This window comes from Triticum urartu, chromosome 3 (genome assembly GCF_003073215.2).
Source record: "Triticum urartu cultivar G1812 chromosome 3, Tu2.1, whole genome shotgun sequence".
In the NCBI taxonomy this organism is placed as follows: domain Eukaryota; kingdom Viridiplantae; phylum Streptophyta; class Magnoliopsida; order Poales; family Poaceae; genus Triticum; species Triticum urartu.
The window spans coordinates 642,840,946-642,913,034 of record NC_053024.1 but is presented as its reverse complement, the minus strand read 5'-3'; the positions used below and the strand labels follow the sequence as shown (position 1 = coordinate 642,913,034).

The following is a 72,089-nucleotide window of genomic DNA, read 5'->3' as shown; positions in this document are numbered from 1 at the left end:
ATTCTCTAGCGCCTCCTTGGGCCCTCTCCTTGTCGCGTCGCTCGTATTCAGCCTTTTGCTGCTGGGCAAGCTGCTCGACCTTCTTGCAGCTCTGGAGGTCATGGCCCTTGGTGCAGTGGATCTTGCAGTACTGCTTGTCGGTGCCGTCCTGCTTGTCGGCGACCGCCACAGTCTGGCAGTTGGTGCATGCGGCAATCTCCTTGCCGGAGCTACCAGCTTTGGCTTTCTTGGCGCCACCTTCGTTGCCGGACTGCTCAATGACTAGCACATCTTTGCCTTTCTTCTTCCTGTTGTTCCGCCGCCGGTTTTTCTTTGCCGGGGCAGCATCCTCGCTGTCAGATCCTCCTGCTCCTGTATTCTCTCCGGGGAGTTTCCTCCCTTCCTCGGCACGTGCACACTTGTCGGCCAGGGCATACAGCTCACTGACGTCTCTGATCTTGCACATCGCCATCTCCTCCCGCATCCTGCGGTTACGCACGTTCTGATGGAACGTGCTGATGACCGCGGCAGGGTGGACATCTGGGATGTTGTGCTGTACACGGCTGAATCTCTGAATGTACTTGCACAGGGGCTCTCCTTCCTTCTGGGCGAGCAGATGGAGGTCACTCTCTTGGCCATGAGGTTTGTGGCCGCCTGTAAAGGCGCCGACAAACTGATGGCATAGGTCTGCCCAGGAGGATATGGAGTCGTCTGGCAAGTGCATGAGCCAGGATCTGACGTTGGGCTTGAGCACCAGTGGGAAGTAGTTGGCAAGGATCTTGTCGTCCCGCCCCCCGGCAGCCTGCACCGTGATGGTGTAGATGCTGAGGAACTCCGACGGATGCGACTTGCCGTCGTACTTCTCTGGTACGTCTGGCTTGAAATTCTTCGTGCTGGGCCACTGGACTTGCCGCAGCTCACGAGTAAACACAGGGCAACCTACCGCGTACGGCAAGTCACCTGGTTCCCCTGGCGCATGCATGTCGACAGAGGGCTCAGCGCGCTGGTCCGATTGACGTCGCGCTTCTCTTCGGCGCTCGATGCGAGTACGAGCGTCTTCTTGCTGTCGTTCATGAAGAACTTGGCGCTGATCGCGACGAGCTCGTGGATCTGATGACGCGGTGGAGTCGCTGTCGAGGTGGATCCGACGAGTCGCCGATTTTGGCCTTCGGGGCGGAGAGTGCACAGTGGTTGCACCCCCACCGGTCTTGTCGCCACCGGCTCGTGCCTGGCTGACTTGCCGCGGCTGCGACGTGCTCGGCTGCCGTTGAGTGTCGCCGTTGGCGAAGCCGATGAGACTCTGAATGGTGGCCCTCCAGTCGTCGGTCTTGTCTGCCGTTGGAGGGTAGTCCAGGAGCAGTTGAGCTCGCGCCAAAGCTTCTACTGTAGTGGCGGGTGGCGGTGGCGAACGGTGCGAGGAGCGGGATAGGCTCGGACTTCTAACTATGTTAGAAGGAGCAGTATCCCGTCCAGGCGACCGTGCCTCGCTCGTGCCAGCATGTTGGCGTGCATGCTGGTCTTGAGCACTCCGAGATCCACCAGCTCGATCTTGGTCCAGCAAACGCATGGTACCGTGAGTACCATGACGCTGCCGGTCCCACGCCTCCTGAGATGGGCGCAGTGCATGTACGGACGCCGAGGTCTTGGAGTGCGCCCGGTCATTGTGGGAGCCGGCTACGCCGCCGATGGGCAGCGCAGCCTTGTCCTTGGACCTGGCAGCACCGTGAGCTCCCTCGTCGACGCCCGTTCTTCCGCCGGCGTCTGCCCCATCAGCCGTTTGCTCCGGCGGTGGTGGGTTCGGCGCGCATGGAGCAGCCGCCTCCGAAGCCTTCTTCTTCGGCGGCATGTCGATGAAGATGATGAAGATCTAGTTCGTGTGAACGCCGGATCTGGTTCACACAACCTCGACGCCCCCTACCTGGCGCGCCAAAGATGCTAGGGGACTAATCCACGAGCACCTATGGGACCGGCGGACTGAGTCCCTTTCGGTTCGGCGGGGGCGAGGGTGGCGCGAAGAGCGGATCGAGGCGAAGCACACGAGCGGTTTACCCAGGTTCGGGCCGCACGGATGCGTAAAACCCTACTCCTCCTTTATGGTTTGTATTGAGTTCTTGCTCGGGAGCGCGGAGTGCTACAGTACACCCCGGCAGCTAACGAGACCGAGCGTGAGTGTTCTCCTCCTCCCCTTTCTACGTTGCGCATGGGCCTCCTTTTATATGCTCAAGGGGTCACCGACAGGTGGCAACGTAGACAAGGGTAAAAATGGAAAGGTGTTGCGGCTGGTACAACTACCTGCTACAGTGTATCATACCTAACCCTGACGGCAGGGGACAAGGGCATTAAATGCCCGTCTGCGTCGCCTAAATAGTGCAAAAGGGACCGTCAGGGACGCCACCGCTCGCCACGATGGCAATCTTGTCAGTGCCGCTTGCCACCGCGCACCGCTGGCTGCACAGCCTCCCGCCACGTACGCCTGGAAGGGTCCCAGAGCGACACGTTGGTGGATGTGCTGGAGCGCGGGCACGGAGTGGTGGCTTGCCGCGGCAAGAGCCTTGCCGCGGTCGTTGTCTTGTCGCGTCCGGGAGCTTGTCGCTCACCGGGCCTTGCCGGGATGCGTGGCGTGTCGTGGCAAGTTCCTTGAGATGCCTTGTTTGGCCTTCCTGGCAAGCTCCTCTTGCCGGGGTCTTGTCTCCTTAAGCGCCTTGCCTTGGTTGGCCTTCCCGGCAAGCTCCTCTTGCCGGGGTCTTGTCTCCTTGGCTTGGATACTTTGTTCTTGAATGGCTCCAAAGGAACCACGGAGGACCTTGGCGGTCACCCGGCAAGCCTTGCCGCGGCATGCTGCGACTGCCCGTGCACAAGTTCGGGATACTAGGGTACCCCTACTCTAGTACACCGACACGTACCTTGTTGATTTATTTCTCTACCTAAATTCTAAGTGGCTTCTCAATTTATGGATATGTGACCATTTCAAGTGGAATGCATTCGTTCTTATGTTCGGATGTGAAGACTATATGTTGCAATTTCAACCCATTTGATTCAGCTTCATTTTATCTGTCAATGTGCTAACGGTTGTCACCCTCTTCAGGATGGCTCCCGCTAAGAGCACCAATCAGAATCAGAATCAATGATCCGCCACCACCTCCACCTCCTCCGGAGGCATGGCAAGCCGTGATGGCCGCAACCAATGCAAACACGCAGTTGATCATGCAAATTCTTCAAGAGTGCAATCAAGCGAACCAAGGCAACCAAGGCAACAATCAGAATCACTTTGCTACACTCAACCAGTTCCTTGCTAACGGGCCAAAGACTTTCAGCAATTGTGCTGAGGCAACTGATGCTGACGATTGACTCGTGGATCTGTGCAAGCATTTCGAGTGCAGTAACGTCAGGCCTGAGGACTTTGTCAAGTTCGCTTCCTTCCAACTCAAAGACCAAGCTGCAGAATGGTTCCAGCAGTACAAGGATTCCAGAGGAGGCCGTGTGATTACCTGGGATGAATTCCGTCAAGACTTCAAAGCTCATCATATTCCTCAGAGCGTGGTTGAAAGCAAGCGTGAGGAATTCCGCAACCTGAAGCAAGGCTCTTTGTCTGTCTATGACTACAACAAGTTGTTTCAGAAGCTCGCCCGCTTTGCTAAGCAGGACGTCCCTGACGAGAAGAGCATGATATATCAGTTCAGGGGTGGTCTCAGAGAAGAAATTCAGCTAGCTCTTGTTCTCTTTGAGCCTTTGAGATATGATGAGTTCTACAACATGGCATTGAAGCAAGAGGCTGCTCAACTGAGGTGTGATGCTTCCAAGAAGCGAGTCAGAGATGCTACTCCTTCTTCCTCTACTCAAGTCGCCAAGCAGTAGAAGTATTGGCTTCCTCCTCCTCCGTTCCGTCAGCCGTATCAGAAGAGCAAAGGTGGCAGTGGATCTTCCCACCCCAACCCTGGCTTTCAGAACAAGACTTCGTCTCAAGCTCCAAGATCGAGTGCTCCGTATCACTGTCCGCTTTCAGAGGTCACGTGCAACAAGTGCCAACAGAAGGGTCACTATGCCAACAAATGCTTCAATCAGAGGCGTCTTCCTCCTCCTCCTCCTGTGAGATCGGCAAGTACAGTTGTGGTCAAGCATAACCCCAAGCACGCCAAGGTCAACATGATGAATGCAGCTCAGGCGGAGGACTCGTCAGATGTCATCATGGGTAACCTTCCTGTTAATGATATTCCCGCAAAAGTACTTTTTGACTCTGGTGCATCGCATTCCTTCATGTCATTCCCATTTGCATCAGAGAACAATTTTAGTACTAAGGCATTACCTAGAGCTATGCAAGTCGTCTCTTCGGCTAAGCGTCTGAGTTCTAGTATGATGGTTCCGGATATTTCTATCATGATGGGTGATTTCAAGTTTCTGGCTTCTCCAATGGTTCTTGGTAACTCGGATATTGATCTTATTCTCGGGATGGATTGGCTTTCTAAGCACAAGGCTCATCTTGATTGTGCAGCCAGGCAGATTCAATTGACTCATTCGTTTGAGGATGTAATTGTCTTTGCCGCTCAGGATAATACAATCCATCTGTTTTCTCTCAATGAGAAGGGTGAACTGGATGCCATCTCGCAAATTCCAGTCATTTGCGAATATCAAGATGTCTTTCCAGAAGAGCTTCCAGGAATGCCTCCGCACCGGCCAGTTGAATTCGTCATCGATCTTGAGCCTGGCACGGAACCAGTGTGCAAGCGTCCTTACAAGCTCGGACCTGAAGAGTTGAAGGAGCTGAAGAAACAACTCGATGTTCAAGAGAGAATGGGCCTCATCCGACCTAGTTCTTCTTCACGGGGTTGTGGTGTTCTTTTTGTGAAGAAGAAGGATGGAACGGACCGACTTTGTGTTGACTACCGTCCATTGAACAAGAAGACCATCAAGAACAAATACCCACTTCCCAACATCAATGAGCTGTTCGAACAACTCAAAGGTGCCCAAGTATTCTCCAAGCTTGATCTCTGTATGGGTTATCATCAGATCCGAATCCGTGAGCAAGATATTCCCAAGACGGCTTTCAGGACAAGCTTTGGTTCATATGAATACACTGTCATGTCTTTTGGCCTCGTCAACGCTCCTCCGACGTTCTCTCGCGTGATGAACTTCATCTTCAACGCCTACACCAATGACTTCGTTTTGGTCTATCTCGACGACATTCTGGTCTTTTTGAAGAACAAGGAAGATCATGCCAAGCACTTGCGTTTGGTACTCGATAAGCTCACGGAACACAAGTTCTACGCCAAGTTCTCCAAGTGCGAATTTTGGCTCGATGAGGTTCTTTATCTTGGTAATATCATCTCTGCCAAGGGCATTGCGGTGAATCCTGAGAAGGTGTCTGCAATTGTGAATTGGGAACCACCTCAGAACGTGAAGCAACTCCGTAGCTTCCTCGGTCTCGCAAGCTACTCGCGAAGATTCGTTGAAAACTTTTCTAAGATCGCGAAGCCTCTCTCAAATCTTCTCCAGAAGCACGTCAAGTACGTTTGGTCTCCGGAATGTGACATCGCTTTCAACACTTTGAAAGAGAAATTGGTCACTGCTCCAATTCTAACTCCTCCTGATGAATCCAAACCGTACAAGGTCTTTTGCGATGCCTCTCTCCAAGGTCTTGGCGCAGTGTTGATGCAAGAGAAGAAAGTTGTGGCTTATACCTCTCGCCAGTTGAAGCCCAACGAGAAGAACTACCCCACTCATGACCTTGAGTTGGCGGCAGTTGTGCATGCTCTTTTGACTTGGAGACATCTCTTATTGGGAAGAAAAGTGGACATCTTCACTGACCACAAGAGTCTCAAGTACATCTTCACTCAGCCTAATCTCAACCTCAGGCAGACTCGATGGGTCGAAATGCTTCAAGAGTATAATCCAAGTATCGAGTATACTCCAGGAAAGGCCAATGTGATTGCTGACGCTTTGAGCAGAAAGGCTTATTGCAACAGTCTGATTCTCAAGCCTTATCAACCCGAGCTTTGTGAAGCTTTCCGCAAACTTAATCTGCAAGTTGTTCCTCAAGGTTTCCTTGCCAACCTTCAAGTCTCTCCTACCTTGGAAGACCAGATTCGCCAAGCTCAACTTCTGGATGCTATGGTGAAAAAGGTGAAGATTGGGATTGCCAAGAGTCAACCCAAGTACAAGTGCTACCGCCTTGATGACAAGGATACTCTCTTCTTCGAGGATCGTATTGTTGTGCCCAAAGGTGACCTTCGTAAAGTGATCATGAACAAGGCTCACAATTCTCTCCTCTCCATCCACCCTGGGAACACGAAGATGTATCAGGACCTCAAGCAGGCTTATTGGTGGACTCGAATGAAGCGCGAGATTGCTCAGTTCGTGAATGAATGTGATGTCTGCAGAAGAGTGAAGGCAGAACACCAAAGGCCAGCTGGTCTCCTCCAACCTCTTGCCATTCCAGAATGGAAGTTTGACCACATTGAGATGGACTTCGTGACTGGGTTTCCAAAGTCCAAACGTGGCAATGATGCTATATTCGTTGTCATCGACAAACTCACTAAAGTGGCTCACTTTCTGCCTATCAAAGAGTCAATCACTACAGCTCAATTGGCGGAGCTGTATACCTCTCAGATTGTCTCTCTACACGGTATTCCACAAGTGATCTCTTCAGACCGTGGCAGCATCTTTACCTCCAAGTTTTGGGATTCTTTTCAGAAGGCCATGGGCACCAACATCTGCTTCAGTACAACTTTCCATCCTCAAACTAGCGGTCAAGTCGAGCGTGTCAATCAGATTCTTGAAGATATGCTCAGGGCTTGTGTGATCTCCTTTGGCATGAAGTGGGAGGATTGTCTTCCTTATGTTGAATTCTCCTACAACAACAGTTTTCAAGCAAGTTCGGGCAAGGCCCCATTCGAAATTCTGTATGGCAGGAAGTGTTGTACCCCTCTTAACTGGTCTAAACCGGTGAACGTCATCTTTTGGGTAATGACTTAATCACAGAGGTAGAGGAAATGTGCAAAGTCATTCGAGATAACCTCAAAGCAGCCCAATCCCGCCAGAAGAGCTACTATGATAGTAAGCACCGTGATTTGGCTTTCGAGATCGGAGATCATGTTTACCTCCACGTCTCTCCAATGAAAGGTACTCGTCGCTTCGGTATCAAAGGGAAGCTTGCCCCTAGATATGTGGGACCTTTCAAGATCGTCAGCAAGAGAGGCGATCTCGCCTATCAACTCAAGCTTCCTTCAAACTTTGCAAATGTGCATGACGTGTTCCATGTCTCTCAGCTTCGAAAGTGCTTCAAGACTCCTGACCACACCATCAACTTCGAGGACATTGAGCTCCAAGAAGATCTCTCTTATCATGAGCACCCCGTTGCTATTCTTGAAGACACTGAACGCAAGACTCGCAACAAGTCAATCAAATTCCTCAAAGTCAAGTGGTCACACCATTCCGACCGTGAAGCTACCTGGGAACACGAGGATCACCTCTGTTCTGAATGCCCGGCGTTCTTTCAGTCCTAGATCTCGGGACGAGATCCTTTCGTAGTGGTGGAGTGTTGTAACACCCCAGATATGATTTTCCCAATATGTACTCCAACTCTTGCCGTTTCCGGCCTTAAGTTATTTTATTTTCTCGGGTTCGGGTTTTTGTCTCCGTGTGTTGTTATCATTGTCATGCATCTCATATCATGTCATCATGTGCATTGCATTTGCATTCGTGTTCGTCTCATGCATTCGAGCATTTTCCCCGTTGTCCGTTTTGCATTCCGGCGCTTCGTTCTCCTCCGGTGGTCATTTCTACCTTTCTTTCGAGTGTGGGGATTAAACACTTCTGGATTGGACCGAGACTTGCCAAGCGGCCTTGGTTTACTACCGGTAGACCACCTGTCAAGTTTCGTACCATTTGGACTTCGTTTGATACTCCAACGGTTAACCGAGGGACCGAAAAGGCCTCGTGTGTGTTGCAGCCCAACACCCCTCCATTTTGGCCCAAAACCCACCAAAACCCTCTCCATCATCTAGAGCGTTCGATCACGATCGCGTGGCCGAAAACCGCACCTCATTTGGACACTCCTAGCTCCCTCTACCTCTATATATAGACCCCCTCCTCCAAATTCCGGATCCCCTTCGTCCAAACCCTAAAAACCGGCTCCCCTCGCCGCCGGACGTGTCCGAATCGGGCCGGACACATCCGCCCGCCACCGCCGACCAGCCAGCCACCGCCACGTGGCCGGGCGAGCCCCACATCGCCGCCGCCGCCCGAGGCCCCCCAGGCCCGCTCGGGGCCCCCGAGGCCCACGTCGCCCCGCCGCCTCCATCCCGCGTCGCCCCGCCTCTCCCTCGCACCCGGCCGCTGGCGCCGCCATGCGCCATTTCCGGCAGCTCTCCGCCCTTTGCCGGAGCACCGCGACGCCGCCTCCTCGCCGGCTAGCGCGCCCCCGCCGACGCCCTCACCGCCGCCTCGCCCTAGCGCCGCCCCGGCCCGGATCCGGCGAGGTCCGGCCGGCCCCCGCTTCCCCGACGAACTCCGGCGCCGGCCTCCCCGTCGAACCTCGTAGAACGCGCCGCCGCTACAGTACCCCTCCAGATCCAGATCGGGATCGGGTTGACTTTTTGCCCAAAACCCTAATTTCTTTGCTATGTTCATCGCATCGTAACTCCGCATCCGTAGCTCCATTTTGGGCACATAGCATATCAAAATGTTCGTCTCAGAGAGTACATCATTTCATCTCATTGCATCATTTTCATTTCAGTTCATCTTGATGCTCGAAATGCTGTTGGAAGAATGCTATTTGGGATAATTGTCAGATCTGCTGCTCCAATTAGACATTTGTCATTTTTGCCATGATTAATGTGTGCATGATATGCCCCTGAGCTCTACATGTGTTTTGTTATATGTTTTGCCATCTTTCCAGAGGTGCAACCCATGTATTTTTGTGATGTGTGTGGTGACTAGCACAAGCTTGCAAAGTCGTGCATTCGTTAATGTTGATTTCAGGGACTTGGCATTTCCACTAAGTCCTTGATCTATTTATCTCAATATGCCATATGTTCATGTTGTTTCCTAGTGATCCGTGCCTCTTTTGAGGATGATCAGTAAGGATGTTTTGTTAATCTTGTAGTGCTCTATCCATCCATGTCTTTGTTTGCAATTATGGAGCACCCTATCCTGAGTCAATCGAGCTCTACTTTTGCCATTTCGTGAATCTGGGCAGATTGTCTACTTGTTAGCGATTTTGCCGAGGATGTTGTGGTTGATCCGTGCATGCTATGCTATTGTTCTGGTCATTTCTAGCTTGTATAATGTGTATTCTTGATGGTTGCATGCTTAGATTGTCATGACTTGCTCTGTAGTGAGTGCATCGAGCTCGTAAACATGCCTACTTGATATCTGATTTGCATGCTCCAGTTTTTTCACCAAGTCTGTGATCTGATTATGTTTTTGCCATGTTCACATGCTTGCAAATGTATTTTCTGATCCCTTTTGGCTCAAGGTCACTAAGGGACTTTTGTTTAGCTCTTTGAGTAGCTCCATGCCATGCTTTACTTTGCCATGTTCAGGTCCTGTAGCATATAGTTTTCATGCTCCAAAGTGTGCTACCTGATCTGAAATTCCAGACAAGTGTTAATTTCACTAAGTCTGAAATCTGTTTACCAAATGCATTTTTGCCATGCTTGTTTGAACCTGTTAATGGATGAATTGGCCGTAGCTCAGTGTTCATCTTTTGTTAAGCATCATGAATGGATCCCTTCCATGTATTTTTTTTCCATGTTTTGGTGCTGTAGCATGTTCATCTTGTTGCATTTAGATGGCTACTTGCTGTAAATCGCAGACCGGTGCCATATTTGAATTGCTTGCCATTTCCAAACCGTAACTCCGATTCCGGTGATCTTTATATCGTTTTCAATCGATTTAATCTCACCTTTCCAGTGGCACACTTGGATTTCCAAGTTGAGGCCAGGTTCATGCATTCCTTGTCAAATCTTGCATATGCATCGCATATCGCATCCCGCATAGCATACCATGTTTGCATCATATTGTTTGAGCTTTGCACGTGGTTGATTGTGTCCTTGTTGCTTGTTTGTCTTGTTTGGGTAGAGCCGGGAGATGAGTTCGCTAACAAGGAGCCCGTTGAGTTTGCTTTCGAGGATCCAGTCAACTCTGACAACTTTGCAGGCAAGATGATCATACCCTCGAAATCACTACCATCTTTGCTTTGCTAGATGCTCGCTCTTTTGCTATGCCTATGCTACGATGCCTACCACTTGTTTATCATTCCTCCCAAATTGCCATGTCAAACCTCTAACCCACCATGTCCTAGCAAACCGTTGATTGGCTATGTTACCGCTTTGCTCGGCCCCTCTTATAGCGTTGCTAGTTGCAGGTGAAGATTGGAGACCGTTCCTTGTTGGAACATTATTTACTTGTTGGGATATCATTATATTGCCTTGTTATCTTAATGCATCTATATACTTGGTAAAGGGTGGAAGGCTCGTCCTCTCGCCTAGTGTTTTGTTCCACTCTTGCCGCCCTAGTTTCCGTCATATCGGTGTTATGTTCCCGGATTTTGCGTTCCTTACGCGGTTGGGTGATAATGGGAACCCCTTGATAGTTCGCCTTGATTAAAGCTTTTCCAGCAATGCCCAACCTTGGTTTTACCATTTGCCACCTAGCCCCTTTTCCCTTGGGTTTCCGGAGCCCGAGGGTCATCTTATTTAACCCCCCCTGGGCTAGTGCTCCTCTGAGTGTTGGTCCGACTGAGCTGCCTGCGGGGCCACCTCGGGGCAACTTGAGGGTTGGTTTTACTCGTAGCTAGTCTCATCTGAGTGTGCCCTGAGAACGAGATATGTGCAGCTCCTATCGGGATTTGTCGGCACATTCGGGCGGTGTTGCTGGATTTGTTTTAACTTGTCGAAGTGTCTTGTAGAACCAGGATACCGAGTCTGATCGGAATGTCTCGGGAGAAGGTCTATTCCTTCGTTGACCATGAGAGCTTGTCATGGGGTAAGTTGGGACTCCCCTGCAGGGATTTGAACTTTCGAAAGCCGTGCCCACGGTTATGGGCAGATGGGAAATTGTTAATGTCCGGTTGTAGATAACTTGAACCTTAACTTAATTAAAATGAATCAACTGTGTGAGTTACCGTGATGGTCTCTTCTCGGCGGAGTCCGGGAGGTGAACACGGTGTTGGAGTAATGCTTGCCGCAGGTTGTTCTCTAGTTATTCGTTCTCGCCTTGCCTTCTCTTCTCGCTCTCTTTTGCGAACAGGTTAGCCACCATATATGCTAGTCGCTCACTGTAGCTCCACATATTTACCTTGCCTTACCTATAAGCTTAAATAGTCTTGATCGCGAGGGTGCGAGATTGCTGAGTCCCTGTGGCTCACAGATTACTTCCAAACCAGATGCAGGACCCGATGACTCCGTTCCAGATGACGCGCTTGAGCTCAAGTGGGAGTTCGACGAGGACTCACGCCGTTACTATGTGTCTTTCCCTGATGATCAGTAGTGGTGCCCAGTTGGGACGATCGGGACTGTGTCGCATGTTGGGTTATCTTTATTTTGGCGTCGTAGTCGGGCCATGAGTGTTTGAATGTTGTAATGCTATTTATGTACTTTGATTGACGTGGCGAGTGTAAGCCAACTATGTATCTCCCTTTTATTATCTATATTACATGGGATGTTGTGAATATTGCCTAACTTGCGACATTGCTTTCAATGCGGTTATGCCTCTAAGTCGTGCCTCGACACGTAGGAGATATAGCCGCATCAAGGGCGTTACACAAATGATGTTAGAGGTGTTGGAAAGCATGCTTCTATGGTTCAAACCCAGTTAGAACAAGTTGCCAAATCTCAAAGAGAATTGCTTGATGAAATGAATAATAATATGCATGACTTTGTTGTTAGAGTTGCAACCAGAGGAGGTAAAATGACTCGGGAACCACTTTATCCTGAGGGACACCCAAAAAGAATTGAACAAGATTCACAAAGAGCTAACACTAGTGCACCTAGTTCTTCTAAAAAGAAAAAGAAATGGAAGAATGATAGGACTTCACATGCTCCTAGTGAACCTGAAATAGAGAAACCTCCTGACATAGATAATGAAGTTTCTATCTCTGATGCTGAAACTCAGTCTGGTAATGAACACTCACCTAGTGATAATTAAAAAGATAATGTTGATGTTCATGAAGACTCTCAACCAAATAATAAAGAACCAAATAATTATGTTGAAATAGAACCACCTGTTGATCTTGATAACCCACAATCTAAGAATAAAACGTATGATAAAAGGGACTTTGTGGCTAGAAAACATGGTAAAGAAAGAGAACCGTGGGTTCAAAAACCTATGCCTTTTCCACCCAAGTCAACTAAAAAGAATGATGATGAAGAATTTGAACGCTTTGCTAAAATGCTGAGGCCAGTCTTTTCGCGTGCTCGCTTGACTGATATCCTTAAAATGCCTCTTTATGCAAAGTATATGAAAGACATCATCTCCAATAAGAGAAAAATACCGGAAGCTGAAATCTCCACCATGCTTGCTAATTATACTTTTAAAGATGGAGTACCTAAAAAACTTGGAGATCTGGGAATACCAACTATACCTTGCTCTATCAAAAAGAATTATGTGAAAACTGCTTTGTGTGATTTAGGAGCAGGAGTTAGTGTTATGCCTTTCTCTTTATATAAAAGACTTGATTTGAATAAACTCACACCTACTAAAATATTGCAAATGGCTGATAAATCATCTGCCATGTCTATAGGTATCTGTGAGGATGTGCCCATTGTTGTTGCTAATGTTACCATTTTGACTGGCTTTGTTATACTTGAGATGTCCGAGGACGACAACATGTCGATTATCCTTGGTAGACCCTTCTTGGATACTGCAGGGGTTGTTATTGATTGAAATAAAAGCAACGTCACTTTTCATATCAATGGTAATGAGCATACGGTGCACTTTCCGAAGAAACAATTCCAAGTGAATGGTATTAATGTTATTGGAAAAATCTCCAACAATCACTATTGGAAGTTTTCAAATACCTCTACCTACTGTCAAAAAGAAACATGAAATGCTTATTGTTGGGGAAATGCATATCCCCATTGAGGTAACTTAGTAATTTACAAAAGTTCTTCGGTTTCATGCTAATCGAAAGTGGATGTTAATAAGACTTGATCAACCTTATTAATGGATCATTTTTGTAACAATATGAAGTTGATGAATTTAGTAAGCACTACTTTCTGTCCCCACTTTTTGTTCTCTGTTTTTATTAGTTAAATAAAATAAAATGTCATGTTTTGTCTGTTTTCTGAATTTCCCGTGCAATAAAAAATGACCCAAAAATAAAAGTTCACATAATGCCCTGAAAATTTAATATGATTTTTTTCTAAATATTTAAGAATTTTTGGTGCAATAAACATAAGAGGGAGGTGCACCAGGTGGGCACAACCCACCTGGGCACGCCAGCACCCCCAGGCGCGCCCTGGTGGGTTGTGGTCCCCACGTGGGCCCTCTCACTTATCTCTTTACACCACACCTACCTCCAGAAAAAAAACTCCATTGCTCTCTCTCTCTCCCGTGTTCTTGCCCTTAAGCCCACGGATTTCGATCTCTTTGCTCAAAGCTCCATTTCTGAAGCTGTTTCGGGGGATTGTTGCTTGGTATGTGACTCCACCGTTGGTCCAATTAGTTTTTGTCTTAGTGGTTTATATTTTGAATAATTAGCTACTCTTGGTGCTGTTGTAGATGTGCTTCAATGTTGAATTCTTAATGTTCTAAGCAGTTTGAATGCTTGCTATGCCCTCTAAGTATCCCTATGAGTAGTTGATATCAATCTTATAAAGTTTTGTTGACAAATTTTTGTCACCCAAAAATTTTCAGAATATTGTACGCGGACATGATGAACTTGTTTGGAAGGAGTTCCTCGAGGAGGCGATTCTCGGGGGCATCCTCTAGTGACAGCTCCGCTCGCCGGTCATATGTTGAACCAAGTGAAAGTTCCACTCGAGATGCCGCCACCAAAACATGCTTATGGCCTTGCGATGAGTATATGATAAGTGTGGGTAATAAAGAAGAATTTGAGCAATATGTTCAGAATGTTGGTCTCGGTCCCTACCTTTCAGATAAGTGTGAACAACGCCACCTTCTCACTGAATCATTTGTCAAAGGATTTAAATTCTTTCCCCATGAGTCTAGGGTGTCATTTAAGCTTTATGATAACCCATTTGCCATATCACTAGAGAATTTTTCTTACCACTGCAAACTCCCATATTGGGGCTCGCTTGATGAACCATCAAAAGCTACCAAACATTCTTGACTAGTCTTTGTTATGGTGAGAACATAGGAGTGACACAAGGTAGAATAAAGAGCATTCATTTTCCTGCAATTCAGTACTTTGCATTATTTAACGGGAAATGTATAGTAGGCAAGCAAGACTATAGTACACTCTATGCTCCAGACTTGAGCCTCATCCACACCGCTCTCACCTGTGAAAGGAATTATAACGTTGGAGCGATTGTTGCACGCAGACTTCAGCACAACGCTAACAGTGGATATTTCTATGGTGGATGGTACGCGTTTAGCACGAGGGCTGGGTGTTGCACCCTTGCCCTTTGATCCTATCTTACCCACGCAGTATTTAGATTTTGCCACCCTAAAGGAACATAAGATTCTCAAGGGAAAGGTTGACAACTTCACTTATAATCTGTTGTGCACACATATTTGCCTGTGCCCGCTCTTTTTGATTATCACGGCAAAGGAAGATATTTTTTTTCTTGAGAGCAAGGCCCGAGCTCACAACGCAGTAGTGGAGGCAGCACGGCAGGCCAAGGCATCCGCACCGAGAGCCTCCATGAGCTAACACGCCAACTACTATCCAGATTTCTGATCGACTACCAAGTTAGGCCAAAAGCCTAAGCTTGGGGGAGTACGTGTTTCTCACCGACATTACATTCATGTTCACTTATTTATCTTGTCGGTGTTCACACTTTTTCATTGTATCATCCATGTTTAAATTTTATTTTTCTTGCTTTCTTCTTGTGTGTTTGAAAAACTTTAGAAAACCAAAAAATTAGTTGTAGCTAGTTTACTTTCCATGCATGCTTAGTTGTAGTATTAAAAGAAAACCCAAAAAGATTTCCTTGTTCTTCTTCTCCTTGTTGGGAGCTTTCCCATGTAAATAGTTTTTCTCATTTTTGCTTTTCCCTTTCTATTCGCTTGTTCCAGAAAACCAAAGACTCCAAAAATATTTCAGTGTGTTTCTCTGAATTTCTTTTCTTTTATTCGAGTTGTACCAAGGAGAAGACCACGATGAAAATGTCGAGTGCCTCTCATATGAATAATTGTTGAACTAATAAAGAGCCTGTTTTACCTTGCCTTCTCCTATGGAATAAAATGTTTTGCAGATTCCAGCTTAGTCCATGGCACTCTTGCACTATTATTATTTCCACATCATTCGGTCGTGCAAGTGAAAGGCAATAATGACGATATTCGATGGACTGGTCGTGGCAGAGAGAAACTGGTATGAACTCAACTTGTTCTGTTTGTGTAAATATGTTTAACCTAGTATCCATGATTCAGCCCATTATGATTAAACATGTTTGCAACGACAATTAGAGATTATAGTTTCTCATGCCATGCATAAGTAGTTGGGAGTGAATAATGATTTATCTTGGATATCAACATTGCGTTAAAATGCTTGTGATGTAGTATGATGGTATGGTATCCTCCTCTGAATGTTCAAGTGGCTTGACTTGGCACATGTTCATGCATGTAGTTGAATCAAAACCAACATAGCCTCTATGATATTTATGTTCATGGTGTTCATATCCTACTCATGCTAATGTCCAATGTTACTTACGCATAATGCATGATCATGATCATTGTTGCTCTCTAGTTGGCCGCTTCTCAATCTAATTGCTAGCCTTCGCCTGTACTAAGTGGGGATTCTGCTTGTACATCAAAAACCTTGAGCCCAAAGTTATTCCAGATGAGTCCACCATATCTGCCTACATGCGGTGTTACCCTGCCGTCCTAAGTAAATTTGCATGTGCCACCTCTAGAAACTTCTAAAAACTTATCTGTTTTGTGTTCCTGGATCATTCATGGAACGACAGGAGGTGGTCGGTATCGTCCATGCTAAGTGGGTTATTCTCAGGTCGAGTGTTTATCCACTCGCCATCGCACGAGAAAAGGGCGGTAATAGGGATGCCCAGTCCCAAACAGCAAAATACAAAAAGAGTAATCGCTCGAATAATCAAACAAAAACTCCCAATGGAGTCAAAACCTTTACTTTTATCACTTGGGAACCGCCACTAGCCTATTTAGCATGGGAGATATTGATAATAATAGTCGTGAAGTGAAAGAGAAGGGTGTATGTCTCAAAATATCATTTATCTCTATTTTAAAACTTGAGCTCTGACACCTCTGCAAATCACTACTTCCCTCTGTGAAGGGACTATCTATTTACATTTATGTTGTGTCGTCACCTTCTAAAACAAGCGCTAGAAACTGAGAGAACATAACTGTCATGACTTATGTATTGTGTGTAGCTAATGTTGGGTGCATCATAACTGGATCTTTTCTACCATGAATTACAATCTTTAGTCGCTGCTTGGACTTTGGAGGTGCTCTGCATTTATGTTTTGCGGTCCTAGAAAGGGCTAGCGAGATACCACTATTGTCATATTATATCATGGTTGTTTTGACAACATGTTGCCGTTCGAGATGTCTTATTATTGCTCGCTAGCTGATTACGTCATTGATACGAGTTAATATAATCTTTAAGAGTTATTGTCGGCATGGTTAGTTATAATGTTGGCTAAAAACCTGGGTGTTGTTTAAGCTTATTTATGCAAACAAGAGCAAAAGAGTTCATAAGTTTTTCTTTTTCACTTTCAGTTTATCAACTGAATTGCTTGAGGACAAGCAAAGGTTTAAGCTTGGGGGAGTTGATACGTCTCCAACGTATCTACTTTTCCTAACGCTTTTCCTCTTGTTTTGGACTCTAATTTGCATGATTTGAATGAAACTAACCCCGGACTGAGGCTGTTTTCAGCAAAACTACCATGGTGTTGTTTTTGTGCAGAAATAAAATTTCTCAGAATGGAATGAAACTTTGCGAGGAATTTTTATATAATATATAAGAATTTTTGGAGCCAAGACCTACCGGAGAGGGGCCTCTGGGTGGGCACAACCCACCAGGGCGCGCCCCCTCTCCTGGCGCGCCCAGGTGGGTTATCCCCACCTGGTGGCCCCGCAGACCCTGAACCCAACGCGATAAAATCCTATTTCTGGAGAAAAAACAAGGAGAAAGAATTATCGCGATCCACGAGATGGAGCCGCCGCCAAGCCCTGTTCTTCCTCGGGAGGGCAGATCTGGAGTCCGTTTGGGCTCCGGAAAGGGGGGTCTTCGTTCTTCGTCATCACCAACCCTTCTCCATCGCCAATTCCATGATGCTCCCCACCGGGAGTGAGTAATTCCTTCGTAGACTCGCTGGTCGGTGAGGAGTTGGATGAGATTCATCATGTAATTGAGTTAGTTTTGTTAGGGCTTGATCTGTAGTATCCACTATGTTCTTAGATTGATGTTGCTATGACTTTGCCATGCTTAATGCTTGTCACTCTGGGCCCGGGTGCCATGATTTCATATCTGAACCATTTATGTTACCACCATTATATCCATGTTCTAGATCCGATCTTGCAAGTTATAGTCACCTACTACGTGTTATGATCCAGTAACCCCGGAGTGACAATAATCGGGATTTCTTCCGGTGATTACCGTAGTTTGAGGAGTTCATGTATTCACCGTGTGTTAATGCTTTGTTCCGGTTCTCTATTAAAAGGAGGCCTTAACATCCCTTAGTTTCCAATATGGACCCCCCTGCCACAGGAGGGTAGGACAAAAGATGTCATGCAAGTTCTTTTAATAAAGGATGCATGACTATTTACGGAATACATGCCTACATTATGTAGATGAACTGGAGCTAGTACCGTATCGCCCTAGGTTGTAACTGTCTCATGATGAATATCATCCGACAAGTCACTGATCCAATGCCTACGAATTTATCTTATATTGTACTTGCTAAGTTACTATCACTGTTACACTTGCTACAAAACTATTGCTATCACTGTTACCGTTATCATTGCTACTGCTACTATTATCAAAACTATCAAACTACTTTGCTACTGATCACGCTACAGATAATTAATCTCTAGGTGTGGTTGAATTGACAACTCAGCTACTAATACCTTCAAATATTCTTTGGCTCCCCTTGTGTCGAATCTATAAATTTGGGTTGAATACTCTACCCTCGAAAACTGTTACGATCCCCTATACTTGTGGGTTATCACTAAGTCAGCTAAAAAGAAAGATGGTGAAGAATTTGAACGCTTTGCTGAAATGCTAAGGCCAGTCTTTTTGCGTGCTCGCTTGACTGATATCCTTAAAATGCCTCTTTATGCAAAGTATATGAAAGACATCATCTCCAATAAGAGAAAAATACCGGAAGCTGAAATCTCCACCATGCTTGCTAATTATACTTTTAAATATGGAGTACCTAAAAAACTTGGAGATCCGGGAATACCAACTATACCTTGCTCAATCAAAAAGAATTATGTGAAAACTGCTTTATGTGATTTAGGAGCTGGTGTTAGTGTTGTGCCTTTCTCTTTATATAAAAGACTTGATTTGAATAAACTCACACCTACTGAAATATCTTTGCAAATGGCTGACAAATCTACTGCCATGCATATCGGTATTTGTGAGGATGTGCCCATTGTTGTTGCTAATGTTACTATTTTGACTGACTTTGTTATACTTGAGATGCCCAAGGACGACAACATGTCGATTATCCTTGGTAGACCCTTCTTGAATACTGCAGGGGCCGTTATTGATTGCAATAAAAGCAAGATCACTTTTCATATCAATGGTAATGAGCATACGGTGCACTTTCTGGAGAAACAATTCCAAGTGAATGGTATTAATGTTATTGAAAAATCTCCGACAATCACTATTGGAAGTTTTCAACTACCTCTACCTACTGCCAAAAAGAAATATGAAATTCTTATTGTTGGGAACATTCATATCCCCATTGAGGTAACTTAGTGATTTACGAAAGTTCTTTGGTTTCATGCTAATCGAAAGTGGTTATTAATAAGACCTAATCAACCTTATTAATGCATCATTTTTGAGAGGTATGAAGTTGATGAATTTAGTAAGCATTACCTTCTATCCCTACCTTTTGTTTTCTGTTTTTATTAGTTAAATAAAATAAAATGCCATGTCTTGCCTGTTTTCTGAATTTTCCGTGCAATAAAAAAATGATCCAAAAATAAAAGTTCTCAGAATGCCCTGAAAATTTAATACGATTTTTTTCTCAATATTTAAGAATTTCTGGTGCAAATAATATCAGAAGGAGGTGCACCAGGTGGGCACGACCCACCTGGGCGTGCCAGGACCCCCAAGCGCGCCCTGGTGGGTTGTGGTCCCCACGTGGGCCCCCTCACTTATCTCTTCACACCACACCATCACCTACCCCCAGAAAAAAATTCTCCATAGCTCTCTCTCCCGTCTTCTTGCTCTCAAACCCGCGGATTTTGATCTCTTTGCTCGAAGCTCTGTTTCCGAAACTGTTTCGGGGGATTGTTGCTTGGTATGTGACTCCTTCGTTTGTCCAATTAGTTTTTTTAGTTGTTTATATTTTGAATAATTAGCTACTCTTGGTGCTGCTATAGATGAGCTTGCATGTTGAATTCTTAGATTTCTAATTAGTTGGAATACTTGCTATGGCCTCTATGTATCCCTATGAGTAGTTGCTATCAATGTTATAAAGTTTTGTTGATAAATTTTTGTCACCCAAAATTTTTGAGAAAATTGTACGCGAACATGATGAACCTATTTGGAAGGAGTTCTTCGGGGAGGAGATCCTCGGGGGCATCTTCTTGTGATAGCTCCGCTCGTCGGTCTTATGTTGAACCAAGTGAAAGTTCCATTTGAGATGCCGCCACCAAAACATGTCTATGGTCATGCGATGATTATATGGTGTGTGTGGGCATTAAGGAGGAATCTGAGAAATATGTTCACAATGCCGGTCTCGGTCCCTACATTTTAGATAAGTGCGATCAAGACCACACTCTCATCGAATCATTTGTCAAAGGATTTAAATTTCATCCACGTGAGTCTATTGAGTCATTTAAACTATATGAAAATCCATTCACCATATCACTAGAGAGATTTGCTCATCATTGCAAACTCCCATTCTGGGGTTCGCTTGACGAACCGCCGAGGGCTGAGTACCAATCATTCTTGACTAGTCTTTGCTATGGTGAGACAAGGGGGCTGGCACAAGGTAGAATAAAGAGCATTCATTTTCCCACAATTCAATACTTTGCTTCATTCAATGGGAAGTGTATTGTAGGCAAACAACATTGTAGTACACTTTGTGCTCTAGACTTGAGCCTCATACGCGCTGCTCTCACTGGTGATAGAAGTTATAATCTTGGGGCGATTGTTGCACGCAGGCTACAACACAACGCTAATAGTGGCTATTTCTATGGAGGAATTTATGCCACATGTTTAGCAAGAGAGCTAGGTGTTTCACCTTTGCCCTTTAACCCTATCCTACCCACGCAGTATTTAGACTTTGATGCTATGAAAAATCATAAGATCATTAAAGGAAATATTCATAATTTCACCTATAACTTGTTGTTTAACCAAGCGTCTCTTGTGCACACATATTTGCATGTGCCTGCTCTTTTTGATTATCATAACAAGGGAAGATATTTCATCCTTGAGAGCGAGGCCCGAGCCCACAACACTGCAGTCGAGGCGGCACGGCAGGCAGAGGCATCTGCACCGAGAGCCTCAGTCAGCTACCACTCCGACTACTATCCAGGCTACTGATTGATTACCAAGTTAGGCCAAAAGCCTAAGATTGGGGGTGTACGTGTTTCCACCGACTTTATATTCATGTACACATTTCATTCCAATTTTCGGTGTCCACACTTTTTCATTGTATCATCCATGTTAGATTTATTTTCTCGCTTCTTCTTGTGTGTTTGAAAAACTTTAGAAAAACCAAAAAAATAGTTGTAGTTAGTTTACTTGCTATGCATGCTTAGTTGTAGTACTAAAAAGAAAACCCAAAAAGATTTCCTTGTTCTTCTTTTGCTTGTTGGAAGCTTTTTCGTGTACTTCTCGTTTTTGCTTTTCCCTTTTATTGTGTTTCAAGAAAATCGAAAACTCCAAAAATTATTTCATTGTGTTTCTCTAAGTTTCTTTTCATTTTATTCGAGTTGTACCGAGGAGAAGACCGCGATGAAAATGATTGAGTGGCTCTCATATGCATAACTGTTGATCTAACAAAGAGTCCATTTTACCTTGCCTTCTCCTCTTGAATAAAATGTTTGTAGATTCTAGCTTAGTCCATGGCACTCTTGCACTATTATTATTTTCACATCATTCGGTCGTGCAAGTGACAGGCAATAATGACAATATTCGATGAACTGGCAGTGGTAGAGATAAACGTGTATGAACTCGACTTGTTCTATTTTTGTAAATATGTTTAACCTAGTATCCATGATTCAGCCCATTATGATTAAACATGTTTGCAATGACAATTAGAGATTATAGTTTCGCATGCCATGCATAAGTAGATGGGAGTAGATAATGATGTATCTTGGATATCAATATTGCGTTAAAATGATTGTGATGTAGTATGATGATATGGTATCCTCCTCTGAATGTTCGAGTGGCTTGACTTGGCACATGTTCATGCATGTAGTTGAATCAAAACCAACATAGCCTCTATGATATTTATGTTCATGGTGTTCATATCCTACTCATGCTAGTGTACAATGTTACTTATGCATGATGCATGTTCATGACTGTTGTTGCCTCTAGATTGCCGCTTCTCAATCTAATTGCTAGCCTTCGCCCGTACTAAGTGGGAATTCTGCTTGTACATCAAAAAACTTGAACCCAAGTTATTCTAGATGAGTCCACCATACCTACCTATATGTGGTATTACCGTGCCGTCCTAAGTAAACTTGCATGTGACACCTCTAAAACTTCTAATAAATATCCCTTTTGTATGCCTGGATCATTCATACAACAACAAGAGATGGTCGGTATCTTCCATGCTAAGCGGGTTATTCTCAGGTCGAGTGTTTATTCACTCGCCATCGCACGAGAAAAGGGCGGCAATAGGGATGCCAGTCTCAAACTGCAAACAGAAAAAGCTTACAAATAATCAAACAAAAACTCCCCATGGAGTCAAAACCTGAGCTCTGGCACCTCTGCAAATCACTGCTTCCCTCTGCGAAGGGACTATCTATTTACTTTTATGGTGTGTCATCACCTTCTAAAATAAGCGCCAGAACCTGAGAGCACTACTGTCATGCTTATGCATTGTGTGTAGCTAATGTTGGGTGCATCATTATTGGATCTTTTCTACCATGAATTACAATGTTTAGTCGTTGCTTGAACTTTGGAGGTGCTCTGCATTTATGTTTTGCGGTCTCAGAAAGGGCTAGCGAGATACCACTATTGTCATATTATATCATGGTTGTTTTGACAACGTGTTGCCGTTTGAGATATCTTATTATTGCTCGTTGGCTGATTATGTTATTGATATGAGTTAATATAATCTTGAAGAGTCATTGTCAGCATGGTTAGTTATAATGTTGGCTAAAAACCTGGGTGCTGTTTAAGCTTATTTATGCAAACAAGAGCAAAAGAGTATGTAAAAGCTTTTCTTTTTCACTTTCAGTTTATCAACTGGATTGCTTCGGGACAGGCAAAGGTTTAAGCTTGGGGGAGTTGATACGTCTCCAACATATCTGTTGGAAATATGCCCTAGAGGCAATAATAAAATGGTTATTATTATATTTCTTTGTTCATGATAATTGCCTATTGTTCATGCTATAATTGTGTTATCCGGAAATCGTAATACATGTGTGAATACATAGACCACAACATGTCCCTAGTGACCCTCTAGTTGACTAGCTCGTTGATCAAAAGATAGTCATGGTTTCCTGACTATGGACATTGGATGTCATTGATAACGGGATCACATCATTAGGAGAATGATGTGATGGACAAGACCCAATCCTAAGCATAGCTCAAAGATCGTGTAGTTCGTTTGCTGTAGCTTTTCCGAATGTCAAGTATCATTTCCTTAGACCATGAGATTGTGCAACTCCCAGATACCGTAGGAGTACTTTGGGTGTGCCAAACGTCACAACGTAATTGGGTGACTATAAAGGTACACTACAGGTATCTCCGAAAGTGTCTGTTGGGTTGGCACGAATCGAGACTGGGATTTGTCACTCCGTATGACGGAGAGGTATCTCTGGGCCCACTCGGTAATGCATTACGGCACGAGTAAAGTGACTTGCCGGTAACGAGATTGAACAAGGTATTGGGATACCGACGATCGAGTCTCGGGCAAGTAACGTACCGATTGACAAAGGGAATTGTATACGGATTGATTGAATCCTCGACATCGTGGTTCATCCGATGAGATCATCGTGGAGCATGTGGGAGCCAACATGGGTATCCAGATCCCGCTATTGGTTATTGACCGGAGAGGCGTCTCGGTCATGTCTACATGTCTCCCGAACCCGTAGGGTCTACACACTTAAAGTTCGGTGATGCTAGGGTTGTAGAGATATTAGTATGCAGTAATCCGAAAGTTGTTCGGAGTCTCGGATGAGATCCCGGGCGTCACGAGGAGTTCCGGAATGGTCCGGAGGTAAAGATTTATATATGGGAAGTCCAGTTTCGGCCATCAGGAAAGTTTCGGGGGTCGCCGGTATTGTACTGGGACCACCGGAAGGGTCCCGGGGGTCCACCGGGTGGGGCCACATATCCCGGAGGGCCCCATGGGCTGAAGTGGGAGGGGAACCAGCCCCTAGTGGGATGGTGCGCCCCCCCCTTGGGCCTCCCCTGCGCCTAGGGTTGGGAAACCCTAGGGGTGGGGGCGCCCCCCACTTGGCTTGGGGGGGAAGCCACCCCTTGGCCGCCGCCCCCTTGGAGATTGCATCTCCTAGGGCCGGCGCCCCCCCCAAGGCCCCTATATAAAGAGGGGGGAGGGAGGGCAGCCGCACCCTTGCTCTAGGTGCCTCCCTCTCCCTCCGTAACACCTCTCCTTCCCACTTGCGCTTGGCGAAGCCCTGCCGGGATCCTGCTGCATCCACCACCACGCCGTCATGCTGCTGGATCTTCATCAACCTCTCCTTCCTCCTTGCTAGATCAAGAAGGAGGAGATGTCTTCCCAACTGTACGTGTGTTGAACGCGGAGGTGCTGTTCGTTCGGTACTTGGTCATCGGTGATTTGGATCACGACGAGTATGACTCCATCAACCCCGTTCTCTTGAACGCTTTCGCACGCGATCTACAAGGGTATGTAGATGCACTCCTCTCTCCCTCGTTGCTAGATGACTCCATAGATTGATCTTGGTGATGCATAGAAAATTTTAAAATTCTGCTACGTTCCCCAACAGTGGCATCATGAGCTAGGTCTATGCGTAGTTTCTATGCACGAGTAGAACACAAAGCAGTTGTGGGCGTGGATATTGTCAATTTGCTTGCCGTTACTAGTCTTATCTTGATTCGGCAGCATCATGGGATGAAGAGGCCTGGACCGACTTTACACGTATGCTTACGTGAGACTGGTTCCACCGATTGACATGCACTAGTTGCATAAGGTGGCTGGCGGGTGTCTGTCTCTCCCACTTTAGTCGGATCAGATTCGATGAAAAGGGTCCTTATGAAGGGTAAATATAAATTTGCATATCATGTTGTGGTTTTGGCGTAGGTAAGAAACGTTCTTGCTAGAAACCTATAGCAGCCACGTAAAAAACTTGCAACAACAATTAGAGGACGTCTAACTTGTTTTTGCAGCATGTGTCGTGTGATGTGATATGGCCAAAAGGATGTGATGAATGATATATGTGATGTATGAGATTGATCATGTTCTTGTAATAGGAATCACGACTTGCATGTCGATGAGTATGACAACCGGTAGGAGCCATAGGAGTTGTCTTTATTTATTTATGACCTGTGTGTCAACATAAACGTCATGTAATTACTTTACTTTATTGCTAAAGCGTTAGCCATAGTAGTAGAAGTAATAGATGACGAGACAACTTCAAAAAGACACAATGATGGAGATCATGATGATGGAGATCATGGTGTCATGCCGGTGACAAAGATGATCATGGAGCCCCGAAGATGGAGATCAAAAGGAGCAAATGATATTGGCCATATCATGTCACAATTTGATTGCATGTGATGTTTATCATGTTTTACATCTTATTTGCTTAGAACGACGGTAGCTTAAATAAGATGTTCCCTCGTAATAATTTCAAGAAAGTGTTCCCCCTAACTTTGCACCGTTGCGAAGGTTCGTTGTTTCGAAGCACCACGTGATGATCGGGTGTGATAGATTCTAATGTTCGAATACAACGGGTGTAAGCCAGATTTACACACGCAATACGCTTAGGTTGACTTGACGAGCCTAGCATGTACAGACATGGCCTTGGAACATAGAAGACCGAAAGGTCGAGCATGAGTCGTATAGAAGATACGATCAACATGAAGATGTTCACCGATGTTGACTATGTTGGGGAACGTAGTAATTTCAAAAAACTTCCTATGCACACGCAAGATCATGGTGATGCATAGCAACGAGAGGGGAGAGTGTGATCTACGTACCCTTGTAGACCGACAGTGGAAGCGTTAGCACAACGTGGTTGATGTAGTCGTACGTCTTCACGGCCCGACCGATCAAGCACCGAAACTACGGCACCTCCGAGTTTTAGCACACGTTCAGCTCGATGATGATCCCCGGACTCCGATCCAGCAAAGTGTCGGGGAAGAGTTCCGTCAACACGATGGCGTGGTGACGATCTTGATGTTCTACCGTCGCAGGGCTTCGCCTAAGCACCGCTACAATATTATCGAGGATTATGGTGGAAGGGGGCACCGCACACGACTAATAAAACGATCACGTCGATCAACTTGTGTGTCTAGGGGTGCCCCGTGCCCCCGTATATAAAGGAGCAAGGGGAGGAGGCCGGCCGGCCCTATAGGCGCGCCAAGGAGGAGTCCTCCTCCTAGTAGGAGTAGGACTCCTACTAGGAGGGGGAAGGAAGTGGGGAAGGAGAAGGAAAGGGGGGGCGCCGGCCCCCCTCTCCTAGTCCAATTCGGACCAGGGGGAGGAGGCGCGCGGCCCACCCTGGCTGCCCTTCTCTTTCTCCACTAAGGCCAATATGGCCCATTACTTCTCCCGGGGGATTCCGGTAACCCTCCGGTACTCCGGTTTTCTCCGAAATCATCCGGAACACTTCCGGTGTCCGAATATAGCCGTCCAATATATCAATATTTATGTCTCGACCATTTTGAGACTCCTCGTTATGTCCGTGATCACATCCGGGACTCCGAACTAACTTCGGTACATCAAAACTCATAAACTCATAATATAACTGTCATCGAAACCTTAAGCGTGCGGACCCTGCGGGTTCGAGAACAATGTAGACATGACCGAGACATGTCTCCGGTCAATAACCAATAGAGGAACCTAGATGCTCATATTGGCTCCTACATATTCTACGAAGATCTTTATCGGTCAGACCGCATAACAACATACGTTGTTCCCTTTGTCATCGGTATGTTACTTGTCCGAGATTCGATCGTCGGTATCTCAATACCTAGTTCAATCTCATTACGGGCAAGTCTCTTTACTCGTTCCATAATACATCATCTCGCAACTAACTCATTAGTTGCAATGCTTGCAAGGCTTATGTGATGTGCATTACCGAGAGGGCCCAGAGATACCTCTCCGACAATCGGAGTGACAAATCCTAATCTCGAAATACGCCAACCCAACATTTACCTTTGGAGACACCTGTAGAGCTCCTTTATAATCACCCAGTTACGTTGTGACGTTTGGTAGCACACAAAGTGTTCCTCCGGCAAACGGGAGTTGCATAATCTCATAGTCATAGGAACATGTATAAGTCATGAAGAAAGCAATAGCAACATACTAAACGATCGGGTGCTAAGCTAATGGAATGGGTCATGTCAATCACATCATTCTCCTAATAATGTGATCCCGTTAATCAAATGACAACACATGCCTATGGTTAGGAAACATAACCATCTTTGATTAATGAGCTAGTCAAGTAGAGGCATACTAGTGACGTTTGGTTTGTCTATGTATTCACACAAGTATTATGTTTCCGGATAATACAATTCTAGCATGAATAATAAATATTTATCATGATATAAGGAAATAAAATAATAACATTATTATTGCCTCTAGGGCATATTTCCTTTAGTCTCCCACTTGCACTAGAGTCAATAATCTAGATTACACAGTAATGATTCTAACACCCATGGAGCTTTGGTGTTGATCATATTTTGCTCGTGGAAGAGGCTTAGTCAACGGGTCTGCAACATTCAGATCCGTATGTATCTTGCAAATCTCTATGTCTCCCACCTGGACTAGATCCCGGATGGAATTGAAGCGTCTCTTGATGTGCTTGGTTCTCTTGTGAAATCTGGATTCCTTTGCCAAGGCAATTGCACCAGTATTGTAACAAAAGATTTTCATTGGACCCGATGCACTAGGTATGACACCTAGATCGGATATGAACTCCTTCATCCAGACTCCTTCGTTTGCTGCTTCCGAAGCAGCTATGTACTCCGCTTCAAATGTAGATCCCGCCACAACGCTTTGTTTAGAACTGCACCAACTGACAGCTCCACCGTTTAATGTAAACACGTATCCGGTTTGCGATTTAGAATCGTCTGGATCAGTGTCAAAGCTTGCATCAACGTAACCATTTACTATGAGCTCTTTGTCACCTCCATATATGAGAAACATTTCTTAGTCCTTTTCAGGTATTTTAGGATGTTCTTGACCGCTGTCCAGTGATCCACTCCTGGATTAGTTTGGTACCTCCCTGCTAGACTTATAGCAAGACACACATCAGGTCTGGTACACAGCATTGCATACATGATAGAGCCTATGGCTGAAGCATAGGGAACATCTTTCATTTTTTTCTCTATCTTCTGCATTGGTCGGGCATTGAGTCTTACTCAATTTCACACCTTGTAAAACAGGCAAGAATCCTTTCTTTGCTTGATCCATTTTGAACTTCTTCAAAATTTTGTCAAGGTATGTGCTTTGTGAAAGTCCAATTAAGCGTCTTGATCTATCTTTATAGATCTTAATGCCCAATATGTAAGCAGCTTCACCGAGGTCTTTCATTGAATAACTCTGATTCAAGTATCCCTTTATGCTATTCAGAAATTCTATATCATTTCCGATTAGTAATATGTCATCTACATATAATATCAGAAATGCTACAGAGCTCCCACTCACTTTCTTGTAAATACAGACTTCTCCAAAAGTATGTACAAAACCAAATGCTTTGATCACACTATCAAAGCATTTATTCCAACTCTGAGAAGCTTGCACCAGTCCATAAATGGATCGCTGGTGCTTGCATACTTTGTTAGCTCCCTTTGGATCGACAAAACCTTCCGGTTGCATCATATACAACTCTTCTTCCAGAAATCCATTTAGGAATGCAGTTTTGACATCCATCTGCCAAATTTCATAATTATAAAATGCGGCAATTGCTAACATGATTCGGACAGACTTAAGCATCGCTACGGGTGAGAAGGTCTCATCGTAGTCAATCCCTTGAACTTGTCGAAAACCTTTTGCGACAAGTCGAGCTTTGTAGACAGTAATATTACCATCAGCGTCAGTCTTCTTCTTGAAGATCCATTTATTCTCAATTGCTTGCCGATCATTGGGCAAGTCAACCAAAGTCCATACTTTGTTCTCATACATGGATCCCATCTCAGATTTCATGGCTTCAAGCCATTTTGCGGAATCTGGGCTCACCATCGCTTCTTCATAGTTCGTAGGTTCATCATGATATAGTAGCATGACTTCCAGAACAGGATTACCGTACCACTATAGTGCAGATCTTACTCTGGTTGATCTACGAGGTTCAGTAGTATCTTGTTCTGAAGTTTCATGATCATCGTCATTAGCTTCCTCACTAATTGGTGTAGGTATCACAGAAACTGGTTTCTGTGATGTACCACTTTCCAATAAGGGAGCAGGTACAGTTACCTCATCAAGTTCTACTTTCCTCCCACTCACTTCTTTCGAGAGAAACTCCTTCTCTAGAAAGTTTCTGAATTTAGCAACAAAAGTCTTGCCTTCGGATCTGTGATAGAAGGTGTATCCAATAGTTTCCTTTGGATATCCTATGAAGACACATTTCTCCGATTTGGGTTCGAGCTTATTAGGTTGAAGCTTTTTCACATAAGCATCGCAGCCCCAAACTTTCAGAAACGACAACATTGGTTTCTTGCTAAACCACAGTTCATAAGGCGTCGTCTCAACAGATTTTGATGGTGCCCTATTTAACGTGAATGCGGTTGTCTCTAGAGCATATCCCCAAAACGATAGCGGTAAATCAGTAAGAGACATCATAGATCGCACCATATCTAGTAAAGTACGATTACGACGTTCGGACACACCATTACGCTGTGGTGTTCCGAGTGGCGTGAGTTGCGAAACTATTCCGCATTGTTTCAAATGTACACCAAACTCGTAACTCAAATATTCTCCTCCACGATCAGATCGTAGGAATTTTATTTTCTTGTTACGATGATTTTCAACTTCACTCTGAAATTCTTTGAACTTTTCAAATGTTTCAGACTTATGTTTCATTAAGTAGATATACCCATATCTGCTTAAGTCATCTATGAAGGTGAGAAAATAACGATATCCGCCACGAGCCTCAACATTCATCGGACCACATACATCTGTATGTATGATTTCCAACAAATCTGTTGCTCTCTCCATAGTACCGGAGAATGGTGTTTTTGTCATCTTACCCATAAGGCACGGTTCCAAGTACCAAGTGATTCATAATCAAGTGGTTCCAAAAGTCCATCAGTATGGAGTTTCTTCATGTGCTTTACACCGATATGACCCAAACGGCAATGCCACAAATAAGTTGCACTATCATTATCAACTCTGCATCTTTTGGCTTCAACATTATGAATATGTGTGTCACTACTATCGAGATTTAATAAGAATAGACCACTCTTTAAGGGTGCATGACCATAAAAGATATTACTCATATAAATAGAACAACCATTATTCTCTGATTTAAATGAATAACCGTATCGCATCAAACAAGATCCAGATATAATGTTCATGCTTAACGCTGGCACCAAATAACAATTATTTAGGTCTAATACTAATCCCGAAGGTAGATATAGAGGTAGCGTGCCGACCGCGATCACATCGACTTTGGAACCATTTCCCACGCGCATCGTCACCTCGTCCTTAGCCAATCTTCGCTTAATCCGTAGTCCCTGTTTCGAGTTGCAAATGTTAGCAACAGAACTAGTATCAAATACCCAGGTGCTACTACGAGCATTAGTAAGGTACACATCAATAACATGTATATCACATATACCTTTGTTCACCTTGCCATCCTTCTTATCCGCCAAATACTTGGGGCAGTTCCGCTTCCAGTGACCAGTCTGCTTGTAGTAGAAGCACTCAGTTTCAGGCTTAGGTCCAGGTTTGGGTTTCTTCTCTTGAGTAGCAACTTGCTTGCTGTTCTTTTTGAAGTTCCCCTTCTTCTTTCCTTTGCCCTTTTTCTTGGAACTAGTGGTCTTATTGACCATCAACACTTGATGCTCCTTCTTGATTTCTACCTCCGCAGCTTTCAGCATTGCGAAGAGCTCGGGAATAGTCTTATTCATCCCTTGCATATCATAGTTCATCACGAAGCTCTTGTAACTTGGTGGCAGTGATTGGAGAATTCTGTCAATGACGCAATCATCTGGAAGATTAACTCCCAATTGAATTAAGTGATTATTATGCCCAGACATTTTGAGTATATGCTCACTGACAGAACTGTTCTCCTCCATCTTGCAGCTATAGAACTTATTGGAGACTTCATATCTCTCAATCCGGGCATTTGCTTGAAATATTAACTTCAACTCCTGGAACATCTCATATGCTCCATGACGTTCAAAACGTCGTTGAAGTCCCGATTCTAAGCCGTAAAGCATGGCACACTGAACTATCGAGTAGTCATCAGCTTTGCTCTGCCAGACGTTCATAACATCTGGTGTTGCTCCAGCAACAGGCCTGGCACCCAGCGGTGCTTCCAGGACGTAATTCTTCTGTGCAGCAATGAGGATAATCCTCAAGTTACGGACCCAGTCCGTGTAATTGCTACCATCATCTTTCAACTTTGCTTTCTAAAGGAACGCATTATAATTCAACAGAACAACAGCACGGGCCATCTACCTACAATCAAACATAAACAAGCAAGATACTATCAGGTACTAAGTTCATGATAAATTTAGGTTCAATTAATCATATTACTAAAAAACTCCCACTTAGATAGACATCCCTCTAATCCTCTAAGTGATTACGTGATCCAAATCAACTAAACCATGTCCGATCATCACGTGAGATGGAGTAGTTTCATTGGTGAACATCACTATGTTGATCATATCTACTATATGATTCACGCTCGACCTTTCGGTCTCCGTGTTCCGAGGCCATATCTGTATATGCTTGGCTCGTCAAGTATAACCTGAGTATTCCGCGTGTGCAACTATTTTGTACCCGTTGTATTTGAACGTAGAGCCTATCACACCCGATCATCACGTGGTGTCTTAGCACGAAGAACTTTCGCAATGGTGCATACTCAGGGAGAACACTTCTTGATAATTAGTGAGAGATCATCTTAAAATTCTACCGTCAATCAAAGCAAGATAAGATGCATAAAAGATAAACATCACATGCAATCAATATAAGTGATATGATATGGCCATCATCATCTTGTCCTTGTGATCTTCATCTTCAAAGCACCGTCGTGATCACCATCGTCACCGGCACGACACCTTGATCACCATCATAGCATCGTTGTCGTCTCGCCAATCTTATGCTTCCACGACTATCGCTACCGCTTAGTGATAAAGTAAAGCATTACAGCGCAATTGCATTGCATACAATAAAGCGACAACCATATGGCTCCTGCCAGTTGCCGATAACTTGGTTACAAAACATGATCATCTCATACAATAAAATTTAGCATCATGTCTTGACCATATCACATCACAACATGCCCTGCAAAAACAAGTTAGACGTCCTCTACTTTGTTGTTGCAAGTTTTACATGGCTGCTACGGGCTTAAGCAAGAACCAATCTTACCTACGCATCAAAACCACAACGATAGTTTGTCAAGTTGGTGTTGTTTTAACCTTCGCAAGGACCGGGCGTAGCCACACTCGGTTCAACTAAAGTTGGAGAAACTGACACCCGCTAGCCACCTTTGTGCAAAGCACGTCGGGAGAACCGGTCTCGCGTAAGCGTACGCGTAATGTCAGTCTGGGCCGCTTTGTCCAACAATACCGCCGAACCAAAGTATGACATGCTGGTAAGTAGTATGACTTATATCACCCACAACTCACTTGTGTTCTACTCGCGCATATAACATCAACACATAAAACCTAGGCTCGGATGCCACTGTTGGGGAACGTAGTAATTTCAAAAAAATTCCTACGCACACGCAAGATCATGGTGATGCATAGCAACGAGAGGGGAGAGTGTGATCTACGTACCCTTGTAGACCGAGAGCGGAAGCGTTAGCACAACGCGGTTGATGTAGTCGTACGTCTTCACGGCCCGACCGATCAAGCACCAAAACTACGGCACCTTCGAGTTTTAGCACACGTTCAGCTCGATGACGATCCCCGGACTCCGATCCAGCAAAGTGTCGGGGAAGAGTTCCGTCAGCACGACAGCGTGGTGACGATCTTGATGTTCTACCATCGCAGGGCTTCGCCTAAGCACCGCTACAATATTATCGAGGATTATGGTGGAAGGGGGCACCACACACGGCTAAGAAAACGATCATGTGGATCAACTCAACTTGTGTGTCTAGGGGTGCCCCCTGCCCCCGTATATAAAGGAGCAAGGGGAGGAGGCCGGCCGGCCCTATAGGCGCGCCAAGGAGGAGTCCTCCTCCTAGTAGGAATACGACTCCTGCTAGGAGGGGGAAGGAAGTGGGGAAGGAGAAGGAAAGGGGGGGCGCCGGCCCCCTCTCCTAGTCTAATTCGGACCATGGGGAGGAGGCGCGCGGCCCACCCTGGCTGCCCTTCTCTTTCTCCACTAAGGCCCATATGGCCCATTACTTCTCCCGGGGGGGTTCCGGTAACCCTCCGGTACTCCGGTTTTCTCCGAAATCATCCGGAACACTTCCGGTGTCCGAATATAGCCGTCCAATATATCAATCTTTATGTCTCGACCATTTTGAGACTCCTCGTTATGTCCGTGATCACATCCGGGACTCCGAACTAACTTCGGTACATCAAAACTCATAAACTCATAATATAACTGTCATCGAAACCTTAAGCGTGCGGATCCTACGGGTTCGAGAACAATGTAGACATGACCGAGACATGTCTCCGGTTAATAACCAATAGCGGAACCTGGATGCTCATATTGGCTCCTACATATTCTACGAAGATCTTTATCGGTCAGACCGCATAACAACATACGTTGTTCCCTTTGTCATCGGTATGTTACTTGCCCAAGATTCGATCGTCGGTATCTCAATACCTAGTTCAATCTTGTTACCGGCAAGTCTCTTTACTCGTTTCGTAATACATCATCTCGCAACTAACTCATTAGTTGCAATGCTTGCAAGGCTTATGTGATGTGCATTACCGAGAGGGCCTAGATATACCTCTCCGACAATCGGAGTGACAAATCCTAATCTCGAAATACGCCAACCCAACATTTACCTTTGGAGACACCTGTAGAGCTCCTTTATAATCACCCAGTTACGTTGTGACGTTTAGTAGCACACAAAGTGTTCCTCCGGCAAACGGGAGTTGCATAATCTCATAGTCATAGGAACATGTATAAGTCATGAAGAAAGCAATAGCAACATACTAAATGATCGGGTGCTAAGCTAATGGAATGAGTCATGTCAATCACATCATTCTCCTAATAATGTGATCCTGTTAATCAAATGACAACACATGTCTATGGTTAGGAAACATAACCATCTTTCATTAATGAGCTAGTCAAGTAGAGGCATACTAGTGACGTTTGGTTTGTCTATGTATTCACACAAGTATTATGTTTCCGGGTAATACAATTCTAGCATGAATAATAAATATTTATCATGATATAAGGAAATAAAATAATAACATTATTATTGCCTGTAGGGCATATTTCCTTCAGACTAGTCCGTCTCACGTGATGATCGGACACGGCCTAGTTAACTCGGATCATGTTTCACTTAGATGACTGGAGGGATGTCTATCTGAGTGGGAGTTCATTGAATAATTTGATTAGATGAACTTAATTATCATGAACTTAGTCTAAAATCTTTACAATATGTCTTGTAGATCAAATGGACCACGTTGTCCTCAACTTCAACGCGTTCCTAGAGAAACCAAGCTGAAAGACGATGGCAGCAACTATACGGACTGGGTCCGGAACCTGAGGATCATCCTCATAGCTGCCAAGAAAGATTATGTCCTAGAAGCACCGCTAGGTAACGCACCTGTCCCAGAGAACCAAGACGTTATGAACGCTTGGCAGTCACGTGCTGATGATTACTCCCTCGTTCAGTGCGGCATGCTTTACAGCTTAGAACCGGGGCTCCAAAAGCGTTTTGAGAGACACGGAGCATATGAGATGTTCGAAGAGCTGAAAATGGTTTTTCAAGCTCATGCCCGGGTCGAGAGATATGAAGTCTCCGACAAGTTCTTCAGTTGTAAGATGGAGGAAAATAGTTCTGTCAGTGAGCACATACTCAAAATGTCTGGGTTGCATAACCGCTTGACTCAGCTGGGAGTTAATCTCCCAGATGACGCGGTCATTGACAGAATCCTTCAGTCGCTTCCACCGAGCTACAAGAGCTTTGTGATGAACTTCAATATGCAGGGGATGGAAAAGACCATTCCTGAGGTATATTCAATGCTGAAATCAGCAGAGGTGGAAATCAAAAAGGAACATCAAGTGTTGATGGTGAATAAAACCACTAAGTTCAAGAAAGGCAAGGGTAAGAAGAACTTCAAGAAGGACGGCAAGGGGGTTGTCGCGCCCGGTAAGCAAGCTGCCGGGAAGAAGCCAAAGAATGGACCCAAGCCTGAGACTGAGTGTTTTTATTGCAAGGGAAGTGGTCACTGGAAGCGGAACTGCCCCAAATACTTAGCGGACAAGAAGGCCGGCAACACTAAAGGTATATGTGATATACATGTAATTGATGTGTACCTTACCAGTACTCGTAGTAGCTCCTGGGTATATGATACCGGTGCGGTTGCTCACATTTGTAACTCAAAGCAGGAGCTGCGGAATAAACGGAGACTGGCGAAGGACGAGGTGACGATGCGCGTCGGGAATGGTTCCAAGGTCGATGTGATCGCCGTCGGCACGCTACCTCTACATTTACCTACGGGATTAGTTTTAAACCTCAATAATTGTTATTTAGTGCCAGCTTTGAGCATGAACATTGTATCAGGGTCTCGTTTAATTCGAGATAGCTACTCATTTAAATCCGAGAATAATGGTTGTTCTATTTATATGAGAGATATGTTTTATGGTCATGCTCCGCTGGTGAATGGTTTATTCTTAATGAATCTCAAGTGTAATGTTACACATATTCATAGTGTGAATACCAAAAGATGTAAGGTTGATAATGATAGTCCCACATACTTGTGGCATTGCCGCCTTGGTCACATAGGTGTCAAACGCATGAATAAGCTCCATGCCGATGGACTTTTGGAGTCTCTTGATTACGAATCATTTGACACGTGCGAACCATGCCTCATGGGTAAAATGACCAAGACTCCGTTCTCAGGAACAATGGAGTGAGCAACCAACTTATTGGAAATCATACATACTGATGTGTGCGATCCAATGAGTGTTGAGGCTCGCGGTGGCTATCGTTATGTTCTCACCCTCACTGATGACTTGAGTAGATATGGGTATGTCTACTTAATGAAACACAAGTCTGAGACCTTTGAAAAGTTCAAGGAATTTTAGAGTGAGGTTGAGAATCAACGTGACAGGAAAATCAAGTTCTTGCGATCAGATCGTGGGGGAGAATACTTGAGTCACGAATTTGGCACACACTTAAGAAAATGTGGAATAGTTTCACAACTCACGCCGCCTGGAACACCTCAGCGTAATGGTGTGTTCGAACGTCGTAATCGCACTCTATTAGATATGGTGCGATCTATGATGTCTCTTACTGATTTACCGCTGTCATTTTGGGGCTATGCTTTAGAGACTGTCGCATTCACTTTAAATAGGGCTCCGTCGAAATCCGTTGAGACGACACCGTTTGAATTATGGTTTGGGAAGAAACCTAAGCTGTCATTTCTAAAAGTTTGGGGATACGATGCTTATGTCAAGAAACTTCAACCTGAAAAGCTCGAACCCAAATCGGAAAAATGCGTCTTCATAGGATACCCTAAAGAAACTATTGGGTATACCTTCTACCTCAGATCCAAAGGCAAGATCTTTGTTGCCAAGAATGGGTCCTTTCTAGAGAAAGAGTTTCTCTCGAAAGAAATAAGTGGGAGGAAAGTAGAACTTGATGAAGTATTACCTCTTGAACCGGTAAGTGGCGTAGCTCAAGAAAATGTTCCTGAGGTGCCTGCACCGACTAGAGAGGAAGTTGATGATGATGATCATGAAACTTCAGATCAAGTTGCTACTGAACTTCATAGGTCCACGAGGACACGTTCCGCACCAGAGTGGTACGGCAACCCTGTCTTGGAAATCATGTTGTTAGACAACGGTGAACCTTCGAACTAGGAAGAAGCGATGGCGGGCCCGGATTCCGACAAATGGCTAGAAGCCATGAAATCCGAGATAGGATCCATGTATGAAAACGAAGTATGGACTTTGACTGACTTGCCCGATGATCGGTGAGCCATAGAAAATAAATGGATCTTTAAGAAGAAGACAGACGCGGATGGTAATGTGACCATCTATAAAGCTCGGCTTGTCGCTAAGGATTATCAACAAGTTCAAGGGGTTGACTACGATGAGACTTTCTCACCCGTAGCGAAGCTGAAGTCCGTCCGAATCATGTTAGAAATTGCCGCATTCTATGATTATGAGATATGGCAAATGGACATCAAAACGGCATTCCTTAATGGTTTCCTTAAGGAAGAATTGTATATGATGCAGCCGGAAGGTTTTGTCTATCCTAAGAATGCTGACAAGGTGTGCAAGCTCCAACGCTCGATTTATGGGCTGGTGCAAGCATCTCGGAGTTGGAACATTTGTTTTGATGAGATGATCAAAGCGTTTGGGTTTACGCAGACTTATGGAGAAGCCTGCATTTACAAGAAAGTGAGTGGGAGCTCTGTAGCATTTCTCATATTGTATGTGGATGACATACTGTTGATGGGAAATGATATAGAATTCATGGAAAGCATAAAGGCCTACTTGAACAAGTGTTTTTCAATGAAGGATCTTGGAGAAGCTGCTTATATAGTGGGCATCAAGATCTATAGAGATAGATCGAGACGCCTCATTGGTCTTTCATAGAGTACGTACCTTGACAAGATATTGAAGAAGTTCAAAATGGATCAGTCAAAGAAGGGGTTCTTGCCTGTATTGCAAGGTACGAGATTGAGCACGGCTCAATGCCCGACCACGGCAGAAGATAGAGAAAAGATGAGTGTCGTCCCCTATGCCTCGGCCATAGGGTCTATCATGTATGCTATGCTGTGTACCAGACCTGATGTAAACCTTGCCGTAAGTTTGGTAGGAAGGTACCAAAGTAATCCCGGCATGGAACACTGGACAGCGGTCAAGAATATCCTGAAGTACCTGAAAAGGACTAAGGATATGTTTCTCGTTTATGGAGGTGACGAAGAGCTCGTCGTAAAGGGTTACGTCGATGCTAGCTTCGACACAGATCTGGATGACTCTAAGTCACAAACCGGATACATGTATATTTTGAATGGTGGGGCAGTAAGCTGGTGTAGTTGCAAGCAAAGCATTGTGGCGGGATCTACATGTGAAGCGGAGTACATGGCAGCCTCGGAGGCAGCACAAGAAGCAGTCTGGGTGAAGGAGTTCATTACCGACCTAGGAGTCATACCCAATGCATCGGGCCCGATGACTCTCTTCTGTGACAACACTGGAGCTATTGCCCTTGCCAAGGAGCCCAGGTTTCACGGGAAGACCAGGCATATCAAGCGTCGCTTCAACTCCATTCGTGAAAGTGTTCAAAATGGAGACATAGAGATTTGTAAAGTACATACGGACCTGAATGTGGCAGATCCGTTGACTAAACCTCTCCCTAGAGCAAAACATGATCAACACCAGAACTGCATGGGTGTTCGATTCATCACAATGTAACTAGAATATTGACTCTAGTGCAAGTGGGATACTGTTGGAAATATGCCCTATAGGCAATAATAAAATGGTTATTATTATATTTCTTTGTTCATGATAATTGTCTATTGTTCATGCTATAATTGTGTTATCCGGAAATCGTAATACATGTGTGAATACATAGACCACAACATGTCCCTAGTGAGCCTCTAGTTGACTAGATCGTTGATCAAAAGATAGTCATGGTTTCCTGACTATGGACATTGGATGTCATTGATAACGGGATCACATCATTAGGAGAATGATGTGATGGACAAGACCCAATCCTAAGCATAGCTCAAAGATCGTGTAGTTCGTTTGCTGTAGCTTTTCCGAATGTCAAGTATCATTTCCTTAGACTATGAGATTGTGCAACTCCCGGATACCGTAGGAGTACTTTGGGTGTGCCAAACGTCACAACGTAAATGGGTGACTATAAAGGTACACTACAGGTATCTCCGAAAGTGTCTTTTGGGTTGGCACGAATCGAGACTGGGATTTGTCACTCCGTATGACGGAGGGGTATCTCTGGGCCCACTCGGTAATGCATCATCATAATGAGCTCAATGTGACCAAGTGGTTGATCACGGGATCATGCATTACGGCACGAGTAAAGTGACTTGCCGGTAACGAGATTGAACGAGGTATTGGGATACCGACGATCGAGTCTCGGGCAAGTAACGTACCGATTGACAAAGGGAATTGTATACGAATTGCTTGAATCCTCGACATCGTGGTTCATCTGATGAGATCATCGTGGAGCATGTGGGAGCCAACATGGGTATCCAGATCCCGCTGTTGGTTATTGACCGGAGAGGCATCTCGGTCATGTCTGCATGTCTCCCGAACCCGTAGGGTCTACACACTTAAGGTTCGGTGACGCTAGGGTTGTAGAGATATTAGTATGCAGTAACCTGAAAGTTGTTCGGAGTCCCGAATGAGATCCCGGACGTCACGAGGAGTTCCGGAATGGTCCGGAGGTAAAGATTTATATATGGAAAGTCCAGTTTCGGCCATCGGGAAAGTTTCCGGGGTCGCCGGTATTGTACCGGGACCACCGGAAGGGTCCCGGGGGTCCACCGGGTGGGGCCACCTATCCCGGAGGGCCCCATGGGCTGAAGTGGGAGGGAAACCAGCCCCTAGTGGGCTAGTGCGCCCCCCCTTGGGCCTCCCCTGCACCTAGGGTTGGAAAACCCTAGGGGTGGGGGCGCCCCCCACTTGGCTTGGGGGGGAAGCCACCCCTTGGCCGCCGCCCCCTTGGAGATTGCATCTCCTAGGGCCGGCGCCCCCCCCCCCAAGGCCCCTATATAAATAGGGGGGAGGGAGGGCAGCCGCACCCTTGCTCTAGGCGCCTCCCTCTCCCTCCGTAACACCTCTCCTCCCCGCTTGCGCTTGGCGAAGCGCTGCCGGGATCCTGCTGCATCCACCACCACGCCGTCATGCTGCTGGATCTTCATCAACCTCACCTTCCCCCTTGCTGGATCAAGAAGGAGGAGACGTCTTCCCAACCGTACGTGTGTGGAACGGGGAGGTGCTGTCCGTTCGGCACTTGGTCATCGGTGATTTGGATCACGACGAGTACGACTCCATCAACCCCGTTCTCTTGAACGCTTCCACGCGCGATCTACAAGGGTATGTAGATGCACTCCTCTCTCCCTCGTTGCTAGATGACTCCATAGATTGATCTTGGTGATGCGTAGAAAATTTTAAAATTCTGCTACGTTCCCCAACAGTATCTACTTTTCCTAACACTTTTCCTCTTGTTTTGGACTCTAATTTGCATGATTTGAATGAAACTAACCCCGGACTGACGTTGTTTTCAGCGGAACTACCATGGTGTTGTTTCTGTGCAGAAATAAAAGTTCTCGGAATAGAACGAAACTTTGCGAGGATTTTTTTATATCAATAAAGAGAATTTCTGGAGCCAAGATCCACCGGAGGGGGCACCTGGGTTGGCACAACCCACGAAGGTGCCCCCCTCCTGGCGCGCCCAGGTGGGTTGTCCCCACCTGGTGGCCCCATAGACCCTGAAACCGATGCTATAAAATCTCATATTTCCAAAAAATCAAGGAGAAAGAATTATCACGATCCATGAGACAGAGCCGCCGTCAACTCCTATTCTTCATCGGGAGGCCAGATCTAGAGTCCGTTTGGGGCTCCGGAGAGGGGGATCTTCGTTCTTCGTCATCACCAACCCTTCTCCATTGCCAATTCCATGATGCTCCCCAGTGGGAGTGAGTAATTCCTTCATAGGCTCACTGGTTGGTGAGGAGTTGGATGAGATTCATCATGTAATCTAGTTAGTTTTGTTAGGGCTTGATCCCTAGTATCCGCTATGTTCTGAGATTGATGTTGATATGACTTTGCCATGCTTAATGCTTGTCACTTTGGGCTCAGGTGCCATGGTTTCAGATCTGAACCGTTTATGTTATCACCATTATATCCATGTTCTAGATTCGATCCTGCAAGTTATAGTCACCTACTACGTGTTATGAGCCGGCAACCCTGGAGTGACAATAGTCGGGACAACTCCTGGTGATGACCGTAGTCTGAGGAGTTCATGTATTCACCGTGTGTCAATGCTTTGTTTCGGTTCTATATTAAAAGGAGGCCTTAATATCCCTTAGTTTCCAATTGGACCCTGCTGCCACGGGAGGGTAGGACAAAAGATGTCATGCAAGTTCTTTCCATAAGCACGTATGACTATTTACAGAATACATGCCTACATTATATTTATGAACTGGAGCTAGTGCCGTATCGCCCTAGGTTATGACTGACACATGATGAATATCATCCAACAAATTACCGATCCAATGCCTATGAATTTATCTTATATTGTTCTTGCTAAGTTACTACTGCTATCGTTACTGTTGCACTTGCTACAAAAATACTGCTATCACTGTTACTGTTACCATTGTTGCTGCTACTATTATCAAAACTATCATATTACTTTTCTATTGATCACGTTGCTGCTAATTAATCTCCGGGTGTGGTTGAATTGACAACTCAGCTGCTAATACCTTCAAATATTCTTTGGCTCCCCTTGTGCTGAATCTATAAATTTGGGTTGAATACTCTACCCTCGAAAACTATTGCAATCCCCTATACTTGTGGGTTATCATCACTTCCCGGGAGGCCTACTAGCACTCTCCTACCTTTCTCCTAAATGCTCCTGCTATTTTCCTACGATGTTCTCCTCTACTCTATCACAACAGCCACCAACTCTTCTCTTATAGACTTGGCCCTCCTTTTATATCCAAGGGGTTGCCACAGTTGTCTCCATGCATGTTTTACACATGTCTGGTTTCGTGCCACCGGGGCTATGTGTTGGCGAACGTGGGACGCCGAGCCGGGGACAGGTCGCCCCTGCCAGGCCACGTGTTGAGCTGGCCGGTCTTGTCGAAGATTAACCCGCCCAGTAGAGCCCAGGCACTAGCTTGTGTGGGGGGTGCCACGCGCTCACCCAGGTGCCATACCAAGGTGACAGACGGTCTTGTGAAGGGGTTCTCGGGATGATCCTTCCGCCAAGCCTTGCCTTCCCCGGCTAAGCTGGACTAGTGTCCCTCTCTGCTCAAATGTCTCCTTATCTTCCGAGGTACCCCCGGGGATGGGGCACCGACAAAATCTTATCATAAGTTAATGGTGAGTAAAGGGTTCAACTTAAGAAGACAAGAGTGTCATGATTGACACACTGATAAAGCATCCAAGTACAACTCGTGTCATTCTTGATGTTGAATGTTTTGTTCTCTAAGAGAAAAGAAACCGAAATAGGGACTATTGAAAGTATATGGCATAAAGGTAGAGTCTAGTAAAACCAGCTCGGGTGTAAGATTTACACAAGTTATTGATGTTAAAATGGCTAGTCAGTGTGGTTCTTGGGTATATTAATTTAATCATAGGAATACTAGGTTAGTTGCTCTTATGTGCAACATGATACAAGAATTACAATGGCCTAAAAGGACTAGCAAAAACAAAGGAGAATAATGAGTGATGGAGTAATATTACTACATTCACCATATTTTCCTTAGGGATTTATTGTGATCATTGGCACTCGTTGCCTCTCTTAGGACATAAGTTGGAATTATGCTCATATGGAAAAGATACAATGAATTGCACAAGAAAAACATCAATAAACACTGAAACGCTAAAAGATAAGTGATTTGAATTCCAGGAGTTGTGGCACTACTGGTTGAGTCATCTATAAAGACTTTTTGGCAAAAGAAATAAAAGCCAAAAATTAAAGGGAAAAGACTCTCCCAATTGGGAGAGTCCAATCCGAATAGGAGAGGGGGGCAATGCGGCCTACCCATGGCCTCCCCAACCAACTTGGCCATGAACGCAATTCCGCCTCCTCCTCCCACTATATATACTCCCCAATCCCTCCTTGAGAGAACACACAATTTTCTCCGTGCCTATTCTCTCTTTAATTAGAGCCTCTAATTAGACCCTAAAATTAGAGCCCCTCTAATTGAATTAGAGCTTCTTCTAATCAGGGTTTTGACGTGTCATCTCCTGATTAGATCTTGCTCTAATCTCTCTCTCACACACACTCCCTTGTAGGGATGGGCAGAAAAACCGACGAACCGAACACCGAACCAAAACCGAGACCGAATAAACCGAATTTTCGGTTTTTTAAATTGATACAGACAATTTCGGTTTTTAGTTCCAATAACCGAACAAAGTTCGGTCTGTTCGGTTGTTTTCTCGGTTAGCCGAACTAGTACCGAACTAGTATGCAGGAGTACTAAGCTAGCGTGGAATTTCTCGCAGTCTCTGTACGCGAACCACGTCCGGTTGTTTTCCCGTACCCAGCCCAACTAGCTACGCTACTGTCTACTGGACCTAGCTAGATAGCCCACTAGCCCAAATGAGATGGCTTTCGTGGATTGTGGAATGACCACCTGCCTGAAGCTAGCGCGTGTGACTTAATCGATTGGAACACACTTCCTTTAGTCCCACCTCGCTTGGTCAATCAGGAAAGGTAGACAGGCTCAGCTATATAAGTGCGTGCCGCTGCTCGCCTGGAGATAGAGCGCATTTGCTCAATCAACGGGGCCTTCGGTATAAACCGGAAACCGCACCGAAATAATCGGTTAACCAATTTTTCGGTTAGCTTTTTTTTGTACTCATTTTCGGTTTCCGATTCTGTGAACCGAATATTTTAATAAACCGAATGATAGAAACCGAATATTTGGATGAAGCGCTGCAGGACTTTGATGGACGTACGTGTGCGAGCTCTTAGAGGGGTAACACATGAGACCCTTACTCTGCTGGATCCAGAAGGCGTGATACGGGGAATCGGCAACGGTCCCACCGCTAAGCTTAGCCGTGGGACTCTTCATCAGAGATCACCGACATCGTCATTGACATACGTTTCACGCTACGTGTCGCTAACGATTCAGATCTATAGTCGCTTTTACCTTCATAGTAGATCCTGTGTGTTGAGTAAGATATAAATTTTTAATTTCCTGCACGTAACCCAATAGAGTGTTCCCTATTAAAAAGGTTCATAAAATTTCAAGAAAATATTCAAAAAGGTGAAAGGTTGGTCTCGATATCCCAAAAAATGTTCACAATGTCAAAAATAAATTCTCTTGAGTTAAAAAATGTTCACGGGTTTAAAAAAATATTCACATAGTCCAGATCTTTTGACAAATTCATGATTTTTTTACCCATGAACATTTTCTTACCTGCGAATATTTTTTACCCTTGAATGTTTCGAGAAAAAGAGTTCACCAACGAAAAAAGTTCATAAATTTTCGGGAAAATATTCATGAAGGTTGAAGAAAAAGTTTATGTCGTCAAAAATATATTTGTGTGGTCCAAAAATAAATGCTCTTGAGTTCAAAAAAATGTTCACAGGTTCAATATTCACTCGTTGTCCAACAAGAACAAAAAAAAGAAGCGAATCAACCTGTGGTTGGATGGTTAGAGGGACACTGGTATCCTCAGCCCACCAAGGTTCAAGTCCTGATGCTCGCATTATTTCTGAATTTATTTCAGGATATGCCGACTCAATCTTTCGGAGGTGCTCATAGGGATAAGGTGTGCGTGTGTGCATTCATGGGGTGAGTGTATGCGCGTATGTATGAGCGCTTGTGTCTGTACTGATGTTAAAAAAAAAAAAAAAAAGAAAAAAAAATAGGCATTATGCAGGAAACAAAAAAAACTGAGAAGGAAGGAAAAGAAAGGGTGATCAATGTTCTTTTAGGTGTCTCGCTGGTCGCTCGTGTTTCTCATGGTAGTGGATTAATCTACCTTTTGAAAAGGTCGAGTTTTCTGGATTGCGAATGAATGCTATCTTATCTAATTCCCCATTTTCCAAATTCTAGTGTTAACCATCTGGTTATCGTTGGGACTACAAATCCTATTAAAAGTGGTACATTGTGATACCACATGGCACACTGTGAAGCCATCCAATACCACATGGCACACTGTGAAGCCATCCAATACCGAAGCTTTGGAGCCCTTTTCTAGTGGGAATGTGCTAGTTTGAGCTCTTTTTATTTTATATACAATTGTATGTTATTAAGAGTTGGTACTTTCCAACTTTTTAAAATGAAGCAAGAGAAAAAGAGTTAAACCTGACCAATTACTGCCCCCCGGGCGCAGGTCGTACCATTGTGGGAAATATCTTCCGAGTAATTGTTGAAGAACTTGGTTGAAATTCTCAATAATTACATTATTTGTAGTAATGTGATACATAAATATTCCCTCAATTTTAATCTGATTGGACAAACTGAAGTATAAAATTTTGAGAAAACAAAAAACATTTATATTGAAAGAACAATGGATGCCTGCAATCTAATTAATAAAAAAAATACCTGTAAAGTGTTTGTGAGTTTTTTGTAAACATTTTGTGATGCTATAACTGTTTTACATTTTCAGGCTTCCCAAGAAAACTCCGTTGTTGATTTCAAGGATTGGCAAATTCCACTTGGCCGTCGTTTTAGGTGAAATCCTCTTGGCAATTTCATTACCGTTTGTGAAGTGTACTATTTATCTCTTACATACAGTTTAGTACATGATATTTTGACAAGGAATGCAACATTAGATTAATACTTCAATAAATTACATCTAGTTTCTTCTTTGTAGAACTAATATTTACCTAACATTAAGTGTTATCAATAAGCTTCGGTATTGCTATATAAATCACAAGTGGTAATAATGCGTGGTCAAATGATTTTAAAAAACACCAAGGAACCAAAGTTTGCTTGTATCCCATGTGGTATTGGATGGCTTCACAGTGTGCCATCAAAATAGATCTGAGCAGTTTGTGTTAGGTGGGCCTGCCCATTATTCAATATCATTGTTCCTATTAGAGAAATTGTAGCCTTTATGCTATATTTACTTTGCTTGCAATTGGAGGATCAATATATAGTTCATACACATATGTCTATTACAAAAAAAGAATCTTACAATTTAATGTTGCTCAACATCATATATCAATGTGTTAACGTCTAGCTTACCAAGTGCAGTCACTATGACAGTATGACTCGTCACATTGTTGTTCAGACTATAGGCAGCGGTTCCTTGTATGGCAATTGAATTGATTTCTCTTACCAAGTGGAGCTTTTATTTTAGATCACTCAAGCTATGGATGGTATTGAGGCTTTATGGCGTGGAAAACCTGCAGAGCTATATCAGAAAGCACATGCAGTTGGCTAAACAGTTTGAACAACTTGTATTATCTGATTCAAGATTTGAGGTAACAGAGAAAATAAACCAGTTAGTACATCTATTTAATGATACTATGGAACTCTCTGTTTCTGTAGTTCAAAAGAACATCATGTTTTCTTCTTCCATTGGAAATCTCTATTTTATAGAGATCTTATTTACTTCACTAATTTAGGTAGTAACTCCAAGGAACTTTTCCCTTGTGTGTTTCCGCCTTCTGCCCCCAACTTCGGAGGATGACAATGGCCGTAACCTTAACTACAGCCTAATGGATACCTGTAACTCAAGTGGAAAGATCTTCATATCACATACGGTTGGTTATTAGCAGATCCTTCAATGATCTCCATATGTATTCATGAAGCATAAATATCCACTGATTTCCTGTGTGGTACTTTTTTCTTCAACAGGTTCTTTCCGGAAAATTTGTCTTGAGATTTGCCGTTGGAGCACCACTGACCGAGGAGAAACATGTGGATGCTGCTTGGAAGCTTTTGCAAGATGAGGCCAGCAAGATCTTAGGAAGTTTGTAGATTATAAATGCAGATGCTTATTGATTAAGCTCCACCATTTAGGCCTATTATCTTGATTAGCTTTTACAGTTGCTCATACAAACATTTTTGAAAGGTCCACATGAAGTCATAATAACAGTCCTTGTGAGAAGTAATTTGGGCTGACCACGATGTGCAAACTTGGTTTAAGTAAGGATTCATCGGTGTAACAGATGGTCCTGAACTAAAATGCAGGCAGTGCAGTACCAAACGAAAATCTTATTCAAGATTAGAGGACAAATGGGTGGGAGACTAATCTAATTAAACATCTTAACTAGGTAATTTCAGGATTCAATATTCACAAACAGTAATGCCCTGCTTACCTTTGTAACATGGCAAGGGTCAATAGGCCAAAAGCAACAGCCACTGTAGCAGAACCACACATTAGTATATATGGCGTTAACTATAATGAACATTAACTTGATAAAAAGGGCACCTTATAGACAAATTTAATCTGATAAAAAAATCATTTGTTCATGTTTGCAGGGGTGCCTCTAACTCGATTAACATTTATCAACAACCCAAGAAGCCAATACTTTCCGCAAGTACAACTTTATCAACTGTGATTCTAACCTCCAGATTTATAGTATGCGTAACAACTTCAATCCTATACATGGAACTCAGGATTTACCTTCTACTCCCTCCATGAAGAGTATATGCCATCTCAACTGATCGAAACGGGAGACAAATAAATTCAGGGAAGAAAGATATAAAAAAAAATGCAGCTAACCCCTGTCAATCAAAGAAAAACTGTGAAAGTTGGTCGATGCACACGGGCCATGCGTGCCCTTTTAATTCCCCGGAAGTCTCATTTCACAGTTGATTAATATTGAAGAACTGGGAAGCTCCAACCTCCAGCGACAAGAGCTGCAGCAAACGTCACCGGAGCGATGACCAAAATCACCTGACAGAGTTACGAGGTCCTGAAACTGCAACGTGGGCGGTATGCACCACAGGCACAGGCACAGGCACCGATCAACATATTGAGTTCTTTACAACTAAGCAAACCAGTGCTTACTACAGAGCATATTTCACAGCGACTTCAACTAAACTGAGAAGGTAAAGGACTCCCAACAAACCACATGTTTTACTAGCAACTAGTAAGATGGCTGGACAAAGCACGAAACGGAGCCTACGATATTCTAGGGCAAGTCAACGCAGAAGCGGATCCACGGCACTGACAGAAGCGGCAAAGTACAGACCATGCCTAGCGTAGTGCAGATACTTTGGCAAAAGAAATGAGGAACATCCGGCCACTTTGATCGCAACATCGCGATGGAGCTCACTTCATAAGCATACGCATGCCCCTGAGAAGCATCCTCGCTTCATCATTAAGCTCGTCCTCATACACACCATCAAGGTAGCGGGAAGGATCGCAGTAGTCGTCGTAATCATCCGAGCCAAGCTCGTAGTCAGAATCAGATCCCACATAATCACCCAGAAAGGACTCTGAATTCCTCCAAATAGGGCTCTTCACAATGAAGTCGTAGTCATCGGTTGAGTCATTCGGAAGCCTCAGTGTGCTTATCCTGGCACACTTTGCACGCAGGGCATCGTCCATGGTGACGTTGAAACAGTGGCGGATGTCAAGGGACTCCAGGTGTCGGCAATTGTCCAGGATGGCTGTCAGCCCTTTGTTGGTGAGGCTATTGCCAAACAGCTGCAAAGAGCGTAGCTCGTGCATAGTCGCAATCCCCAGGGCTTCCTCGTCCTTTTCCTGCTCACTGGCTTCATAATCAAAGAACACATCCTTACACAGTCTGAAGCGTTTCAGCTGTGGGCATGCTTTACCGATAACCCCAAAGACACCACTGTCATCCACATTTGGACACACTGAAAGCTCGAGCTCCTCAAGCAAAGGGAACTTCATTATCGCCTCAGTGAGTCCATCATCGAAAACATCATAGCAAGAAATGAGGCGAAGGCTCTTAAGAGATGGTGCCCTGCAAATACAACACTTGGATCTCAATAACCGATAAATATGCCGTGTGTGTGGAAAGGCATAAGCATGCTGTATAAAATAGGCAGCTAGAGTGAATGTTTTGGAAGACTTGCATGGCTCCAATCGCAGTCCATGCATAGAACATTTCATAAATTCAGATAATTGCATAGCATCATAGGTACACAATTTAGAGGGATTTAGTATAATTCAATTAATGATTAATTGCTAGGTTTAACAGAGAAAATTTCAGGGATGCTAACTTGTCGATGCCTGCAATTGCAGATTGCATATAAGGATAAATTCTGCACTCTGGCACATGTACTCAGCTGAGTTTGTTCTGTTTAACCATATCATTTAACTCAAATTATTGCCAATTCGACAGTTACACCAGGAAATGGCCAGAAGCCTGAAAAGCTGACTTCCAAATGAATTTTTTCTCAAACCAATCCAAAGAAGCCTCCCACACCGCATTAAGAAACGAAGATGTGAAGAACCCGGCTGAGTTCAATGCCAGACCATGCATAGGCTGACGACACAACATCAATGTTTTGGTTGGATGTAAAACTCAACATTCCTTATAAATGAGAGGTGGACACAGAGGAATGGGTTCATGTGTGTGTTGCGGGGTACATCAATCACCTGCGGGTGGCTAAATGTTGGGATAAGAGAAATTCAGCAGAATAAAACTTGAGGCGGTGTCAGAATCATCCTGATTGGAAACTTTCAGAATCAATTGTTAGATTTAAGGGACAGTGAACATTTCAGGGATGCGAACTTGTCGACGCCTGTAACAGCAGGTTGCATATTAGGAAAAATTCTGCACTCTAGCGTATGAACTCAACTAAGTTCGTTCTGTTTAAGAATCAACAGAACTAAAATGATTGCCAAATTGACTGCTTCCCTAGAAACTGCCCAGAAGCCCTGAAAAGTTAACTGGCAACTGTGTTCTGTTTCGAACCAAACCAAAAAAGCCTTCCCAATTGTATAAGACCAATGCATAGGCTGTCAACACAACATCAACATTTCGTTCGATGGCAACTCAGCATTCCATTCAATACGGGATTGGTGCTGGCACAGAGGAATAGGTTCATGTGCATGGAACTGTTGCATTTTACCTTTTGCTACTTAAATTCGCTGTAATCCGAAGAACCTATGGTTTCTAATGTAGCAATCGGAGATGAAATTCTCTTTTATATATAAAAAAATCCCCATGTGAGCACCTCGTGTACAGCTGTATCATCACCAACCAGCATCAGATCTATGCACACCGTATCTTCACTCTTCAGTACAGACACTAGGAAGCTATCTTAACGAAGGTTGTTGCACATTGCAAGCATTCTGTTGCTAGTTTACACTAACCTCACTCCCATTTCACAATAAAATTGCATGATTCCTACGGACAGAAATTTGTACCGAAAATTTCCGCAGACAATACTCGTGACCCAAAGGCACACATACATTGCAGGGAATAGCGACGAAAACAGAACGTGCAGCCAATGCGGAACAAATAAAATCAAAACGAGAGCCCCTAAAATCAGGGGAGGAGAGGGGATTGGGGGATTCAAAATCTCACTGGTCGGCGAGGTAGAGGAGGAAGTCGTGGTCGGCGGCGTACTCGCACCAGAACGCCTCGCACCTCCCCGCGCTGCGGCGGACGGCGGCCTGCGCCATCCCGGGGAAGTTGAGCTCGTGCTCGAGGTCGGCGTGGCCTAGCATGTTGATGCGGCGCCACAGCTCGGGCTCGTCGCGAGCGGCGCCGCGCCAGGAGCGGCACAACTGGCCCGCCCCCATCAGGATGTCGACGTGGTCGAGCTTGTGGAGGATGGCCGAGATCGCGTCCAGCGGCAGCTCCGCCCAGTTCCTCGTCTCCGTCTCATCCGCGGCCGCCGGCGCCGTCGGCGCATTGCGGCCGCGTCGTCCGCCGCGCCCGCCTCGGCGACGGCGGGAAGAGGAGGATAAGGGCATCGCGCTGTGTGGCTGTCCGGGTTAGGGTTTGGGGAAGGAAGGCGCGGGAATGATGCGCCGTTTGCGGGTGGTGGTGACGAAGGTGGCAGCAGCAGGTGAGTGTAGAAGACTCGGGTCAACTGAACGTGGGCATTTTTTCCTTCTCCAAACGCAATACAATACAGACGTAAGCGCTCATATATATGCGTATATACTCACTCTTATAAACGTATATTCACACACTCTATTTCTATAAACACATTCGAGAGACTGGGCCTACATATCATCTTGAGATTTACGAAGTTATCGTAGGCGACTCGTTTCTTCCCATTGAAAGCGTATCACTGAAAATCTTAAAATAAATCCAGGAATAATGCGAGCAACAGAACTTGAACCCTGGTGGGCTAGAATACCACTGTCCCTCTAACCATCCAACCACAGATTAGTTCGCACGTGGGGCCTAATACTCACTTGCTCCCTATAAAAGCGTTTAGATCACTGGTTAAGGAGTATAATCTTTTTAAAAATCAGACCTCGTCAGCTTTAATCAAATTATTGGTGAAAAATATTTACATCTAGCATGCCAAACATATACAAGTATATTCATCATAAGACGTAGTTTTATATTTTATATATTTTGTATATTGTAGATAGATAGTTTATTCTATAAACTTAGTCAAAGTTTGTAAAGTGTGACTTCTCAAAATATGTATACACACTATATTATGGAATAGAGGAAGTATGTTTTTTTCAGAAGAAGTTTGCCTAGTAGTACATGGAGTTTCTTTCTCCCTACCTTAGAGCATCTGTAGACGGACCCCTCAAATCACCTCTATACGTTCGGGGCGGACGGCTTGATCAGTGACCGATCTTGAAAATGTGACCCAATTGTCCCCCTTTAAACCGATCCGATACGTTTGGGTTGTCCTACACCTCTCAAACCCAGCCCATATCTGGGATGAAAATGAGAAAGCCCTGGCACGCCGAACGCGTCCGCCAAGACGAATCATGCCAAAAGCCCTTCAAATTGTTCCTAACCTAGTCCGGCCTACCCTCTTCGTTTCCTCTCTTCTGCCTCGTCCGTGCCTCTCCTCCACTAGCTCTGTCGTCCTCCCGACCCCACAGGGCCGCCATCACCGGCACAAAACCACTCATGTCATCCTCCCTGCCCCTGACACGGTCATCGGCTCGGATGCATATGCAATACGTCCTACTCCTCCAGTCATACACCTTGCCCTCTATGTGTTCGAGAAAATGTCCAGACTGTTATTTTATTCTTTTGTAGGTAAAAGAATGGATTCGTCAGACGGGAGTTTCAGAACAATGAGTTTGATGAATGTATTCAAAAAGAGTTTGTCGATTAACCGAATTTGTCGGATGAAGAGTGCATGATGATGATGATGAGCATCCAAGAGGAAATGGAGAAGAAAGTGGAGCATTGCACACGAGGTGGATCAATTTTTTGCCGCAACGCTCTCAAATTTTTACCACACCCCACATGGTCCAATTAAGACATAATGCCAAGTTTCATCTCTTTTGAAGCTCGTTTCCTCGCTATTTCCTACCGAAGAGCGTTCTGCTTTTTCTAGTGATCGAAAAATAAGTTAATGCCTTGAAAATAGTAGACCAACTCAAAATGTGCTCAAATTTGAGCATGGGGCTTTGGATGGTGTGTAGTAATCATATAAAAAGTTTGAAGTTGAAATGATTTTAATAAATGAGTTGTGTGAAAGGCGACGATTTTCATTCGAAACCCTGACACTTCACAGGAGAGTGTCCGGTTGTACACTAGGTGGATCAAGTTAAACTTCAAGGGTTCGGTCAAGGGGACGAGAACAGTACACCGGGATAGGATTGTTGATGCACGTGTTGGGGAACGCAGTATTTCAAAAACAATTCTACGATCACGCAAGATCTATCTAGGAGATGCATAGCAACGAGAGGGGAGAGTGTGTCCACGTATCCTCGTAGACTGAAAGCGGAAGCATTTAGTAACGCGGTTGATGTAGTCGAACGTCTTCGCGATCCAACCGATCTAAGCACCGAACATACGGCACCTTCGCGTTCAGCACACGTTCATCTCGATGACGTCCATCGATCTCTTGATCCAATTGAGGACGAGAGAGAGTTCCATCAGCACGACGGCGTGGCGACGGTGATGATGAAGTTACCGGCACAGGGCTTCGCCTAAGCACTACGACGATATGACCGAGGTGTGTAACTGTGGAGGGGGGCACCGCACACGGCTAAGACAAATCTTGGAGTGCCTTTGGGGTACCCCCTATCCACGTATATAAAGGAGGGAGGGAGAGAGGTCAGCGGCCCTCCTAGGGGCGCGCCAAGTGTAGGGAGTCCTACTAGGACTCCCAAGTCCTAGTAGGATTCCCTTTCCTTTTCGGAGTAGGAAAGAAGGAAAGGAGGGAGAGGGAGAAGGAAAGGGGGGCCGTGCTCCCACCCCTTGTCCAATTCGGTTTGGGCAGGGGGAGGCGCGCGCCACCTCGTGGCCCTTCTTCCCTATCTCCACTAAAGCCCAATAAGGCCCATTAACTTCCCCGGGCGAATTCCCGTAACTCTTCGGTACTCCAAAAAATACCCGAATCACTCGGAACCTTTCCGATGTCCGAATACAGCCTTCCAATATATCGATCTTTACCTCTCGACCATTTTGAGACTCCTCGTCATGTTCGTGATCTCATCTGGCACTCCGAACAAACTTCGGTCATCAAATCACATAACTCATAATATAAATCGTCATCGAACATTAAGCGTCCGGACCCTATGGGTTCGAGAACTATGTAGACATGACCGAGACACATCTCCGTTCAATAACCAATAGCGGAACATGGATGCTCATATTGGCTCCTACATATTCTACGAAGATCTTTATCGGTCAAACCGCATAACAATATACGTTATTCCCTTTGTCATCGGTATGTTACTTGCCCGAGATTCGATCGTCGGTATCATCATACCTAGTTCAATCTCGTTATTGGCAAGTCTCTTTACTCGTTCCGTAATGCATCATACTGTAACCAACTCATTAGTCACATTGCTTGCAAGGCTCATAGTGATGTGCATTACCGAGAGGGCCCAAAGATACCTCTCCGATACACGGAGTGACAAATCCTAATCTCGATCTATGCCAACTCAACAAACACCATCGGAGACACCTGTAGAGCATCTTTATAATCACCCAATTACGTTGTGACGTTTGATAGCACACAAGGTGTTCCTCCGGTATTCAGGAGTTGCATAATCTCATAGTCTGAGGAACATGTATAAGTCATGAAGAAAGCAATAGCAGAAAAACTAAACGATCATTATGCTAAGCTAACGGATGGGTCTTGTCCATCACATAATTCTCTAATGATGTGACCCCGTTCCTCAAATAAAAACACATGTATATGGTTAGGAAAACTTAACCATCTTTGATTAACGAGCTAGTCAAGTAGAGGCATACTAGGGACACTTTGTTTTGCCTATGTATCCACACATGTATCAAGTTTCCGGTTAATACAATTCTAGCATGAATAATAAACATTTATCATGATATAAGGAAATATAAATAACAACTTTATTATTGCCTCTAGGGCATATTTCGTTCAGTCTCCCACTTGCACTAGAGTCAATAATCTAGTTCACATCGTCATGTGATTTAACACCAATAGTTCACATCTTTATGTGATTAGTTCACATTGCCATGTGACTAATACCAAAAGGGTTTTACTAGAGTCAATAATCTAGTTCAGATCGCTATGTGATTAACACCCAAAGAGTACTAAGGTGTGATCATGTTTTGCCTATGAGAGAAGCTTTAGTCAATGGGTTTGTCACATTCAGAGCCTTATGTATTTTGCAAATTTTCTATGTCTACAATGCTCTGCATGGAGCTACTCTAGCTAATTGCTCCCACTTTCAATATGTATCTAGATTGAGACTCGGAGTCATCCGGACCGGTGTAAAAGATTGCATCGACGCAACTCTTTACAACAAACTCTTTATCACCTCCATAACCGAGAAATATCTCCTTAGTCTTCTAAGGATAATTTTGACCGATGTCCAGTGATCCACTTGAAGGAAATATGCCCTAGAGGCAATAATAATGTTATTATTTTATTTCCTTATATCATGGTAAATGTGTATTATTCATGCTAGAATTGTATTATCCGAAAACATAATACTTGTGTGAATACATAGCCAAACTAAACGTCACTAGTATGCCTCTACTTGACTAGCTCGTTAATCAAAGATGGTTATGTTTCCTAACCATAGACATGTGTTGTCATTTGATTAACGGGATCACATTATTAGGAGAATGATGTGATTGACATGACCCATTCCATTAGCTTAGCACCAGATCGTTTAGTATGTTGCTATTGCTTTCTTCATGACTTATACATGTTCCTATGACTATGAGATTATGCAACTCCCGTTTGCTGGAGGAACACTTTGTGTGCTACCAAACGTCACAACATAACTGGGTGATTATAAAGGAGCTCTACAGGTGTCTCCAAAGGTAAATGTTGGGTTGGCGTATTTCGAGATTAGGATTTGTCACTCCGATTGTCGGAGAGGTATCTCTAGGCCCTCTCGGTAATGCACATCACATAAAGCCTTGCAAGCATTGCAACTAATGAGTTAGTTGCGAGATGATGTATTACGAAACGAGTAAAGAGACTTGCCGGTAACGAGATTGAACTAGGTATTGAGATACCGACGATCGAATCTCGGGCAAGTAGCATACCGATGACAAAGGGAACAAACGTATGTTGTTATGCGGTTTGACCGATAAAGATCTTCATAGAATATGTGGGAGCCAATATGAGCATCCAGGTTCCGCTATTGGTTATTGACCGGAGACATGTCTCGGTCATGTCTACATTGTTCTCGAACCCGTAGGGTCCGCACGCTTAAGGTTTCGATGACAGTTATATTATGAGTTTATGATTTTTGATGTACTGAAGTTAGTTCGGAGTCCCGGATATGATCACGGACATGACGAGGAGTCTCGAATTGGTCGAGACATAAAGAATGATATATTGGACGGCTATATTCGGACACCGGAAGTGTTCCGGATGATTTCGGAGAAAACCGGAGTGCCGGAGGGTTACCGGAACTCCCCCGGGAGAAGTAATGGGCCTTATGGGCCCTAGTGGAGAGAGAGAGGGGCGGCCAGGGTGGGCCGCGCGTCCCCTCCCCTCTGGTCCGAATTGGACTAGGAGAGGGGGGCGGTGCCCCCCTTTCCTTCTCCCTCTCCCCCTTCCTTTCCCCCTCCTAGTAGGAGTAGGAAAGAGGGGAGTCCTACTCCTACTAGGAGGAGGACTCCTCCTCCTTGGCGCGCCCTAGGGCCGTCCGGCCTCCTCCCCTTGCTCCTTTATATACGGGGGCAGGGGGCACCCCTAGACACACAAGTTGATCCACTTGATCGTTTTCTTAGCCGTGTGCGGTGCCCCCTTCCACCATACTCCTCGATAATATTGTAGCGGTGCTTAGGCGAAGCCCTGCGACGGTAGAACATCAAGATCGTCACCACGTTGTCGTGCTGACGGAACTCTTCCCCGACACTTTGCTGGATCAGAGTCTGGGGATCGTCATCGAGCTGAACGTGTGCTAAAACTCGGAGGTGTCGTAGTTTCGGTGCTTGATCGGTCGGGCCGTGAAGACGTAGTTTCGGTACTATGATGTCTCTTACTGATTTACCGCTATTGTTTTGGGGTTATGCTCTAGAGACAACCGCATTCACGTTAAATAGGGCACCATCAAAATCCATTGAGACGACGCCTTATGAACTGTGGTTTAGCAAGAAACCAAAGTTGTCGTTTCTGAAAGTTTGGGGCTGCGATGCTTATGTGAAAAAGCTTCAACCTGATAAGCTCGAACCCAAATCGGAGAAATGTGTCTTCATAGGATATCCAAAGGAAACTATTGGATACACCTTCTATCACAGATCCGAAGGCAAGACTTCTGTTGCTAAATTCGGAAACTTTCTAGAGAAGGAGTTTCTCTCGAAAGAAGTGAGTGGGAGGAAATTAGAACTTGATGAGGTAATTGTACCTGCTCCCTTATTGGAAAGTAGTACATCACAGAAACCGATTTCTGTGACACCTACACCAATTAGTGAGGAAGCTAATGATGATGATCATGAAACTTCAGAACAAGATACTACTGAACCTCGTAGATCAACCAGAGTAAGATCCGCACTAGAGTGGTACGGTAATCCTGTTCTGGAAGTCATGCTACTAGATCATGATGAACCTACGAACTATGGAGAAGCGATGGTGAGCCCAGATTCCGCAAAATGGCTTGAAGCCATGAAATCTGAGATGGGATCCATGTATGAGAACAAATGGTGGACTTTGGTTGACTTGCCCAAAGATCGGCAAGCAATTGAGAATAAATGGATCTTCAAGAAGAAGACTGACGCTGACGGTAATGTTACTGTCTACAAAGCTCGATTTGTCGCAAAAGGTTTTCGACAAGTTCAAGGGATTGACTACGATGAGACCTTATCACCCGTAGCGATGCTTAAGTCTGTCCGAATCATGTTAGCAATTGCCGCATTTTATGATTATGAAATATGGCAGATGGATGTCAAAACTGCATTCTTGAATGGATTTCTGGAAGAAGAGCTGTATATGATGCGGCCGGAAGGTTTTGTCGATCCAAAGGGAGCTAACAAATTGTGCAAGCTCCAGCGATCCATTTATGGACTGGTGCAAGCCTCTCGGAGTTGGAATAAATTCTTTGATAGTGTGATCAAAGCATTTGGTTTTGTACAGACTTTTGGAGAAGCCTGTATTTACAAGAAAGTGAGTAGGAGCTCTGTAGCATTTCTGATATTATATGTAGATGACATATTACTAATCGGAAATGATATAGAATTTCTGGATAGCATAAAGGGATACTTGAATAAGAGTTTTTCAATGAAAGACCTCGGTGAAGCTGCTTACATATTGGGCATTAAGATCTATAGAGATAGATCAAGACGCTTAATTGGACTTTCACAAAGCACATACCTTGACCAAATTTTGAAGAAGTTCAAAATGGATCAAGCAAAGAAAGGATTCTTGCCTGTGTTACAAGGTGTGAAATTGAGTAAGACTCAATGCCCGACCAATGCAGAAGATAGAGAGAAAATGAAAGATGTTCCCTATGCTTCAGCCATAGGCTCTATCATGTATGCAATGCTGTGTACCAGACCTGATGTGTGTCTTGCTATAAGTCTAGCAGGGAGGTACCAAAGTAATCCAGGAGTGGATCACTGGACAGCGGTCAAGAACATCCTGAAATACCTGAAAAGGACTAAGGATATGTTTCTCATATATGGAGGTGACAAAGAGCTCATCGTAAATGGTTACGTTGATGCAAGCTTTGACACTGATCCGGACGATTCTAAATTGCAAACCGGATACGTGTTTACATTAAACGGTGGAGCTGTCAGTTGGTGTAGTTCTAAACAAAGCATTGTGGCAGGATCTACATGTGAAGCGGAGTACATAGCTGCTTCGGAAGCAGCAAACGAAGGAGTCTGGATGAAGGAGTTCATATCCGATCTAGGTGTCATACCTAGTGCATCGGGTCCAATGAAAATCTTTTGTGACAATACTGGTGCAATTGCCTTGGCAAAGAAATCCAGATTTCACAAGAGAACGAAGCACATCAAGAAACGCATCAATTCCATCCAGGATCTAGTCCAGGTGGGAGACATAGAGATTTGCAAGATACATACGGATCTGAATGTTGCAGACCCGTTGACTAAGCCTCTTCCACGAGCAAAACATGATCAACACCAAAGCTCCATGGGTGTTAGAATCATTACTGTGTAATCTAGATTATTGACTCTAGTGCAAGTGGGAGACTGAAGGAAATATGCCCTAGAGGCAATAATAATGTTATTATTTTATTTCCTTATATCATGATAAATGTTTATTATTCATGCTAGAATTGTATTATCCGGAAACATAATACTTGTGTGAATACATAGACAAACTAAACGTCACTACTTTGCCTCTACTTGACTAGCTCGTTAATCAAAGATGGTTATGTTTCCTAACCATAGACATGTGTTGTCATTTGATTAACGGGATCACATTATTAGGAGAATGATGTGATTGACATGACCCATTCCATTAGCTTAGCACCCGATCGTTTAGTATGTTGCTATTGCTTTCTTCATGACTTATACATGTTCCTATGACTATGAGATTATGCAACTCCCGTTTGCCGGAGGAACACTTTGTGTGCTACCAAACGTCACAACGTAACTGGGTGATTATAAAGGAGCTCTACAGGTGTCTCCAAAGGTAAATGTTGGGTTGGCGTATTTCGAGATTAGGATTTGTCACTCCGATTGTCGGAGAGGTATCTCTGGGCCCTCTCGGTAATGCACATCACATAAAGCCTTGCAAGCATTGCAACTAATGAGTTATTTGCGAGATGATGTATTACGAAATGAGTGAAGAAGACTTGCCGGTAACGAGATTGAACTAGGTATTGAGATACCGACGATCGAATCTCGGGCAAGTAACATACCGATGACAAAGGGAACAAATGTATGTTGTTATGCGGTTTGACCGATAAAGATCTTCGTAGAATATGTGGGAGCCAATATGAGCATCCAGGTTCCGCTATTGGTTATTGACCGGAGACATGTCTCGGTCATGTCTACATTGTTCTCGAACCCGTAGGGTCCGCACGCTTAAGGTTTCGATGACAGTTATATTATGAGTTTATGAGTTTTGATGTACCGAAGTTAGTTCGGAGTCCTGGATATGATCACGGACATGACGAGGAGTCTCGAATTGGTCGAGACATAAAGAATGATATATCGGACGGCTATATTTGGACACCGAAAGTGTTCCGGATGATTTCGGAGAAAATCGGAGTGACAGAGGGTTACCGGAACTCCCCCGGGAGAAGTAATGGGCCTTATGGGCCCTAGTGGAGAGAGAGAGGGGCGGCCAGGGTGGGCCGCGCGCCCCCTCCCCTCTGGTCCGAATTGGATTAGGAGAGGGGGGCGGCGCCCCCCTTTCCTTCTCCCTCTCCCCCTTCCTTTCCCCCTCCTAGTAGGAGTAGGAAAGAGGGGAGTCCTACTCCTACTAGGAGGAGGACTCCTCCTCCTTGGCGCGCCCTAGGGCCGGCCGGCTCCTCCCCTTGCTCCTTTATATACGGGGGCAGGGGGCACCCCTAGACACACAAGTTGATCCATGTGATCGTTTTCTTAGCCGTGTGCGGTGCCCCCTTCCACCATACTCCTCGATAATATTGTAGCGGTGCTTAGGCGAAGCCCTGCGACGGTAGAACATCAAGATCGTCACCACGCTGTCGTGCTGACGGAACTCTTCCCCAACACTTTGCTGGATCGGAGTCCGGGGATCGTCATCGAGCTGAACGTGTGCTAAAACTCGGAGGTGCCGTAGTTTCGGTGCTTGATCGGTCGGGCCGTGCAGACGTACGACTACATCAACCGCGTTGTCATAACGGTTCCGCTGTAGGTCTACGAGGGTACATAGATCACATTCTCCCCTCTCGTTGCTATGCATCACCATGATCTTGCGTGTGCGTAGGAATTTTTTTGAAATTACTACGTTCCCCAACACCACTCTTGGATCAATATCGTACCCCCTTGCCAAACTCATGGCAAGGTACACAATAGGTTTGGTACACAGCATAGCATACTTTATAGAACCTATGGCTGAGGCATAGGGAATAACTTTCATTCTCTTTTTTTGTGGTCGTGTTTTGAGTCTTACTCAACTTTACACCTTGCCATACAGGAAAGAACTCCTTCTTTGACTATTCCATTTTGAACTACTTCAAAATCTTGTCAAGGTATGTACTCATTGAAAAATCTTATCAAGCATCTTGATCTATCTCTATAGATCTTGGTGCCCAATATGTAAGCAGCTTCACCTAGGTCTATATTTGAAAAACTCCTTTCAAACACTCCTTTATGCTTTCCAGAAAATTCTACATCATTTCTGATCAATAATATGTCATTCACATATACTTCTCAAAAAATGTTGTAGTGCTCCCACTCACTTTCTTGTAAATACAGCCTTCACCGCAAGTCTGTATAAAACTACATGCTTTGATCAACTCATCAAAACGTATATTCCAACTCCGAGATGCTTGCACAGGTCCATAGATGGATCGCTAGAGCTTGCACATTTTGTTAGCATCTTTAGGATTGACAAAACCTCCTGGTTGTATCTTATACAACTCTTTTTTAATAAATCCATTAAGGAATGCAGTTTTGACATCCATTTGTCAGATTTCATAAAATGTGGCAATTGCTAACATGATTTCGACAGACTTTAAGCATCGATACGAGTGAGAAAATATCATCGTAATCAACACCTTGAACTTGTCAAAAATCCTTTTCGATAAGTCGAGCTTTGTAGATAGTAAGACTACTATCAGCGTCCGTCTTCCTCTTGAAGATCCATTTATTCTCAATGGCTTGCCGATCATCGGGCAAGTCCACCAAAGTCCACACTTTGTTCTCATACATGGATTCTATCTCAGATTTCATGGACTCAAGCCATTTTGCGGAATCTGGGCTCATCATCGCTTCCTCATAGTTCGTAGGTTCGTCATGGTCTAGTAACATGACTTCCAGAACAGGATTACCGTACCACTCTGTTGTGGATCATACTCTGGTTGACCTACGAGGTTCGGTAGTAACTTGATCTGAAGTTTCATGATCATCATCATTAGCTTCCTCACTAATTGGTGTAGGAATCACTGGAACTGATTTCTGTGATGAACTACTTTCCAATTCGGGAGAAGGTACAATTACATCATCAGGTTCTACATTCCTCCCACTCACGTCTTTCAAGAGAAACTCCTTCTCTAGAAAGGATCCATTCTTAGCAACAAAGATCTTACCTTTGGATCTGTGATAGAAGGTGTACCCAACAGTTTCTTTTTGGGTATCCTATGAAGACGCATTTCTCCGATTTGGGTTCGAGTTTATCAGGCTGAAGCTTTTTCACATAAGCATCGCAACCTCAAACTTTAAGAAAAGACAGCTTATGTTTCTTGCTAAACCACGGTTCATACGGTGTCGTCTCAACGGATTTAGACGGTGCCCTATTTAACGTGAATGCAGCTGTCTCTAATGCATAACCCCAAAACGATAGTGGTAAATCGGTAAGAGACATCATAGATGGCACTATATCTAATAAAGTACGGTTATGATGTTCGGACACACCATTATGTTGTGGTGTTCCAGGTGGCGTGAGTTGCGAAACTATTCCACATTGTTTCAAATGAAGACCAAACTCGTAACTCAAATATTCACCTCCGCGATCAGATCGTAGAAACTTTATTTTCTTGTTACAATGATTTTCCACTTCACTCAAAATTATTTGAACTTTTCAAATGTTTCAGACTTATGTTTCATTAAGTAGATATACCCATATCTGCTCAAATCATCCGTGAAGGTAAGAAAATAACGATACCCGACGCGAGCCTCAACATTCATCGGACTGCATACATCAGTATGTATTATTTCCAATAAGTCAGTTGCTTGCTTCATTGTTCCGGAGAACGGAGTCTTAGTCATCTTGCCCATGAGGCATGGTTCGCAAGCATCAAGTGATTCATAATCAAGTGATTCCAAAAGCCCATCGGCATGGAGTTTCTTCATGCGCTTTACACCAATATGACCTAAATGGCAGTGCCACAAATAAGTTGCACCATCATTATTAACTCCGCACCTTTTGGCTTCAATATTATGAATATGTGTATCACTACGATCGAGATTCAATAAACAATTTACATTGGGTGTATGACCATAGAAGGTTTTATTCATGTAAACAGAACAAAAATTATTCTCTGACTTAAATGAATAACTGTATCGCAATAAACATGATCCAATCATATTCATGCTCAACGCAAACACCAAATAACATTTATTTCGGTCCAACACTAATCTCGAAGGTAGAGGGAGTGTGCGATGGTGATCTTATCAACCTTGGAATCACATCGTCACCTCGCCCTTAACTAGTCTCTGTTCATTTTGCAAATCCTGTTTCGAGTTACTAATCTTACCAACTGAACCAGTATCAAATACCCTGGGGTTACTATGAACACTAGTAAAGTACACATCAGTAACATGTATATCAAATATATCTTTCACTTTGCCATCCTTCTTATCCGCCAAGTAATTGGGGTAGTACCGCTTCCAGTGACCATTCCCTTTGTAGTAGAAGCACTCAGTTTCACTTTCAGGCTTAGGTCTAGCTTTGGGTTTCTTCACGGGAGTGGCAACTTGATTGCCATTCTTTCTTGAAGTTCCCTTTCTTTTCCTTTGCCCCTTTTCTTGAAACTAGTGGTCTTGTTAACCATCAACACTTGATGCTATTTCTTGATTTCTACCTTCGCTGATTTCACCATCGCGAAGAGCTTGGGAATCATTTTCTTCATCCCTTGCATATTATAGTTCATCATGAAGTTCTAGTAAATTGGTGATAGTGACTAGAGAACTCTTTCAATCACTATCTTATCTGGAAGATTAACTCCCACTTGACTCAAGCGATTGTAGTACTCAGCCATTCTGAGCACATGCTCATTGGTTGAGCTATTCTCCTCCATCTTGTAGGCAAAGTACTTGTCAGAGGTCTCATACTTCTCGACACGGGCATGTGTCTGAAATATCATTTCAGCTCTTGGAACATCTCATATGCTCCATGGCGTTCAAAACATCTTTTAAGTCCCGGTTCTAAGCTGTAAAGCATGGTGCACTAAACTATCAAGTAGTCATCCTACCGAGCTTGTCAAACATTCATAATGTTCGCATCTGCTCCTGCAATAGGTCTGTCACCTAGCGGTGCATCAAGGACATAATTCTTCTGTGCAACAATTAGGATAATTCTCAGATCACGGACCCAGTCCGCATCATTGCTACTATCATCTTTCAACTTAGTTTCTCTAGGAACATATCGAAAATAAAATAGGGGAGCTATACGCGAGCTATTGATCTACAACATAGATATGCAAATACTATCAGGACTAACTTCATGATAAATTTAAGTTCAATTAATCATATTACTTAAGAACTCCCACTTAGATAGACATCCCTCGAGTCATCTAAATGATCACGTGATCCATATCAACTAAACCATGTTCGATCATCACGTCAGATGGAGTAGTCTTCAATGGTGAACATCTCTATGTTGATCATATCTACTATATGATTCACGTTCGACCTTTTGGTCTCCATTGTTCCGAGGCCATATTTGCATATGCTAGGCTCATCAAGTTTAACCCGAGTATTCTGCACGTGCAAAACTGGCTTGCACCCGTTGTATGTGAACGTAGAGCTTATCACACCTGATGATCACGTGGTGTCTCGGCACGACGAACTGTCACAACGGTGCATACTCAGGGAGAACACTTATACCTTGAAATTTTAGTAAGGAATCATCTCATAATGCTACCGTCGTACTAAGCAAAATAAGGTGCATAAAAGATAAACATCACATGCAATCAAAATATGTGACATGATATGGCCATTATCATCTTGTGCCTTTGATCTCCATCTCCAAAGTACCATTATGATTTTCATCGTGACCGGCATGACACCATGATCTTCATCATCTTGATCTCTATCAATGTGTCTTCACATGGTCGTCTCGCCAACTATTGCTTTTGCAACTATTGCTATCGCATAGCAATAAAGTAAAGCAATTATATGGCGCTTGCATCTTATGCAATAAAGAGACAACCATAAGGCTCTTGCCAGTTGCCGATAACTTTAACAAAACATGATCATCTCATACAACAAATTATATCGCATCATGTCTTGACCATATCACATCACAACATGCCCTGCAAAAACAAGTTAGACGTCCTCTACTTTGTTGTTGCAAGTTTTACGTGGCTGCTATGGGCTTCTAGCAAGAGAAACCATAATGATTTTTCGTCAAGTGTGTTGTTTTAATCTTCAACAAGGACCGGGCGTAGTCAAACTTGATTCAACTAAAGCTGGAGAAACAGACACCCGCTAGCCACCTGTGTGTGAAGCACGTCGGTAGAACCAGTCTCATGAACACGGTCATGTAATGTCGGTCGGCCGCTTCATCCAACAATACCGCCGAAACAAAGTAAGACATTGCTCGTAAGAAGTATGACTATTATCGCCCACAACTCTTTGTGTTCTACTCGTGCATATAATATCTACGCATAAACTTGACTCTGATACCACTTTTGAGGAACGCAATATTTCATAAAATTCCTACGATCACGCAAGATCTATTTAGGAGATGCATAGCAACGAGAGGGGAGAGTGTGTCCACATACCCTCGTAGACCGAAAGTGGAAGCATTTAGTAACGCGGTTGATGTAGTCGAATGTCTTCGCGATCCAACCGATCCAAGCACCGAACATACGACACCTCCGCGTTCAGCACACGTTCAGCTTGATGACATCCCTCGATCTCTTGATCCAGTTGAGGACGAGGGAGAGTTCCGTCAGCACGACGGCGTGGCGACGGTGATGATGAAGTTACCGTCGCAGGGCTTCGCCTAAGCACTACGACAATATGACCGAGGTGTGTAACTGTGGAGGGGGGCACCACACACGGCTAAGACAAATCTTGGAGTGGCTTTGGGGTAGCCCCTGCCCACGTATATAAAGGAGGGAGTGTGAGGGAGTCCTGGATTAGGGGGTGTCCGGATGGCCGGACTATACCTTCAGCCGAACTCCTGGACTATGAAGATACAAGATTGAAGACTTCGTCCCGTGTCCGGAAGGGACTTTCCTTGGCGTGGAAGGCAAGCTTGGCGATACGGATATGTAGATCTCCTACCATTGTAACCGACTTTGTGTAACCCTAACCCTCTCCGGTGTCTATATAAACCGGAGGGTTTTAGTCCGTAGGACAACATACAGAACAACAATCATACCATAGGCTAGCTTCTAGGGTTTAGCCTCTCCGATCTCGTGGTAGATCTACTCTTGTACTACCCATATCATCAATATTAATCAAGCAGGACGTAGGGTTTTACCTCCATCAAGAGGGCCCAAACCTGGGTAAAACTTCGTGTCCCTTGCCTCCTGTTACCATCCGGCCTAGACGCACAGTTCGAGACCCCCTACCCGAGATCCGCCGGTTTTGACACCGACATTGGTGCTTTCATTGAGAGTTCCTCTGTGTCATCGCCATCAGGAAGGATGCCTCGCCCCATCTTTAAAGACGACACCGTTGCTAAGGGAGCTTTGGATGTCAGCCAAACCCTCTGGCTAGGTGGTTTTCTTATGACCGCCTGTTCGGCTTCTGCGCCGACGATGACCTCTCGAGCCATCGAAAACAATCTTCATGTCAGCTCGGAACTCGCCGAGCAGTTAGATCCAATGGAGCTCTCCTCCATAAATGAGCTCTTGGATCGCATCGCCGCCCTGGGAGTCACTATGGATTACGACCAGATTGGGCCTAAACCCGATCTGAGAGAGATTAACTCTCCCCAAGTCACCCATCACGTTGCCGTGGTAGAGGGACAATGCGGCGACCCTTCATCTATCTTAAGGACTAGCTACGTCCGGATTCCCGATCCCTCCAAGCCGGATACCTGCGGAGGGGAGGATATCACTCAAGACCTGAACTTAGAGTCAGGGGACGGGCTGGATTCATTGGACAACATCCAGGAATCCAAATTTTCGAGTTCGGAAATTCCTCGGCCTCTGAGCCTCAGATTGGGTGAGGCTTCGGATTTAATTCCACCCACCCACCCGAACATAAGCGATCTATCCCAAATCAGGCAAGAGCCCGATGAAACAGTACATCATTACTGGGCCAGATTCCTCCTGGTTAGGAACAGGATAAGGGACTGCCGCGAGGAAGACGCAATCTCAATATTCTGCAATAATTGCACGGACAAGGGAATCCTCAACGCCATAAGTCGCCGTGATATTACACGCTTCGCTGACTTAGTGTCCATTGTACGAAAGTACTGTGCGATGGAAAGCGCCTGGAAAACCGAAATAAAATTTTGGGACGATTCGGCCCTAAATACAAACCCAGTCCGAAATAAAAGGATGCATCATCGCCAGACACCCGGGTCAAACACCAAAAAGCAAAAACCCTCTACAGGGCATGGAACCGTACTGGAAGGATGGCCTAATGGACCCTGTAAAATCCACAGTACAGAGGACGCCACACCAACTCACAGCCTTAGAGCATGTTGGATACTCCGGCAGGTGGCCAAAATTGGCGAAGATCTCCTAATTCCGAAGGCCACAGAAAGCCACCCCAGAGACACCAATATGGTACTAACAGTCTTCGAGACTTTCGCATCAAATAATATGCGAAAAAGGACACTCCGCAGCCTTGCCGAAGTCTACCAAGTAGCAATAAACCCATGGAGTGACATGGCTATTACCTTTAACGCCAGTGATGAACCTAAATTCCGAATAGCCCGAGCACCAGCCGCATTGGTCCTCAGTCCAATAGTGGACGGCTTTCGTCTTACCAAGGTACTCATGGACGGCGGTAGCGGATTGAACCTCATTTATGAGGAAACCCTTCAAAAAATGGAAATAGACTAGAACCGCATTAAGCAAGGCAGCACAACCTTTAGAGGAATAATCCCCAGTCGGGAAGCACGCTGTACAGGAAAAATCACACTGGATGTGGTGTTCGACACGCGGATAATTACAGGTCCGAAGAGGTCACGTTCCATGTGGCTCCGTTCAGCAGCGGTTATCACGCTCTGCTAGGGCGGGAAGCGTTTACAATCTTCCAAGCAATACCCCATTACGGGTACATGTAGCTCAAGATGTCCGGGCCGGGATCATCCCTCTCGCTAGTGATCCGGACATAGCACTCCGTGCCGAAAACAAGACAGCCGCACTGGCCCTCGAGGCACTATCCGAAGCCCTAGCGGCTGAGGAACTGACTGCGCTGCGCTCCATGGTGAATAGGGACGATGTGGTACTCGACAAAAGATCCAAGTCCACCTCCTTTAAACCGGCGGACGAAATAGTCAAATTCCAGGTCCATCCAACGGACCCCAATAAAATAGCTTCCATCGGGGCATAGTTAAACCCTGATGTAGACGCCGCACTACGAGAGTTCCTACAAGAGAACTGGGACATTTTCGCATGGCACCCTTCAGACATGCCAGGAATCCCATGCAGGCTGGCCGAGCACAGCTTAAATATCCTAAAAGGATTCAAACCTGTCAAACAAGCTCTTTGGCGTTTTTCCGAACCTAAGAGACAGGCCATGGGAGAGGAGCTAGCAAAGCTATTGGAGGCCGGATTCATCAGAGATATAAAACATCCGGACTAGCTAGCAAACCTGGTGATGGTACCAAAGAAGGACAAATCCTGGCGCCTTTGCATTGATTTTAAAGACCTTAACAAGGCTTGCCCAAAGGATCCCTTCCCCCTCCCCCGCATCGATCAAATTATCGACGCTACCGCAGGACACGATTCATTGTGTTTCCTTGACGCATATTCCGGCTATCATCAAATCAAGATGGCAGAATTAGACCAAGCCGCAACAGCATTTATCACACCATACGGCCCATTCTGCTTCAACACAATGCCCTTCGGGCTCAAAAATGCCGGCGCAACATATCAGCGCATGATTCAGACATGTCTGGCAAACCAGATCGGCAAAATAGTGGAGGCATATGTAGATGATGTGGTCGGCAAAACAAGACATGTCGAATCTCTAGTAGACGACTTGAGGCTCACATTTGATAACCTCCGAACATACGACATCAAGCTCAACCCAGAAAAATGCGTTTTCGGCGTCCCAGCCGGAAAGCTCTTGGGCTTCATTGTATCTGGTAGAGGAATTGAAGCAAATCTAGCCAAGATCCGAGCTCTGTCACAATTGGATATCCCAAAGGACCTCAAAAAAATACAAAAGTTAACCGGATGCGTGGCGGCTCTAAGCCGCTTTATCTCCCGCTTGGGAGAAAAGGCCCTACCCCTTTATCGCCTCCTTCGGCGCACCGAACACTTCGAATGGACGGATGCAGCCACGGCCGGACTCGATGAAATAAAAGCCATATTGGCAACAAACCCAGTCCTGGCCACGCCAAACATTGGCGAACCAATGCTATTGTACATTGCAGCAACACATCAGGTTGTAAGCGCAGTGCTCGTCGTCGAACGGGAAACAGACGAACACAAATTCCCCCTTCAAAAGCCGGTCTATTATGTGTCCACTATCCTCACTCCGTGCAAATCATGGTACGCGCATTATCAAAAGATTTCTTACGCGGTATTCATGGCATCCCGAAAGCTACAACACTACTTTCAAGAGTGTTCAATAACAGTAGCCTTGGATGTACCACTTAACGATATTATAAACAACCGTGATGCAACGGGCCAGATTGCAAAATGGGCCATTGAGCTCCTCCCGTTCGACATAACTTATAAGCCACGGCGAGCCATCAAGTCGCAAGTTTTGGCCGACTTCGTCGCAGAATGGACGGAGGCCGAACTCCCTAAAGAGTACGACACATATTCAAATTGGATCATGCATTTCGACGGCTCCAAGATGTTGGCCGGACTAGGGGCTGGCGTCGTTTTGACGTCCCCCACAGGAGACACAGTTCAATACGTACTCCAGATTATGTACACAGACTCCAACAATGCAGCCGAATATGAGGCCCTTTTACATGGTCTCCGGATGGCAGTATCCATGGGCATTCAACGCCTAGAGGTGCGCAGGGACTCGAACCTCGCAATATCCCAAATAAATGGAGACTTCGATGCCAAGGATCCAAAAATGGCAGCTTACCGCAACGCCGTCCTAAAAATGTCAGCTCGGTTCGAAGGGCTTGATTTTCACCATATAGCCCGGGAAAATAATCAGGCGGCAGATGTCCTGGCACGCATCGGTGCAAAACGCGATGTAGTCCCCCCCAACATCTTCTTGGAAAGGCTGTTCAAGCCATCCGTAGTATGGGAAGGGGAGCCGAACAATAACAGCCCGGACCCAACCGCACTGCCCAACACCGAACATTCTGACACAATCGGAGGCTCTGCCAATGAAATAACACCTTCAGCCCACGTAATAATGGCCGTCATCGCCCCGTGGATAGAACCATTCCTCGCCTACCTTACTAGGCAGGAACTCCCCGAGGACCAAAATGAGGCACGCTGCATAGTGCGGCGATCCAAAGCCTACAAAGTCCACGAGGGAGAGCTTTATAAGAAAAGCACTACCGGAGTCCTTCAAAGGTGCATCTCCGAAGAGGAAGGGCGGAACCTCCTGGCTGAAATTCATGCCGGACTCGGCGGTCATCACGCTGCAGCTCGGTCCCTTGTAAGCAAGGCCTTCCGTATAGGCTTTTATTGGCCGACGGCCTGGGTAGACGCCCAGGACTTAGTCCAATGATGCATCGGTTGCCAGCTCTTTGCAAACCAAATCCATATGCCACCCACCGCCCTCCAAACTATCCCCATCACTTGGCCCTTCGCGGTCTGGGGGCTTGACATGGTTGGACCCCTTAAAGGCGGAACCCACAAGCAAAAATACTTACTGGTCATGGTGGATAAGTTCACCAAATGGATAAAAGCCAAGCCTGTTAAGACGGCCGAATCCGTACCGGTGATAGACTTTATATCCGGGGTTGTACACCGTTACGGCGTCCCCCACAGCATCATCACTGATAACGGCACAAACTTTACGGCCGACGAGGTAAAACTCTGGTGCAAAAACATGGGCATCAAGCTCGATTATGCTTCCGTCTATCACCCACAAACTAACGGCCAGGTCGAACGTGCAAATGGTCTTATCATGAGCGGCATCAAACCCAGATTAGTGCGGTCCCTCAAGGAATCTAACATGCACTGGGTAGAGGAGCTCGACTCCGTACTCTGGGGGCTGCGGACCACGCCGAATCGCACCACCGGATACACACCATTCTTTATGGTGTACGGCGCAGAGGCAGTTTTGCCTTGCGACATAATTCATGACTCACCTCGAGTGCGCATGTACGAAGACAGAGAAGCCGAGCTTGATCGGCAGGACAGTTTGGACGCATTGGAGGAGGAGCGTGACGTGACAAAAGCCCGTTCTGCATTCTATCAATAGCAGGCTCGAAGATACCAAAGCAGAGAAGTACGGGCCAAAAATTACAACGTTGGCAAATTAGTTCTACGCCTGCCAGACAAGAAAAAGGACAAACTCAAGCCCAAGTGGGAAGGTCCCTTCATAATTGACCAAGTCCTGACTGGTGGAGCGTACCGCCTGCGAGATGCATCGGATAACCGACTCGAGCCGAACCCATGGAACGCAGCCCGTCTCCGAAGATTCTATGCCTAGCGCTGGACTCTGTGTTCGTCTCCTTCCTCTGTCCATTTTTATATACTATCTGTCTTACATTTCTCCCCTTCCTTTCTCTTATAGCCTTTAAAGGCTCATCAAATGACGTGCTATTCACACTCATTAAACCTGGGGGCTTCTTTTAACAGAAGCTTATTTATACAGGCTTCATGCCCAACACATGTGTTACACTTCCGCATGTACCTTTTATTTCACCATTATATGCATCGATATGACTTAAGTTTTGGCCAAGCTGGGTTGCCTGGCTCCTGTGCTTACCCCTTCGTTCCCGATTATTCGGCTAGGCAGTAAAGGGAGCACCTCTGCGATTGTTACTGCCGGATCAGCCGGATGTGTACCTCAGACTGGGTGAAGCCGAAAGCTAGCATTCTTAAGGGAATATTCGGTCGGTGACCTAAAAGATGATCTTTTCACTTATTTATTTATGCGCCCCCAAATGCTTTTTCCTGCGTCTTTTTCGCAGAATGGGCATGCACTTTAGGGCATGCCTCCCAGGGAAAGGAACCCCTAACGGAACTATTCTCCCTGGAAGATGTTTCTTACTAACCATGTAATATAACATAACTAGTCGGGCACTTGTCTGTTCACGCACTAATGACCCCTACGCCTGGTCTCCATGCATTCCCCGGTTCTTATATAACCGCATGGGAATTCGGACACACTCCGGACCGTCAGGTCCCGAGGCTGAAGCGAAAAGGTCAGCCATGACAAACGATCTACAATCCGGCTAGAAGACATTATAAATGTCAATTAAATTACATAATCAATCTGACTGATTGTATTCCTCTTCAATAGCATCTAACAGGCTGTCTAATTTACAGTCCTGCTGGGAATACTTTGCGGCCAATTCTACTTGGCCGTATACTAAGCTTACAGGGATCTCCTTCCCATCGGGCCCCACAGGACCGACCTCGGCCATGTGGTTGGGGTCAGCCTTTGTGTACCGCGTCTTCACCATGGCCCAGGCCTCCCTAGCGCCTTGACGGCAGGCCGATATCTTCCACAATCGGAAGCGCCGCCGTGCTCCCTTTAGCTTCTCCGCAAGCTCTCCAAGACCTTCGGGCATGGAGATGGATGGCCACAAGGCTTGGGCGACGCCTTGCATCGCCTACCGAACTCGCTCGAGCAGTTGCGAGAGCTCGGGAAGAAGGTCACCCGTAGAACCGGGCATCTCCTCTGCAGGACGACCTGTTAGCACACCTACAGACATTACTCTGTTAGTCAACTTCCCCACC

General features: G+C 45.0%; 2 protein-coding genes across 2 annotated transcripts; one reads left to right on the top strand and one right to left on the bottom strand.

The window, feature by feature from the left end:
• The first annotated feature begins 46,017 nt into the window (after positions 1 to 46,017).
• LOC125548945 (tryptophan decarboxylase 2-like) lies at positions 46,018 to 46,660 on the top strand. The gene is made up of 3 exons (XM_048712459.1): positions 46,018 to 46,137; positions 46,282 to 46,419; positions 46,514 to 46,660. The coding sequence occupies exons 1-3, from the start codon at positions 46,030 to 46,032 to the stop codon at positions 46,634 to 46,636; spliced, it is 369 nt and encodes a 122-aa protein (XP_048568416.1). The 5' UTR covers positions 46,018 to 46,029; the 3' UTR covers positions 46,637 to 46,660.
• Positions 46,661 to 47,477: 817 nt separating this feature from the next.
• LOC125545626 (putative F-box/LRR-repeat protein 23) lies at positions 47,478 to 50,650 on the bottom strand. The gene is made up of 2 exons (XM_048709637.1): positions 50,170 to 50,650; positions 47,478 to 48,597 (listed from the first exon to the last, which is right to left on the bottom strand). Exons 1-2 carry the CDS (start codon positions 50,559 to 50,561, stop codon positions 47,937 to 47,939), a joined length of 1,053 nt encoding a protein of 350 aa, XP_048565594.1. The 5' UTR covers positions 50,562 to 50,650; the 3' UTR covers positions 47,478 to 47,936.
• Between the last annotated feature and the right edge of the window lie 21,439 nt (positions 50,651 to 72,089).

Excerpts from the sequence above, each read along its gene's own strand:
- LOC125548945 (XM_048712459.1), top strand. The coding sequence starts at position 46,030 with ATGGTATTGAGGCTTTATGGCGTGGAAAACCTGCAGAGCTATATCAGA. Across the intron at positions 46,138-46,281 it reads TATCTGATTCAAGATTTGAG|GTAGTAACTCCAAGGAACTT; the intron begins GTAACAGAGAAA and ends TCACTAATTTAG. Across the intron at positions 46,420-46,513 it reads AGATCTTCATATCACATACG|GTTCTTTCCGGAAAATTTGT; the intron begins GTTGGTTATTAG and ends TTTCTTCAACAG.
- LOC125545626 (XM_048709637.1), bottom strand. The coding sequence starts at position 50,561 with ATGCCCTTATCCTCCTCTTCCCGCCGTCGCCGAGGCGGGCGCGGCGGA. Across the intron at positions 48,598-50,169 it reads CTCCTCTACCTCGCCGACCA|GGCACCATCTCTTAAGAGCC; the intron begins GTGAGATTTTGA and ends TTGTATTTGCAG.